The sequence below is a fragment of the Zingiber officinale genome, chromosome 10B (genome assembly GCF_018446385.1).
Source record: "Zingiber officinale cultivar Zhangliang chromosome 10B, Zo_v1.1, whole genome shotgun sequence".
Taxonomy (NCBI): domain Eukaryota; kingdom Viridiplantae; phylum Streptophyta; class Magnoliopsida; order Zingiberales; family Zingiberaceae; genus Zingiber; species Zingiber officinale.
In genome coordinates, this window is record NC_056005.1 from 44,466,931 (window position 1) to 44,539,019 (window position 72,089).

A 72,089-nucleotide genomic window follows, 5' to 3' on the forward strand; every position below is an offset into this window, starting at 1 on the left:
TCTTTTCGATTTTGAAATCAAAGTACGTGTTGTGAAAATACAAATAAAAATAAAAAAGGAAAAGACACGGTTCGATTTTTACTTGATTCAGAGTCTTCGGCGACTCTTACTCCAAGTGGTAGAATGCATCCTTGCATGATTTACTGTAAATGAAATATCTGTAGAAATTCTGCACACTAGAAAGAGAAGGATGCATTCCCTGCACGCATGCTGTGTGAGATGGGCTATCAATGATATCAATATCAACAGAGCATGAATCAAAAGACATGTCTCATCCACTACAATCAAAATGAACTATCTCTATGGTATTTCCTAAAGATTCATAAGAAATATCAACCTTACCATCCTGAAAGATATCTGGAGGCTCTAGTATAGTGAATGTGACATCATCTTGATCAAATAAATGATCTGACTCTGAATCAGATAGTCGTACGATCGAAGGAAGTGATTCTTGAGTCGCCCCTACACTTCCATCGTCAAAAGGTACATCTACGGACTCAACTGGCTCAGCTGGTGGTGGAATAGTCAAAGGAAGTGACTCTTGGGTCTCCCCTACACTTCCATCATCAAAAGCAACGCCTGCAACACCAAGACTATCTAGAACAACAATATCATCTACAACAATATAATCAGAATCAACTGCAACATCACTATACAAAATACTAGAAGAAGTATGTAGAGTAGCAGAATCAAAGTTAGGAATATCACAAACTCTACAATCCATCTCCTCGGAAGTCAATGCGGTAAGATGATCTGATTGTAACTGTAACTGTGTCAATGATTGTGTTCTTTCCTGGAATTGTGTTTCTTGATATTGTTCAAATTGTTGCAACTGCTCCCTAAAATGCTGCTCAGACTGATGCTGAAGATATGACTGATAATGTTGAGACCACTCAGAATTCCCTTGTTGTATGCTCCCATACCCGAATCCTGCAACGAAATTATACCTGTCCTGCTGATGGATCTGATAAGACTGAGGATCAGGCTGAACATACTGGATCCTGGTAGGGAGTACACTGGCAAAGGAATGAACATCCTCGGTAATCGTCGGTCTAGTCCCATATTGCTGATAATTTGTAGCCATAATCTCGATAAGTTTTTTAGCCTGAGTAGATGTCTTGTTAACTAGAACTCCTCCACTAGCTGCATCAACCATACTCCTGTCCATGGGAAGCAATCCCTCATAGAAGTATATAATCAGTAGTTGATCGCTTATCTGGTGCTGAGGGCAACTAGCAACAAGTTCTTTAAATCTTTCCCAATAATCTTGAAACGGTTCTCCTGTGAATTGTTGGATTCCACAAATACTCCTCTGAATAGCTGCAATCCTAGAAGCAGGAAAGAACCTCGCCAGAAATAATCTTTTCATCTCGAGCCAGCTGGTAATAGAGTTGGGTGGGTGACAGTACAACCAATCTTTTGCTGAATCCGCCAATGAGAATGGAAATACTCTAAGTCTGATATCTTCACCTGATACGCCATGTGGATTCCATGAAGAGCATACTGTATCCAATTCATGTAGATGTCTGTTGGGATCTTCACCAGATAGTCCATGAAATTTCGGTAATAAATGTACAATTTTCCATAACTCGAAGTCTGCGTCCAAATCAGAATGATGAATGCAAAAAGAATCCTCTGACAAATCTGGTGCCCAAAGATCTCTCAGAGTCTTTTCAGTGTTGTTCTCCATATTACTTAACATATTTGAAGTCCTGAACACACTGAAACTGATTACATAAAAGAAATTCCCTGGTCTAACCTGAAACACTCATGCAAATATAATCAAAAGACACAGGAAAATATACAAGATAGCATACATACATACAAGCAATGAATAATAAAGCCCTAACAACATTTTTGAATTTTTACAACCACCAAAGAAATAGAAATGAGAGAGAATAAAATAAAAAAAAAATGAAATGCAAAATATAGAAAAATTAAAACGGTGACCTAAATGATGAAATTGACCAAAATAGGTCTTTATTCACGACATACTGTAGTATTACTTCTCTCACTCCTTTCCTTCAACATGCAAAGTTCCAGAGCAAAAGGAGATACTAACAGTTAAGTCTAAAGAAAAATAAAATAACAAAGTAGAAAAACAAGAACAAGATAAAATTATATACAGTCTAAAAACAAATGAACATCACTAGTTTCCCCGGCAACGGCGCCAAAATTTGATAGTGGATCTGTCACACCCACAAATCAAATTAACAATTTATACTCAACCGAACCCCTTAACCCACACTAAGGTAGTATAGTAGAGGACCGGATCGTCTCTCTCGCGGAACCAGTGATAGGACGTTTGTTTTCAGACAAGATCGAACCAAGAGGTTTGTTTGGGGGTTTTGTTCTCTAAACCTAAGATAGTAAATGAAATCCTAACTAACCAGCAAAGATGAACCTATAGCGCAGTGTCACTCTACACTACAAGCTACACCTTCTACAGACATATTGCATAAAAGAACTAACAATGCATAAATGAAAACTAACAAGTGACATAAACATGCATAAATGAAAGAGTATCATCTAAGCAACAAAATTAAGCATGAAAACAAAGTATATCCTAATTATCCAACCCAAATATAAGAAAATAACTACAAACTCAAATATGAACAAATAAAACCTAATTAACCAATCCACTTCTCCACGATCAAACACACACAAAGTATTCTGTCTGTCACTATAGAATCACCAAGGAAGAAGACCATTGTCACTCGAAAATCTCCTGAATCCGGTGGATAACTGACATTACTGGTCGGAACTACAATTCGCGATGGTGGAAGCGTGAAATCCTTGAAGAAACCTCTCCTTGGAAAGCTGCTGGAAATGAAGGAAATCTTCCAAGAACTGTCAACCCTACGTTGCCTTCTTCACCGTGCCCGACAGATATGAATTGTGTGGTACCAGAGCTTGGAAGAAGTCCGGCTGGAAATTCTCCGGCGAAGGGGAAATATGTGCTGCTGGAACCCTAAGTCGCTGCCTTCCTCACTGTTTCAAGCAGTGAAGCTTGGAGCTCTGGCTGGAAATCAAGGAACGTGATGAATGCTAGGAAAGACCCAAACTCGAATCCCTATTGAGACGCACTGCTTTCTCCACCGTGTCCGGCAGGGACCCCAACTGGAATGCGTGATGGATGTGGAATACGAAGGAGCAGGGAATGGAGCGATGTCGGAGAAGAACCGAAGCTCGCTGCCCGCCGGTGAACTGCTACTTTCTTCACCGTTTCCAGCAGAGGAACTCGGAGGGGATGCGAGGGAGATGAGGAACCTTCTGGAGAAACCTCTCCAGCGAGGCCCAGTGAACGTCACTGCTACAGATCCGCCGGAAATCGCTGCCGTCGGCTTCGTGTCTTCGATCGGGAGAAGGAGGAAGGGGGGCGTCGGACGTGTGGGAGAGAAATCGCAAAAGCCCTAGCCGAGTCCTGTGCTTCCGCGTGAGAGAAGATAAAGGGAAGGTTTTCCCTTTCATCTGATCCGTCCGTTTGTGATGGATGAAGATCCGACCGTCCATCTTGTGAGGAGAAGAAGAGGGTTTCTTAACGGGTTCCGGATCTTAGGTTTTGGTTGAGAAGTTTGAGTAAGACCCGGATCCGGATCCATTAAGAATTGAAATTGGGCTTAAGGATTGGGCTGGAATAGTGGGCTTTTAGATTGGATTTGAATTGGAGGCTTTACTTCTTTGGATCTCCTTGATGCCTTAATCTTGGATCTTGATCAACGGTCCAGATTACTTTCCTACAAAACAAGATGCATCTTTTAGATAAAATATCAAAAAATATAGGAAAAATTAGATCAACGCTCCAAATAAACCTCAACTCATAAAATATGATACAAATACGGAATTAAGCATATGAGATGATAAAAATATCAAGTCCAAGAGCCAAAATAGCATACAAAAAATGCTAGTTATCAGCCTTCTATAGCACCGAAGGCGTCTTCCATGAACAGTTCGAAGGCGCTTTCCAATGCTTGAAGGCGCTTCGGGTATTATTCACTCGAGATATTTTTGTTCCTTTTGTCCTGCAAATTAAGTTAGTCTAATAAGACATCTAACATACAAAACAAAATTAGCATAATAATAATATAATTAATTTATGACTTAGACCCTGTCCTTTAGACCATGATCTAATCAAGGTCTCAATTTAGGTTACTAAAATAGACCTAGATTGGACTGATGCCTATTATCCCCTTAATTGGGATGTATCCTTACTTAGTCATTCTTCTCCAGTGACTTACCTCTACTTATCGTGTGTTAAGTTACCTCCTTGACATCAATATGACCCACCAGGTCTTCCTGATGAAATCACACATCTGGACTTCTCCACTTGGGAATTGCACATCCCGATCTTCTACCGAAATCGCACATCCGAACTTCGCCACTCTGAAATCGAACATCCCGACTAGACTTTCCACATGGTGTCAAGTCCTCTTGACTCGTCAAGTTAGTCAACCATGCACACTCGGTAACAAGGTTACGATAACACCTAACTTAACTCACTTGTCATTCATCAAAACTTGAGTTAGATCGTTAGTGCAAATTGTACCAGCATAAAGAGCACTATAGAAACTTACAAAACTTGGATTAGGTTTAATCAGAGTTGAATAAAGCTAAGGCCATCAATGACAATACACAACAGTCTTGACTCTTGATCCTTTGAAATCAACATCACTATATTGTGATTTCTTCAACACATTAATTATGATATTTGAACAATAGCACCACACATGTCCTGATGTTTCTAAATCGGCACCATAATAGTCTTGAGCCTTAGAAATTAGCACCACGGTGTTCTGGTTTCTTGAGTATAGTGGTGTTGATCTCTAAAAATTAACACTAAAATGGTTCTGACCTTCGGAACCAACACTACCATATTGTGATTTTATCTAATATAGTGGTGTTGATCTCTGAACAACAACATCATGTAAGTTTTGATCTTTCAAAACTAGCACCATAGGATTGTGATTTCTCTAATTAATTGATGTTGATCTTTGAAAACTAGTACCATAATGGTCTTGATTCTTTGAAATTAGTACCCTTGAGTTGTGAAAATCACAACACAGTGGTGTTGTTCTTTCAACAACAACACCACAATGATCTTGATCCTGCATCCTTTGTGTTAACTATCACAGATCCATAACTTTTATGAAAGAGGTTTAGAAATAAAGTTGCACGCCGTCTAGGGGTGAGCATTCGGTCAAAACCGAACCGACCGAACCGAATAAACCGAAAACCGAATAAACCGAATTTCTTTTCAACCAATCGAACCGACCGAATTTCCCTATGAAACCGAACCGACCGAACCGATAAAATATCGGTTAATTCGGTTTTCGACCGAATTGACCGAATAACCCGAATTTTAAAACTCTATTCGGTTTTACCTTTAAAAATAAAGATTTTATTTATTTAATTATATTTTAAAATAAAAATTAATTAAAATAATATTCTTATTCGGTTTATTCGGTTTAACCGAATTACAAAATTCAAAACCGAAACCGAACCGAATTAATCTAAAACCGAACCGAATTTTAAAAAAAAAACCGAAAACCGAATTAACCGAACCAACCGAATTTAGAAATTCGGTTGGTTCGATTCGGTTAATTCGGTTTTTCCGAATTTTTGCTCACCCCTAACGCCGTCTCTACCCTCACAACACTCCCCTTTTTCACTCTATGTTCAGATTTCAAAATTTCAAATACTCTAGGTGTTAGAGTGTATACTGAAAGCCTAAGCTTTTGTAAATATTTATTTTGAATAAAGAATCACATTTGGTCAAATTATCTACATTTATTTGTAGTTGTTCAATTAATTTATATTGTAGATAACATAGTATGTGGTGTCACATACAGAAGATAATGTTATCAGTACCTTATAAATTATAAACAGTAGCTCACGACCAAGATGGAAAGGAACAAACCATTGGAAGGTCGTAGTGTAATTGGGTATTAGTTTATCTTAATTATATAATTACACTAGTACACTTAGAGTGCATTGAGTAGGATCATTAGAGGTCGTTTCTTTTATACTGACTTTATAAAGGAATAAAGATCTCGGTTATTATGGAAGTGTGTGCTCTTAATCCTAATATAATAATAAACACATATATTTGAAATTTATTTCTTTAATTTATCAATGGGTGAGATTTAGTTTGATAAATCAATAAGCCCGATGAGTTAGGAAATGATATCACTTATAGTGTGTGTTGTTGATTATAAAAGGAAACTGTGTCCTAAAAATCTAGGTTGAGAATGTCCCCAAGAGGAGCTCATAAGGATTGTCATGTTAAACCCTGCAGGTGGACTTAGTCCAACATGATGACAAGGTTGAGTGGTACTACTCTTGGACTAAGATATTAATTAAGTGAGTTGTCAGTAACTCATTTAATTAGTGGACATTCATTATCTTAAACACAGGGAGACTAACATACTCATAATAAGAAGGAGCCCAAAAATATAATTTGGGATTGGTGCGATAGTTCAATAATAGTTCTCTAGTAGAATGAATTATTATTGATAAAATTAAGTTGTGTGTTCAGGGCGAACACGGGATGCTTAATTTTATCAGGAGACCAAAACCAATTCCTCCTCTTGGTCTCTATCGTAGCCTCTTAATTATAGAGTACTATATTCACCTATACCCACTTTCGTACCCATCTAAAAGGGGCCGGCCAAGCCTTGCTTGGAGCCCAAGCAAGGGGCCGGCCAAACCATGTTTAGATAAAATGATGGTGGCCGACCCAAGCATGGGTTCAATCTATGTGTGGTCGGCCATTACAAATAGAAAAGGAATTTTAATTTTAAATTTTTTCTTATGTGGAATACATGATTTAAAAGATAGTTTAAAAATTAAAATATTTCCTTTTATAAGATTCTACAAAAGATTAATAGAAGAGTTAAATCTCTTTCCTTATTTGTAGATTAAAATGTTGATTTTAATTTTGGTAAAAACTTTCCTTATTTATAAATCATCCACATGTTGAAAAGATAAATTTTAAAATTATAGAAATTTCCTTTTATAACATCAACCATGAAGGGATTATTAAAGAAAAATTTTATTTTAAAATTTTTCCGGAAGCAAATTAGGAAGCTTTAATTTTTCTAGCGAAAAATTTCCTTATTTGCTTGTTTTGATGTGGCCGACCATATGCATTAAGAAAAGGAAGTTTTATTTAATTCTTCCTTATTAGTTCATGTCAAGGAAAGTTAAGAAAATTTAATTGTAATTAAATTTCCTTATTTTCCAAAGCTAAGGATTATACAAGAGGGGGTTGGGGTGCCTTCATTAGACACAACCTCTATTCTATTCTCTCCCTCTTTTCTTCCTTGGTGTGGCTGGCCTCTTCCTTTTCTCTTCTCTCCATCTTTGTGGCCGAACCTCCTCTTCCTCTTGGAGATCAAGTGGTGGCCGGATCCTAGCTTGGAGAAGAAGAAGAGGAAGCTTACATCCCTTGGAGCTTGGTTGGTGGAAAAGGTTCTTCATCCTTAGGAGGTTTTGTGCTTGGCCGAAACTTGAAGGAAGAAGAAGAAGGTGCTAGGTGGTTCTCGTCTCAGAAGATCGTTGCCCACACAACATCCGAGATTAGAAGAGGAATACGGTAAAAGATCAAGAGGTCATTATCTTCAAAGAAAGGTATAACTAATAATTGTTTTCCGCATCATGTTAGTTTTGTTTCTTTGTAAAAATGTCAAATACAAGAGGCATGCGATTCTAATTTTTCGAATTAGTTTTCAAAGTTGTGTTCTTTTGTTTTTTTTTCTTTTCTTTGTGATTTGATTGTTCTTAGTGGTTAACCTAGGGTTACTATGGGAAAGTTAAATATTTAATTTCCTTAAAAGGCTTTGTCTAGTCGGTGGTGGTTGCTCCTATATCCAAGAAGGCCAAGTGCCTCGCCATGCAGTACTGGAAGCCAATTTTAGAAATAGATATTTAATTGTCTTCGTGACCTAGGTGATTTGGATCGAACGTGTTAAGTTCTGCAGAAGATCCAAGTCTAAACCTAAAAGAGATCAAACGTGTTAAGTTCCGCAGACGATCCAAGTTTAATTTAAAAGAACACATGGTAGCTAGGAAAAAGTTTAGACCTTTGTACAAAATTTTTGTACAGTAGAACCATTAGGCTTTTCGAGTAGCAACCAACACTAGGTTCATTAATGACTAATGAGTTTTGACCAAAAGCCCTTAGCAACTCTAATTGGATCAAGGCTTGTAGATTTTTATAGTGATCCTCAACCTCACCGTGCCCTAAGTTATCAATGTTAAGCCCTTTTTAGTCGTGCACAGCTTGTGTTTCCATGATTCTGCTTGCATGTAAATTGGCACATACCTATAATTTCAAATAAGAGGCTCAAAACCAGGGTTGTACATTATCTCTAACTTCTCTACACTCCCCTCTTCGACTCTATGTTCAAGTTTCATAATTTCAAATTCTCTAGGTCTATCAATGAGTTTTAATCAAAACTCATTGATGACCTTAACTAGCTCTGATTGGACCAATTTTGTAGGTTTTTACAGTGCTTATTAGTCTATTGTAGTTTAAAGTCTCAGATTCAAGGTATTTCTAGCCATGCACGGTGTTTTTAAAAATTTAGCCTGCACGTCAATTGACACATACCCATAACTTAATGCAAGAGGCAGAAGTAGGTTAGAACACCATCTATACATTCTCTACACTCTCCTCTTCCACTCTATTTCGAGATTTTAGAATTACAAATCATCTAAATCCATCAATGAGTTTCGACTAATCTCTAATCATACCTAACCCAAGTCCAGTAGGTTTCTGCAATGCTCTTAGTCTTATTGTGCCCTAAAGTCTCAGCTTCAAGGCCTTCTTAGTCGTGCATAACTTTTTTTCACAATGGTCGTGAACCTTAGAAATTAACATCAGTGTTCTAATTTCTTCAACACAGTAATGCTAAACTTTGGAAATTAGCATCATAATGGTAGTGGACTCCCTTTTGTACAATGGTCGAGCAAGTATGGTAGTGGACTCCCTTTTGTACAATGGTCGAGCAAGTATGGTATCATCTTTTTTTTCTTTTCAGGGCTCAAACTCCCCTAGGCTTGGATATAGTCAAGATCGAAATCCTCTAGGTTGTGGTAGCGTACTTCCTTTCGTACAAGATGTAGCAGAAAAAAATAATAAATATACAGTAGGAAAAAAAACTGATCCCTCCAGAGATCTATGTGGATACGATATACAAAGTTTGATAGAATGACTAACTCGGTTGTGTGAAAAATATAATTTCGATAGCAACTTTGATTCGTTAGATCTCAACATAATCAAAATGACCACACGTCTTTGGTATCCACACGAACACGTTCCATGTTCATCGTAAGAACTCAGTTTCGAAGAAGAACCACCTTTGTTGTGCTAGCAACTTGGACGATTCGACCAAGAGAAGAAAAAGAAGAAGACTAGAAAATCATCTATTCGAAAATGCATTGCAAAATAGCTTTTGTACTCATCTAATGAATGCAAATGGTTTTTATCTTTTGGTGTCTTTTTTATTAATGCTACATTAATCTCTATTAATAGAAATTAATCCTCTTTAGTGGTTGAGTCTACTCTAATTTGGATTAGACTCAATCCAATAATCCAATAGTTGGATTCATTTGAGTCTAATTCAGATTAGACTTAACCCTATAATCTTATAACACATCATATTTTAGTCAAACTAAAATAATAAACTCATCTCCAAATCAACATATTTTTTGTGTGTGACCAATAAGCTTTCGTAATGTTGGCAATATCTCTAAAACCATTTTAGATAAGTACATATCCAATGAGTGACATCTAACAATGCATCATTGCTACCCAAGTGACGAGAATGTCGAGATCTGACCTAATCTTTTTTTGTCTATTATCTTGTGTAACTTGATCCTTCTATCCTTGATATCTAGATTGATCCATGAGACATAAATCATGTCATCCTCTTATCAATCTTTATATTTTTTTGATCTCTAAGTAAACACACTCAATCAAATAAGTTCAATATCACATATTGACTAATTGATTATGACTATGCATTCTTGTATCCTGTTTAATCAAGGGATCCACATATATCATTTTTATCATATGGAAGGGATAAATCCTATCTACATCACTCACATCCATTCGTATAACTTATTGCAACCCAATGATCGACTTTATAATCCACCTTGTTATAGGTGGCATTTGTCGATACCAAAGTACAAAACTCCTTATGTAGGGAACCATAGTGACTTCAGATCTGAGGACTATTCATACTAATAGTCACTATGAGAATATTTACGACATTTATATAATGATCCATGAGACATTCTTATAGTGAGTCAATTCAATACATATTCTCTAATTTATACCCATATGTCAACTTGATATCTTATATCCATGACTTATGAGATTAAGTCATCAATTGACTTATTTGTTAATCTCAACATATTAATATTATCATTGTATATTAATGATTGACTATGAATAGGTAAGAGTAGTGTTCGATATATATATTTACAGTCTCCCACTATCAATTCAACCAATTGATATATTGTAGACTAGAACTTACTATCCTAGGGCATTATTATACTTATTTATCTAGTACAGATTTGAAGTAAATATAATAACTATAAACTTTGCCTATTAATTATGATACAAAAGTTTCCTTATCAATCATATCATAATTATCTCTAAGGGCTAATACTAATATAAGAGTCAAGCGAGTACTGTAACACCTTGTCCTTTTTAAGACCCAAACTCCACTAAACTCAGATGTAGGCGGGATTGAGATCCTCATCTCTACAATCATAGCGGAAAACAACACAAATCTCTCAAAATTCCATCATATTGATGAAAAACTATTACAAAATATAAGTAAATCTTAGATATCAATAGCATCTTCATCAGAGATGCTCTCATTGATTTTTCAAAAAATCAATAACTGGGAGGGGGAGTCTGTCGAAAGCTTCCCATTATCTACAGGTTACTTCAGGGTGCTATCAATTCCATGTTACCATTCGGACGAAGCGGATATTGATCATATCATAAAATTCCTATGATTGAAGGAATTCCTTTTCCCGATGGCCCAGAGCTCTTCTTCTCTTACCTGATGCTCCTTTAGCTCAGACACTTGGTCATCCAATTGATTCTTTTGGGCCTCTAGCTCTATCACAGAGGCTTGCAACTCCTTCAGGGAGGCCTCCTAGCCCTACACCTCATATCAGACATCTTCAATTATGATGAGGGCAACCTTTAAATCATATCGTCGAATTTCCACTAGGGCTTTAACCGACTCAACTTCCTCTCGGGTGGCTCTCAGTTTCACTCTCAGGAGCCCTATCTCCTATCGGCTAGCATCCAAACTAGCCTGGATGGCTACCTCCTTGGATGCGACAGTTTCTAATTTTATTTGATGGTCAGCTGTTGCAGCTATCAGTGTGTGTCTATCTCCACTTACAACTAACTAATGATATGTGCCAGGCTGATTCTTTTTGTCATCATCTCCATTATCCCCCTTCTCAGTTGGATGATCATCGTCTAGTTAGAAGCAGGGTCTGCTTGTTGTGGGTTTAGGCGATCAACTTCTGACTGCACGATAATTATTTCCTGTTGAGGCATAGCTAAAATTTATTGAGAAGGGGTTGTAGCTAACCAAGGCTCCAACTCAGCTACGCGGGGCTACAGATCTCGACGGCCCTAACGAATGTCAGGGTATCGCTGGCCGAATATTAGTAGTTGGGACATGTACCTAGCCCCATCTCATAAAAGTTCCTCTGCTAAATCTTGGATGGACATGGCTTTAGCCGTTGGTTCTTTATTTTTCTAGGGGAGGGTTGTTGGACCATAAAGGGTATGATCTAATTGGTGCTCTTCTTGGACTGGGTCTTGGGATAACTCCACGATGAAGGGGACTTCTTCTTCACCTAACAAATTCTCCTGTTGACCTAAAGAACTCAAGTCTCGAGGAATATGTGAAGGACCTGCCTCTATACGAGAAGTCCTTGATTCAATAATGGGGTTCTAGGAGATTATTGGAGTGGTGCAATAGCCAAGTGGTCCTCTAATCTAACTTGTGCATCTGGTGGTTGAATTAGCGAATAAATTAGTGAAGATAAGGACCTGACAGGAATTTGTGAAGGGGCAGAGGGACCTATTTGTTCAGCGGAGGGACCTATTTGTTCGGCCGAGAGACTTGACGGGTGATGTATTTTCCTTGCAATTTTGAGGGGGGCTTTCGATTCCGCAGATGAAGTCGGTCTCGAGGCGTTGGGTCGACCAACAGGAGACCTCAATTCTCCTGTAGGCTTGCCATCCTCGATGCCGATTGGAAAGCCCCCTTGTTTAGGTTATAGCCAAAGTCGGTGATGCTCCTTCCTGGGGGGTCACCTAGTAAGGTCAACTATTTCTACTTGGCGTGCTTCTAAGTCTGTAGCCGTAAGCTTCATCACATTATTTAGCGGTGCCCTCATCATTGTGTCGATTGCAAAAATAACACACCTTTAGTTAGATATTATAACTTGTGAGAATGAAGATTTTTACAAAATGAAGCGATAAGAGGAACTAGTTTGGGGCTAAGCCCAAATATGTGTAGCAGTCCTTTCTCGCATAGGATATTGCTGCTAAATTACAGGCTCAATAGCTTCTAGGATGCATTGTGTAGGATCGTTATACGCGTGGGGGGGGGGGAGGGAGCAGGTGAATTATGTGATTTTAAAAAACTTGTCCTTTTTAGTTTTTAAAAGTGAGTACACAACGTAATATAATAAAGCAGAAATCGAAAAAGCACAAGTACACGAGGTGTTACTTGGTTTGGAGCATTCGACAACTCCTATTCCAAGACTCACAATTCCTTGGATCGTATCGACAAAAAATCCACTAAAAATCCTCTTCCAAAACTGCCGGAAGAGGGAATTGAATACAATAGTAAAGTAAGGACAAGTGTAACAACATATATTTTCCTTTATGTAATAATTAAGTACTTTAATTAAAACTTTCGTTACCCAATACTTTGAAAAAAATCGAATCGATCTCGGTGTCGGATGGTGGGTGCATGACATTTCTGGCGTAATAGCTAGGGGTCGATTCTCAGGAACTGACTACCTAGAGTTTACTCCACCATGTGTATGACGCCTATGTACCTGCATGTACCTCTCTCCATATCCATTGGGCTGGCACTAGGGGGTCGTTAATGTAACAGATCTATATATTTTTTTAAAAGGAGTGACTACATTTAAGGACATAATGACCGAGACATGCTGCCATTTAATGCGTAATCTCTTCAAAAATATGTAATGAATCTGTCACATGGTTTAAGCAGTCAAGGTAGATGAGATCATTCCAATTACACAAAAGTCCAGTGAATTAGACTCTCGTTTCCTTTGACTAGACTTGAAGAAGAGAATTGTGATCCGAGGAATGATCAGTAGGTGTCACGTGGATAAGAGAAGATTGGTAAAATTATTGAGGTGGTTTCAACATAGTAAAGTCTAGGGCCTCCTAGTCTCTCGGGCCTCCCATTCCTTAGCCTCTCGACTCTCGGGCCTCAAAGGGTGTTGACAACCTCCAGCATAACTAACTCATCAATGATTCACTTATCGACGTTCATCAGAATCAAACATTAAAATTTATTGAAACCCTTATAAATGTTCAAAATTAAGATAATTTTTAGTCATTGTTTTTGTTAATTCAAATTTTATCTGATATGTATATTTGCATGATCTTTTTTAGTTGGCTTTATTAATTCTACAACTAGCCCAACCATCAGTCCTTGGTTGTTAATTTCAATTGATTCATCGAAATAGGGATGGAGCTAGATCTTGGTTCAGTGTAGTCAATTAGGGTGCAAATGAATTGCTCAAAAATATTTGATTCATATTCAAAATTATCAAATTCAAACTAAAATCGATGTTCGGTAATTTTATTCGATTGTTCACGAGTCGCTCGTAAGCCGAACTTGAATCGAACTTTAGTTATTTTTATACAATTTTTATTTAAATATGCTTAAATTAATTAAGGTCAAAATAATTTGAACCGAACTCGAATTTAAGTGATTTCAAATTATAATTTAATTTTTCTCGAATTGAGGTTTGAACAAATCGAATCGAACTATAATCTTATTTTGAACTAAACTCAAGCCAAAATTATTTATATTTTAAAGTTCAAATATTATTTTAATATCACATATATCTTCTGAATTCGAACTTAAATATCAATATTTTCATATTATTTGATTAGATTAGATTTATTTATACTCCCAGTAATATAATATAATTAATAAAGTAAAAAAAATCGTATAATCATAAAATACCATAAAATAATTACTTTATACTTATTTCAAGTTGATCATCAACTCAATCTCATGGATAAAACCAAGCGAGTTGCATCAATTTTTTTTTTAACAAAAATCAAAAATAAATTTTGTGAGCACAGACAAGCTATACAAAGGAGTACTTTATACCTACTCATGAGAAACAATCATTTAATTTTAAGCTACATATAAAATAAATCATCAAGATGGTGATCTAAATTTACTTCTGATAGATTAGGATGGAACCTTTTAAATCAGTAAAAAACCAATTTCAATGTGATTGCATTTATTTACAGCTCCTAATAAATATTTTCATTAATTCAGTGAGTTTTATAGACTATGTTTGACATTCAAGGTGATAAAAAATGAATACGTTCGTTCTCAGTACCTCTATCAATCTTTTTCAGGTCAACACAGAGGAGGTAAATCATGAATAACTATTAACTTTTAGAATAATTACTAATATATAAAGAAAATATTTATCTCGAACTATGTTTGACGTTCAAAGTTCATTACATACTCGATTTATCAAATGAGCTCATCGGATTATGTTTTTATTCTTAAAACAATTTTTTTAATTTCATGTATATCTCCGTGCGCCGTTGTCTCACTCATTATCTGCCACATAATTTGTACTAAATGCTCTATTTCTCTCTTTCCTCCTCCGCCTCTTCTCCTCCTTCCCCTTCTTCTTCTGCCCACGCGCGCAAAAAAAAAAAAAATAAATAAAAGGACGCTCACTAACACTCACAGAATTAAACATAAATGACGAATATATTTTTTTTAAAAAAATGTATAGATAAACTCCCACCAAATTATAATGCAAATGGCGTAAAACATAAACTTATTTTGGACCCACATTGGGCCTTTAGTATCTCGGCCCATGCATCCAAGGAATGAACTTAAATTGAAAGGCTCTATTAGTGGACCTAACTAATGTACTTAATTACTGCATCGTTAGAGATTTATGGCTGGCGCCACCAATCATTCGGTGGGATAGCCTCTAGAAAGAGTGGTCCAATTCTTTAAGTAACCAAAGTGTTGTGGCATAATATTAGAGAAGCGTTTTATCACATAACTTCTAAAATCTAAACCCTAATGCCAAACTATGGAGGCAGTAAAAACTTTGTAGTAGTTTATAAAATTAACAAAGAGATCAAGGGTGATCTCTGTTGACTTGTCTTGAATTATTAGAATATTTGTTGGAGGCGCCATTAATTATTGCTTGAATGATTGTCGAAGTTGTGGCCTTATCTTATTCCATGGTTCTTTTTCAAGGAGGCATTTCTCTAATGTCAAATAATATGAGGTATTTGATTCAAATATTGGTTTGGTTTAGTCTTTAAAAAGAATATGTCACAAATTTAGTGTTTATTTTTTTGGAAAATAAGTGTTTAGTATTTACAAACAAGGATCATGGGACACTGAGAATGAACCCAATGGGTTCTAATCTAAGCTCAAGGATATGAGACCAAAGTGGTAGAAAAGGTAAATTCACTCTTATTAGTACATCTTTTGGTGTTATCATTTGGCTTATATAACCTTAAGATTTTGTCTTTAGCACCACCATAAGCTTGAGATCATGAATTTATCATCCTTAGAAATATGGAAGACAATTATTGTCATCGTATACTTATCGTGCGTGAACATGTTTGCCTTATTTGCGCAAACCATATGGTAGCCCTTCAAATTAGAGATTCGACCTAAAATTTAGTGTTGATTGTCTTCTATTCCAATTAGAATGTCGACCATGGACAACATACATAGTCCATATTGGTATGAGTTGAAGCTTCTTAGACTAGGTTGGGAGTTTCTACCAACCAAATGAAAAGGAACAATTTCATGTTTGGTTTGGTCAAGCCTCCACACAATTTTAAATCAACTTGGAGAGATCAGTGTAGAAGAATCTTGCTTTTATAGCTTATAGCTCAATGATTGGGCAAAGATTAAAAGGGAACTTAGATTATTAGAATTGTGAGAGAACCCCCTTTTTATAAAAAAAGTCAAAACAACGTCCAATATATTTCATATTCTAAAAATACACTTACTATAATGTTATTGTAGAAGCTATAATCTATTAAAATAGATTGATTCAACTTACATAAATTATTTTTTATGTTAAAATTTGTTTATTAACTTAGTTAAAATCATTTTTAAATTGATCAAAATCATTTTAAAATTAAAAAAAACTTTAAAGCTGTTAAAAGTAACTATAACAATAATTTGATAGTTATTTAATGACTGCTACAATAATAATATAGTAATTATTTAATGACTTCTATAATATTTCATTAGCTATTAATAGCTGTGATACAATAGTTTTAAAGTATTTTAAAATCATTTAAAAGCAATTTTAATGGAATTTAAATAATTTTACTCAAGTTGAAAAAAAATATTAATATAAAAGTGTTATATATAATATTTTTAATCAAATTGAATTAAAAATAATAATTTACTTTAACACAATAGTATTGTAATTTAGCTGCGTCACAGCTGCCATAACAATGCTAAAAAAAAAAATATCGTGAGAAACTATTTTAATCTTTTAGTAAAAATAATAATTCAAGCTATTTTCTTTTTAAAAAAATTTACCCTCAAGGATTTCCCCTTGATAAGGTCGGTATTTTTTTGTGTGGGGTATTCTTTCAGTAGAGATAGCTCAGGAGTTTTACTTGGTTACATCCATCAGCTCATAGACAAGATCCTCTGGACCATGACACCTGATCCATTTTTAAATCAGGGGTCATTTATAAGTAAAATTTCATGAATTCCACCTGTATAAAGAGGTGGGGTCTAGAAAATCCGTGCTCATAAGCTCAAGACAATAATGGCCGTATCAATCTTTAGATATTAAGGAATTGTGGGTGGCCCTAGTTCTGCCCAATGTTCTCTAACCCTTCTCAGATGGGATATCAATTTGGACCAACCTCATTAGATTGGCTGGTTCAATGTGCCATTGAAGTACTAAAAAAATAAGTAAAATCAGTTTTGACACAGTGCAAAACAACCAATTTAACCGGTTAATTCAAGGAAATCAAAGACAAACAGGTTGAATTATTAGAAAATTTTCGAATTGACCTCAGCCAATTTGACCAGAAACATGATGCTAACGTTAAACAAAGACCTATATCAAAGTCAAATAGTGGATGATATGCTAAGGTCATATTCCCGGCGTCCACTTTAGAAACACCGCACAATCAGCTGATTACAAAATAAATAAATAAATAATTTTTTTTAATAAGAAGTTATATGTTTAAAAAATATCGAAAGTAAAAATAAGATGTACATATGATATTTATTGACTTAGAAAAAATTTATGATAGAGTCTCAAGAGAAATTATATAGAAAATTAAAAAAAATAAGATGTCAATGTAACATATATTGAACTAATTAAGGATGTATATAAAGATGTAACGGTTAAAATAAAGACTTCAGATGGAGTATTTCAAATAAAAATAAAGTTATACCAAGGATCAGCTCTAAGTCTCTATTTTTTTACACTAATTATGGATGAACTCATGACCCACATTCAAGATATAGTACCGTGATGCATGTTGTTTACAGATAATATTTTAGACATAATGAGACAATTATTAAGATAGAAGATGACGAGTATATGAAAGCTTTAGATATTTAGAATCAGGAATTGAGAGAAATATCTTACATAGAATATAAGCAAGATGATTAAAATGGAAGAGAGCATCGGATGTTTTATGTGATCGTAAAATACCTCTAAAACTTAAAGAAAAATTTTACACAATCACAATTAGACCCGCTATATTATATGAAATTGAATGTTAAACTATAACTCAAACACATGAGTAAAAAATACGAATTACTAAGATGAGAATGTTAAGATGCAGGGACGGATCTTCCTTAGGGCTATACTGGGCTATAGCCCAGCCTTGTTGCCCAGCCCAAAATTTATTTTTATTGGTATATAACATTTGGCTTTCTGGCTTCCTGCATACGAGTTGGCTATCGGCGAATCAAGGAATCGGGGAATCGGCAAGGTATCATCGCAACAGCGAAATCAAAACTCAGAAGGAAGAGTCGGCACCATTATCGACAGAAGAAAGGTTAGTATTTTCTCTATTTTCGTTCTTATAGTAATTAGTTTTTAAATCGATTGTTGCACTAGTTTTCTTCTTGATTATTTCTGAATTTCTGGATTTCTTGATTTCTTTTATTATTTGGTTTTCTTCTTGATTATTTCTGGATTTCTAGATTCTTGATTTCTTCTATTAGATTATATGTCAAGTTGTGAACTTGTGATGTTTCTAGTTTCTACCATATGAATTGCTTACCTGGATTTCAGAATGGTTGCTGACTTGCTGTGCTTTTAGATTTTTGATTTCCCACTTCTAGTTGTTTGATTATTGATGAACTTAAAATTTTTGAGCTCAGACATTGTGTGATTTGTGAAATAACTCAATGCTTGTATGGATGCAGCTCTGAGAATGAAATTGATGCCCCAATTCTCATGTTCAGTAGCTTATGATTGTTACTACGAGACAATTCTAAAATGGATGCCCTTTATTTCTTTGTAAAAGTGCTTGTTAATATCTTGCAGCACCACATCTCAATGGGTATGGGTTTAACTCATATTTATTTGGTCTAAGTTGCTTTGTCTATTGAGCAATGGGCTTTGTGTAGAACTTGATTCTTGCAATTTGCATCTTTGACAAAGTAGCTTTATCATGTCGGATCAATGATTCTTATCTCATTATAGATTAAGGTTATTATGAACTTTGAGATTTCATATTGAAGTAAGATTGAAAGTTAAAGCATTTAGAAGATATTTGTTGAAGTTAAAGCATTGAAAGTTATGAACTTTTAACTTTGCTGCACACGGATTATGCAAGACAAGCATATCATTTATAGTTAATGTCCAAGTTGAAGTTCAATCTAATAGTGATTTGGTCAAATTGGTTTCATCCAAATAAACTAACAATTAACATAATTGCTTATTTGCTTAGGTTATGAGAATGTTCTTTTATTGTATTTGCTTTGGTTAACTAACACATATCATATGCATATTATCTTATATGACTGCTCGAGTTCATTTGGGAAATTTTTCTGAATGGAACTACAGATTACTTAAGATTTGGCTTCTTCTATAAGTGTTATAATTCCTTGAATGTTTTCTTCTTCAATAAATAACACTCTTAGAATGTCCATATGAAACACTGTTTATTCATTGTTACTTTTACTTGTTTATTTATTCTATTGTTATTTCATTTTTTATTTAGGGATATAACTTGAACTATTTTAAAATGGAACATCAATCTGCTACAAAGAAAGGAAAGACGATAGCCTCGTATTTTAAGAAAAGAGATCGTCAAACTAGTGAAAGCACTTCAATTCCCACTGTCCCTATAATGCAACATCAATCTTGTGAAAGTCTTCCAATTCTTAGTGTCCAAATTCCTTCAATTTCCTCTTTTAGCGACAATCATCAGTTATGCTCTAGTTGTATTGAACGAGATCCAGGAAAAAGAAAACAGATATGTGAATATCATATTAATGTACGAGATGAGATAAGACGCTCATATCTAAAGATGGGGCCTTATCAACTAGATATGTTGGAGTATCCGGCTACAAAATTTGGAAGTTAAAATCGTCGATTTAAAAAAAAATGGTTCCAGAAATTTCATTGGTTGGAATATTCACCTTCAACAAATAAGGCATATTGCTTTTATTGTTTTCTTTTCCTGAATGATGTTAATTCGTCTAATATCTCGGCATTGGTCAATGAAGGATTTGACAATTGGAAAAGGGTAAATCAAGGAAAAACATGTGCATTTCTTGCCCATATTGGTTCTGCAGCTTCTTCGCCTCATACTATGTGCGAGAGAACGGCTGAAAATTTGATGAGACCCTCACAACATATTGATAATGTCATGCATGCCCAATCTAAAGAGGAAAAAGAAAAAAATCGTTTGCGTTTGAGGACCTCAATTGTCACTGTTCGCTGGCTAGCACTTCAAGGGTGTGCCTTTAGAGGTAGTGATGAATCTCTATCTTCATCTAATCGTGGGAATTTTCTTGAATTAGTAAAGGCTTTTGCAAAAATGAGTACAGAAATTGATAAAGTTGTACTTGAGAATGCTCCAAAAAATGCTCAATATATCGCTCCAGAAATTCAGAAAGAGATTTTACATATTATGGCTAATAGAGTACGAAAGATGGTTCGTGAAGAAGTTGGTGATAAATATTTTTGTATTCTTGTTGATGAAGCATGAGATATATCTAAACGAGAGCAAATGGCCATTATCTTGAGATTTGTGAATAATTATGGGGTTTTGACAGAAAGATTTTTTGCCATCAAAAGTATTAACGATACTACCTCATTGAACCTGAAAAAAGAAATATCAAATGTTCTTGTTCATCATGACCTACAAGTTAAGAAAATCAGAGGCTAAGGATATGATGGTGCTAGTAATATGCGTGGCGCATGGAATGAACTTCAGGCATTATTTCTCAGAGATTGTCCCTATGCATACTATGTCCATTGTTTTGCCCATCGATTACAACTCACATTGGTTTCTGCAGCCAAGGATGTTAGTGTTATTTGAGAGTTCTTTTCTCATTTGGATAATATAGTAAATATTGTTACTTCTTCTACTAAACGCATTGCTGAGTTACATACTGCACAGAGAATTGAAATCGAGCATATGTTGGCAATTGGAGAACGTAATTCTGGAAGTGGGGCCAATCAAATTGGTAATTTACAGCGAGCGGGAACTACTCGTTGGAGTTCTCACTATGACTCAGTAAAAAGCTTGATAGGTATGTATGCTGCAACTTGCAAAATTTTTGAAGTTCTTAGTGATCATTCTCCAAATGGAAGAGCTAAGGCTCAAGTTCGGGGGATTTATAGAAACATGGCAAGCTTTGAATTTGTGTTCATTTTGCATTTAATGCATAAAATTATGAGAACAACAGATTCTCTTTATCAAATTCTTCAAAGAAAATCTCAAGATATTTTATCTGCTATTACATTTATCTCTACTACCAAAACTATCCTCCAAGAACTTAGAGAATGCGGGTGGGAAGATTTTCTTCATGAAGTGAAAGTTTTTGTACGAGAAATGAAATTGATGTGCCTGATCTTGATTGTTTATATAAGATTGGTCGTTCCCGTCAGCAAACTACAGTTGAGCATCATTACCACTTTGATATTTTTAATGCAGCAATAGATTTCATCTTGATGGAGTTAAATACTCGATTTAATGAGTCATCAGTGAAACTTCTTTCTCTTAGTACCGCTTTAGATCCTAAAAATTCATTTGAATCAATTAACATTGATGATATTTGCAAGCTTGCAATGAAGTTTTATCATGAAGATTTCACAAATCAAGACATTATTGCTTTGAAGTATGAATTGGTACATTATAAACTTGATGTGATACAAAACTTGAAGGCTTCTACACTTGTTGATTTATGTCAGCAATTGACTGAGAGTGGACGATCAAAGATTTATGTTATGTTGACTAGATTGATTCATCTAGTTTTGACGTTATCTGTTTCTACTGCCACTACTGAGCGAGCCTTTTCAGCAATGAAGAATGTGAAGATAGCACTTCACAATAAAATGGAGGATGAATTTCTTGAAGATTGTTTGACAATTTATATTGAACGAGATTTAACTAAGGATATAGATGTAGATTCTATTATAGATGAATTTTATGTTTCAAAATCTCGTAGAGCACAACTTTGTTGAATAAAATGATGTAATGACTTTTTTTTGTTATACATCTATTTTTTATAATAATATATAATTTATTACATTAATTTTAAGCCCCCCTAACTCGAATTCTTGAATCCGTCCCCGTTAAGATGGATGTATAAACATATGAAAATGAACAAAATAAGAAATAAAAATATTAGAGAGAGTCGAAATTACATATATTAAGAAAAAAACTTCGAGAGACACGTTCAAATTAATAACTTAAACGACTACTAAATAGCCGACCATCTAGTGAGATAAACAGATTCATGAAACATTTCTTGTTTCTTTAAAGAAATAAGCACAAATCCATCTCTAAATGTTTGTCCTCCCTGGCCATTAACCCTTCCAAATTCCAGTCCGCACGGAAAACACAAAATAGAACTGGCAGAGATGCTAGATTAAGTTATAAATAAAATGAGCTGGACTCGTTAGCAACAAAATTCTGCCACCTTTCGAGGTGGTAGCGATGATTTTCTATACACAAATAGAAGGGAACAAAAAAAATCAAACACAGAATTGCTTGAGGATTGAGCTCTTAATGTTGTGTACATAGGCATATTACGTGCTAACAAAAAAAAAACACTACCAAAAATTTAGCCAAGAATTGCCTTTGAGGATGAGTTATTTGGTTTACAAAACATACCCTCTCTAATATTTACTCGCCAACTGAAAAGCACCACTAAAAAAAGGCTCCTCCAACTGACAATGAAAGATGTAAAATGAACACGAATCATTATCATCTTTTATCGCCTTGTGACAAAAACATTGAAACAGGAATCGACTTGCATAGCATTGTTGTTCCGTGAAAGGATGTGGCATGGGCACCCTGTAGATATGTCTCCAGCTGCAAGAAATGCATGCTTAATTGTGAAACCGTTCCATTACTCAAATTGAAAATTGTTAGAGAAAGGCCAACCTGATCTGTGCTAATTTTTGTGAAACCGAATTTGTTAGTCCAAATAGATTCAGCTTCCTCAGCTGCAGGTAATACTATATGCCTCACACCAAGAGAAGCTAAAAATCTCTCAATACATGAAAACAGAGATTGGAAATAACCCTACAGAAACGAAGAATTAACTATTTAGTGGGAATCATCTTAATGATGGAGAAATAAAACCGTACAAGAATTACAGGATCAAATCAAGCAAAGAAGGAAAAAAATGAGCAAAAGATGAGCTAAGCAGAGATGAGATTTAACTTGCTTAGGACTAGCTCAACAAATTGTGCTAAGCTTCAGCTATGATCACCAGTTAACTAGAAATGTTTACCCAACGTCAGGCCTTTAAATGCTTATCAGTCACATGTTCATCATCTTATCAAAAATAGGTATAACAATACAGAATTTAAGTTAAGAGCAAAGCAAACTATGATGTCTAACATGACATAAAAGAGAGGGAGCATCATTCAAAATGATAAATGTTTCAGTTACAGGTTCATATGTAAACACTGTGGAGTTAGATACAGCAAAAGCAAATTAACAAAAGGCCAACAGGTTGTTCTGATGTTATCCTCTTATAATTGTCTAACAAAAGTGTTTCACATGTCCATTCTAGAGCAATCGAACCTCACAAATACAAAATAAGGTTGTTCAGAATTTTATTTTATTTTTAAAAAACCATGTAATTTGGAGAAGGGGTTTGATTTAGAAATTTCAATCCAAAAGTAAAGCTCAGAATTGTTGTTGTTGTTAGGGATGATGTAAGCTCGAATGAACTCTCTTACAAGGTCAAGCTCCAAGCACTTGACACCTTTGTTCGACACTAAATTAATCAATAGATAAGCAATCTGAACATAGATACAAGAACACACCTGGCCCTGATGTTCTCTACTTGTTGCAACTAATGGAAGTTCAGCAACATCCCTCCCCAAAAAACGTAATAATCCCGCAGATACCACACATGAACTGCAATATTGAGCACACTTAAAACAAAATTGTAAAGCTACTGAGGAATGAACAAGTGATGCCTGCTTTACTTGTGAAAACGTACCCAACTATTAGTACTGGACAATACATCCCTGCAAAATCTTGACCCTTCACACTCCGCCTTCCAGAACAAACAGATAATCAGTATGTAAAAAATGCAATTACGAATAATGGGAAACAGAAGACAATGCTCTCACCCATAAACCATTGATGGAATAAGATCCTTTCCAGTCGATGCTTCAACAATAGGATCAAATGATTCCTGTAAATAAATATTAAAAAAAAATTACTCACGAGCAATTCAGCAACTTTAACTTATATTTAATCATATTATTTAAATTATGTATTAAACACAAACTATTCATATTTTTAAATATCATATTAATAATACACTATCAGTTTTTATCATATATGAATAATTGTATGCCATATTATTTATTTTAGTTTTATCAAACGAGGAAGAGGAAGAGGAAGAGGAAGAGGAAGAGGCAAAAGACTTAGTTAGCAACAATAAAACAAGATAAAATTTATTTAAATATAGATGATGATATAATAGGAGATAAAGCTCAATGGTGTAAAAGGATTCATACAGCCGACTCCACCTAGTGGGAAAAGGCTTGGTTGTTGTTGTTGTTGTTGTATATTATTTATTTTAGTTTATTATTTAGCAAGCAGGCAATTGAGGAGTTTCATTTTGATTATTCATACTGTGATAATATGATTACTTGGTATTCTATAATACTAATAGTTGACAGTTAATACACATCATTTTTTTAACACTTTTTGTCACATTAGACAATAAATCAATTTATCTAACTTTTATTTTAATTTTTGCACTTCTTTTGTTGATTCTAGTCCTACCAATTATACCCATCCGACAAGGCTGATACAAAGTTTTTTTTACTTTTACATATTCATGCCACTACAGATTGTGAACACAATGTATTGAGATTTATAAAATCAAAATAGTTTATAAGCAGCAAAACAATGTGAGAGGAATTGTATATAAGAGACATTTGTCAATATTTAATAGTGTAACATCACTTAAATATTTAAATTGTGTAACATCACTTACGTGGAAAATAGTAACTGCCCTTGAAAGGAGAAGTTTACTGTCTGCTTCAAGTGCTCTTCCACTTAAAAGTCTCCATCTTATGTCAGTGTCTAAATTTTTATCTAAACCTCTACTGTCACATTTCCTCTTTAAAATGTCCATATTTGAAGAAGGAAGCAACTCTGCTCTACGATGAAGGTATTCCTCCAATGCACTTCGCATTCGGATGCAATCAGTGCAGCAGAACCATTCTCCTAGAGGCAGTTCCTGAAATTAAAGTGATAATCAAGTTCAAAAATGTATCCATCATATAGTGCAAAGGCACAAATTGACCAAACAAAGTTCTATTCTTCCTACTTGGTACATACATTCTAGTTAAATTGAGAAGATATCTAGGCAATTCTATTCTTCAGACTAGTTAAATAATAGTGGGTATCTAGGAATCTTAAGGCTAATCACACACAATTTTAGTTTGTATGTTTATCGGAAAGAGAATTTAAGAGTGGTAAATATGGAAGTACCTTTAAATCAGCCATTTTATGATCCCTCAAACATCCAACATGGTATTCCCTCTCGCACTGAATCCAATGACAAACCAAGTGAGTTTTTTCAATGACGGATGAAAAAAATCAAACTTTTCTGGGCATTATACAACTGAAATATACCTGATCACAGATTATAACAGTGCGGTCATTAAATCCTCCTCTACTAAAATCATGACACCTGAATAGATTTACAAACATCAGAAATAATTTCAGAAGTATCTAGTGTCCCAACTCCAAAATTCAAACTGAATTTGAAGTCACACTATATATAAATTGGCCAAAAAAGCAGCTTTGCAACAAAGCATCAGAAAAAATAAACATTATGTATGTGATAGAGCATTGTTCTGAGTCTGTATGTGATAGAAAAAAATAGCACTTTGGCCAACCCTAACTTGGCTTGGAACCACAAGAGTTGGGTTCTTATCAAATCAAATCAAGTTAAAACAAAAAACCCGAATCCAAATCTCATCAAAAGTGAAATGCAAATATTTATAGCTGAATATTTTTAAAAACTATGAAAAATCTTAGAAAACCAAAGCAACCTAATGTATTACTAGCTAATGCAGTCTTTAGTAAGAATTTAATTTGAATCCATTACAAAATAAAAATGAAAAAAAATCACAGCAAAAGCCTCAAAGGGAATGCAATCAAATTGGAAAATGTAATGTTTTAACCAGTTCATCTGAATTATTCAACAAATAATGTTTGAAAATATCCCCTATCAAGAGCTCAGGAACAATGTCAAAGTAATAACCTGCACAGTGAACATGAACTGTCATCAGTCAGTGTTGTTGTGACAATACGGATACACCGTTTAAATATCTGCTCAATGGGATCCACACCAGCAACTCTCCCAGCAGCAATTGCATTCTTATTACTCGACAAACATTTCTCCCGTTGATGAAGACTTTGACAATATCGACAGTGCCAATCCCCTTTTGGAGCACTGGACAAACCAATACATTCTGCAACAGATACAATTAGATTAACACTTGGAAAAATAATACCACCCAATTACTGAAGAGAAAGAGATTCCCATATTTTGATAGAGCATGCATATTCAAGAAGAGCAGCATAGAAATAAATAATGGAACAGGACTATTTGAAAGAATTAAGTTCTTGGGTAAATAACAAAAAATGTTAAATGCTACACTGGAAAAAAGTTAAGCTACTCTTCCACTAAAGTGAAATGGAATTAATAGAACTATAACTTCTATATGTAGTTTGAATGCTGTAAGAGTCAACTTAGTCTGTATAAACAAGAAGACAGGCAATTTACCCAAAGGAGTGCCAATTATGGAGTTCATATGCCAGATTTGTAGTTGAGATATAAACAACATTAAATTTAGAAACTAATTTATGGTATTATCTGATCCTGATACAAAATGTACCCTATAAAATACTACTTCCAAAAGTAATCTAGTTTTTTTCCAAAATTATTAACTTTATTAAAAAATGGTTTACAAATTTGAAATTCATAAAAATTCAATTGATTAATTTTTGCTGATTCTATGTTGAAGAAAAAGTAAAATGAATAATATGAACTAACTTAGAGATGTTGCAAAAATGTTACAGAAATTCTATTATCCATGAATGAACAAAAAAGAGAAGGGGAAATGAGTTAGAGGATAAAAGGATAGGTCAGACAGAGGGGGGAAACTAGATGGAGAAGAGTGTAAATAAAGAGAAGAATAGGAAGGAAAGATTAGTGAGTTTTCTTCTTATAATTAACAAACTCGCCTTCTTCATCTCTCCTGCATTAGATGGTGCAATGGTTAACAGATCAGCAAAGGTCTCACAGACAATCCTATTCCCTAACTTGTCCAGCAGAGGTTGGTTCCAATTCCACCATTGTCAATGAATACAATCCTATTCCCAAACCTGTATCCTATGTTTGAGAGACCATTTCTTCCTTTGGAAAGCAATGTGCAATATGCACACCAAAACATATGAAATTAAAAGCTTTATAGAATGCTCAAGTTGGTAAAGGTGGAGAAATCAATAAATAAACTTTTAATGAAACATATAGCAGGATGAGAAAGATTATTTATTGAATTACAACTCTACAAATTCTGAGAAAGATCATAAATATAGTTATACTAGTTAACAAGATTGAAACCAATGTATACATAAGTGCATGCTATCATAATAATACAAGATGCCATGTTTCTTAATCAAGAAAGAGGGGGGAAACCTTTGTGGAATGCTCTAGGACAAAGATCACAAAGTACTAGATTTCCACCATCAGCACATATGCTGCAAAGATCGTCACTGTCGCTAGCTATCGTTTTTCGATCTTTTGCTAGTGAAACTGATAACTCATGCAGGGAAACTCCATTGGAAGTGTAAATGTAGTTGTAACTGGAAATCATAGCACAATGGATAGATAAGTGTGGTGATTCAATCATTACAAAGAGCTGAAATATTTCCACTTACGGTTTGCGCCTCAATGCTTGACCAGCATGAGCTTCAAATTGTGAAGGGCTAACCTGTATTTGGTATACAAAAAATTAAATTCTGATTTATGTGTAAAAAAAAACAGCATGAGGTATACATTACCACAGAATTGCAGCACTGACAACATATTCCAGAATCTTTTATGTAGCCCTCAAGAAGCCGCTGAAAAATAATCATAAAAACCTTGTTAGTAAAACAACAACATATTTTTCAAATGAGAATCAATCCACTATCTTATTAGAACAACCTTTCCACGGACATAGTAGCCTACTTCAGTACCCTCTGGCAAAATATCAGTCATAAAGACCAACTTGTGCAGGCCAATATCCCTTGAAGAAGGTAATGATGAAAACAAAGACAAAATTAGAGGCAAGGTAAAAAAAGGAGACGAAGAGTAATTCTAGCTAAGATATGGGAAAAAGATGGGAAATGTCTGAGATACTTTCTAGTCAGTCTCCCAAGACTAGTCTTTTTATTTGATGTTAGGTTTTTGGATGAGCTGTCTGCATGACTTGTTACAGAAACAGGCTTCGATAACCTGTGCAGAAAATCCATACAGAACACATTTTAATAAGATTAAAAGTAGAACAAAAGACAAGTTTTTAAATAAAAAAGATAGATGAGCAAATAAAGTAGTCATTCCAAACACATGAAGCTGTAAATTCTGTAATATTTTGAATTTGGAACCAATAACCTAAGCCATCTATTGTGACATACTATTGGGTCAAAAGGTGAACTTGTCACCTTAGCGGCCCCTCTAGGGTAGGGTGGGGTGGGGGTGGGGGCATTTACCCTAACCAGTGACCCTTTGCGTCGGGGAGGTCAGACATCCAACGAGGCATTTTCACACCCACTAGAAATTGACCCCAAACACTCATGCAGGTACCAACTGTGCCAACCTATGGGGACATCCATTGTGACATACTATTATAGCAAAAGGTAATTACGCTCACCCCAAACACCCACCGTCCCTAAGTTATGTGAAGGGAGGTAAATCACAAGATCAACTTATAGTCGATTGCCAAGTTGACATACTATTGTAGCAGGAAGGTGATTATACTCACCCAGACACCTTTGACAGTCCATCTCAAGTTATGTGAAGGGAGGTAAATCACGGGTTAGCTTATAGTCACTAAGTTGGCTAGGGCGTGAGAGGAGTTTTTTTTTTCTTGAGGGCATGTGCTTGCCAAGTTGACATACTATGTGGCAAAAGGCGATTTATTCACCCTCAGTGCCCCCGCCAACCCGTCCCTAAGTCAATACGAAGGAGGTAAACCACTAGTGACTACTAGTCATTAGTGCAAGTGACCGAGGCATGGGATAGGGCATGCTCGGACGCATTGAGTTTTGACCCCAAGACCTCGCTAAGATAACATACTAGATACTAGATGAAGTTGCCACAATTAGGTGCAATCCGAAAGATGGTACAAGAATTGATCAAAATGCAAATGAATAAAAACCATCCTTATCTATCAAAAATCATAAACATGGGGACAAAAAGATCCCCTAGGTCAACACGGAGGAGGTAGATCCTTATATTTGGTTTCATCCAATCTACTTGAGGTGCATATAAGCAAATTACATTAATAATTTCTTTCGGTACCACTATCCTAAAAGTTATAATACTATCTCCTTTATAACTACTCATGTCACTTCATCCTTTAACGAATTATCTACAATAATACCTATTTCATTTTTTATTTTAATCCTTCCTACATACCATAACTTAAAACCTAAGTTCTCTATTATGTCTGTATTCTCTCCTACCCATTTTATCTCTTGTAATCATAAAATATTAATTCCTTTCTTAATTGTCATATCTACTACCTTGCTTTACCGATGTGCGTTTATGTTCCAGATCTAAGACATTCAATATACCTATAATATTTGTACTTATCAAACTTATGCTGTGAAAATTCTTGTATATCTAATACTACACTTAAGTTCTCATAAAGATATAGCGGTCCTTATCAAAACATTACAGACGGATCCTGTAACGCATTCTTTCCGGGGAAGGACCTAACATAGCACAACAATTTAATGGATTCATTTATAGAATATTCACTTGTGTTTGATTTTGGCTAACTTAATGCAACCCTCAACCTTTTTCATTCGGATTTAGGACCGATATTGGCAATTTTTAAATATATGTAATAAAATGCATATAAAATTAATGATATTTTATTCAACCGTTTATGTTGATACGAATTATGCAAACTAGGCACTTTAACACCATATAGTGTGGATTGGTATTTTAGATTAAAATTTTAGGGAAAAATAAATGATACATGTTTCAACTATGATGCTCACAAGCTCTATCTTTTTTCCCCTCTTTTTATATAGATATTAATAACTGTAGGTGTATCTTAAAATAGTTCATGACAAAATTCATCTTTTTTATAAAAATATTTATTCATATCCACAGATGATAATAGAGCAAAGTGGGGAATTAACTTCCCATCTTCACTGACATAAAGAAGCAAAGTGAGGCAGAATGAGTCATTGACGAAAATCTCCCCACTATTGACCTTAAGTAAAATCTTCTTTGCGATACTACCCCCACCGTGTTTCTTTGGCAAGGGGAGCTCAAAGAAATATAAACTATATATGTATGAGCTAAATAGTTAAATATCATTTTTTGTGTACCAACTAGAAAAAATTGAGCAAACAAAAAATATATCCCATCATTCCCATATTTGAGTTATATATTTTATCATTTTCTACCCTATCCACATTCTGGGATGGGGTGCGACAACCCCAACTTGAAGCAAGTTGATGCATGGCCCCATCTAAATGGGCATACTTGCCATCCAAAATTAGTGCTTATATTCTTACTATTTAACTTATTGACGCCACTAAAATAATTGTCCAACTGCCTTCTTAATAATTAATCAATGAGGCTATTAAGGATGCTAACAAATCAAAGTCATTTATGTACTTGGTGCATCTGACACTCATGAAACAAGTCTAGCTTTTAAGACTATAATTAGGTCTAATAAAAAACAAAGTAAATAAATTGAAAAAATATAGTATTGGATCTATAGCAACATCAACACTTGTGAGGGGAAGGATATCGAGTTACTTTTATTGTTTTATTAGTTACAAACTAAGTATGATTTTTCTACTATTGCATTTTACTAAAATAGAGGTATTTTGATTAAGTTATAGATCCCCACATGAAGCAGATATGATTCATAGGGGTACAAGCATGGTTCACGTTAAAACAACCACACCCTTAGGGTTTGCATCTGAATTTTTTTACTTCTATTCAGTAAATGGTAATCACAGATCAGTTCATATCAATGCTCCATTGCTTCCTTCTCTTTGATAACAATAGAAGAAAACGAATATTAAAATTCCATTAAAAACAGTCATCTCAGGAGCTAATACCATGATTGCAGATTGCCTAACAAGGAAAACTAATACCATTATTGTCAAACAAGGATTTGACATAAGAAAAATGAGAGAATTAGTATACAACATCTCCATGTAACTTTACTGAAATTGCACATTCAAAAGATGTCAAATAAATTCAGTCCAATAAACATAGATGTTTATCAATTCCAAATAGCGTACCCTTTTGTGAAGGCACTTCCATGTATTGGGCTTGGAGTTCTTGGAGGTTGTTGTGATTCCAGACATGAATCACAAAAATTTCCAAACTTTGCAGGAGTAATTATTGGCCCTAAGATATGAATGATCATTAAGAAATCAAGAACGATAAAATAACTATGTCGGTTCTAAGAGAATAATCACCTTTGCATTTTTGACAAGTAAAGGTACCCTGTGAAGAGACTTGACCTATTGCATTTTGGATTCTAGCTTCCAACATGTCCAAAGGTGAACTGGCGCATGCCTTAACAATATCATGAAGGCTTTTCCCATTTGGCAAGAAAATAAAATTAGCTGGGTGTTTTTTTGTGCTATGAGCATGTTGTTCAAATACATATGCTGAAACAACCTGATAAACAAAGATAAAAAGAAAACATTAATCTTTCTCAGTTCTATGCCGCCCTATCAGATGACCAAATCAAACTAATAAAATACTCACAATAGAACCATCACAAGAAGCACAAGAGCACAGTATGCCATTGCCCTTAATCACACCTCTTAGTGCTAAATGCTGTAATGAGAATACAGAAAACAGTTTACCCTGAACTTCCAGATGAAAGAAATATAGGAAAGATATTTGAAAACTGAAGTTTAGGGAAACCACAAATTACCATAAGAACAAGAGGGAAAAGTACAAGAACATCTAGAAATAAGGCTAAAACCAATATCACTTTTGACAAATTTTATCTCTCCATTTCACTTTTAACAGATCAGTCTCTAACAATTCTAACCCTCCATTAAAATTATTACTCATTTACAAATAAATATTGACAATATATTTTAAAATATGATAAAGTTTATTAAATTCAATCGTCTTATCAACAATGACACCCAGGTTTAACATTTTTTTTAAATTGAATCCAATAGTATGTTATTCATTTTCAATTATCACATGAAAAATGACACTTAGTTTTCGATAATTGAGACCAATTGCAGGGAAGAGAAGCAATGGAAAGTAGATGAAAGCCATAATTGGATTCAAACTTATTGGTGGAATAGAGTTGTTAGAGAATCAAATGGTTTAGGACAGATTTGATAAAATTGAAAAGTAAATTCAGATTTGTTAAAAGTGACAAGGTTATGATATATTTTTAAATTAACTGATATTAACAATGTAGGAAAAATCAGGCCTTAAAATGCTCCAAATGATGAAATTTATGCACTGTTATTGCAGGTAAATATAGCAGTACATAACCTTCAAACAGACTAATTAGTTAAAACAACAAATATAAAACTTACCTTACCACAAGAAGCATTGTAACTCACGGGCAACCCCTCAAGCAAACCAGTGGAAAGCAATTCCCTTATGTTACTGGGAACCTTTGTTGATGTTATTTTCTTTGACATCTTTAATTCCATTTTCTTATTAGGAGTCAACATTGAAGAACAACTTGCAGCATTTGCAATACCTTTGCTATCTTCAGATCCTGATGAAGAACTGCTTGTGCTAGTGATGCTGGATATCCCCTTAGCAGCTGACCTTGTAAATCTTCTCATGGGGCTCAAGACATGGCTATTGCTATCTTTGTGACTGAAGTGACCATTCATTGTAATATGAGAATCCACAGAGGTCTCTTTATGCTCGGTACAAGTCACCTTCAAAGCCGACCTTGTAAACCTCCTAACAAAAGTCTTCTTTGATGAACCATTGTCAATCCTTATTCCATCTGGACACCTTCCTACGGGAAAGCCTCCCTCATCCATAATTAATACCGGAATTGACACAATATTTGATTCCTCTGATACACCTTTACTCGGTGGCCCTGTAATTTTTACATGGCTCCCTGTTCTGGAAGTTCCTGCCTCCAGTTCATCAGCGACATCAACCATAACCAAGTCTTCAACGCAATCACTTCCAATGAACTCATTGTCCAATATTTTGCCACTGCCATCAACATGGGTATTATCCGACACTACCAATGAATCCAGATTTTGAGGAGATACTGATGTATTATCGATTTTCCCTCTGGCCTCAAACTCTGCCGGAACAATCAAAGAAGAACGCCTAACTCCTTTAACTTTGTTACTCGAACAAGATCCCAGAGCCAAGATGATGGAGTTCAATGGAGGAGGATGGATATCGACGGCAGACTGCACTTTACCGTCCCTCGTCAAGGGAGTTCCTTCAGCATCCGCCTGCTCCATGGGAACAACATTCACCGAATCTGCAGTCTTACCTTCAATCGACGCGTTGGCATCCGGTTCAACCGGATCCAAAGACGCAGAAGAATCGACCACCATCAGAGGATCAGCAGGCGAATGCGAGGAGGCCACGGCCGTCAGATCCGAGGCGTGCTTCTTCATCCGCTTGCTCTCACGAGGGGAAACAACGGCGGCGGGGGCGGACCGGGAATTACCAGAGCGGGTGCGGCCAAGGGAGATGGAAATCTGAGCCTGCGCCTTGAGAGCGAAGGCGAACTCCCGCTTGAGGCCCGTCCGGACGCCGGAGCGGAGGACGGAGTCCTCGAGATCGGTAGGGCCACAACCGTTCTCCACGGAATCAGGCGGAGGAGAGGCGAGAGTTCCGCCAGCCAACGCCATCGGAGGCAGAGGAGCAGGAGGCGAACCGCGGGGATAATTAGGGCTCGGAGGGGCACAAATCGTTGCTTCTCGGGAATTTGAGGAGGCAGGGGATTAAGTTGGGGGGAAGGAAAGAGAAGGGAAGGGGAGAACAAATTGGTAAAATAGAAACCGAAACCGATTGGTTTCAAATCAGAGCGTGATGTCTAGATCAACGTCGAGCGTTGTGATCAAATTGCTCCTATATTTGACCCGGTCATGGATGTGGCTTGGGCCGTTGGTGTAGACTACTCGGCCTCATGTCCGGGCCGAAATTGGCAAGCCGGTTCTTTTTGTCGTTCTGGACTTCCTAATATATCGATAACGGAATATATTTATTAAGCGTTGGATTAGTTGCTAGATCTGCGGGTTACAATTACATGAGATTAGATTTTAATCAATTTGCCATGGAATCTCCATCATAATAATTTGATACCCGAAAACCCTGAGACTCTCATTCATTGGCAGACGCAATCAATTCTTGCCCAAACGATTTGGAGACAGCGATGGGACCCCTCCCCCTCCTGGTGGCAATGATGATGGAGAAAGTTTCGAGTGAAGATCAGGAGACCAAACAACAGGTCGACAACCCAGAGCGCGAGGGGTCGTGCTCGCTCTGTCAACCTTAGGTATCCACAAGATGACCTTCAAAAGGTACAGAGGCTAATGAGAGGAATCACATCGCACAGCACAAGTGAACTCCTTTTCAGCAAAAGTTTTGGTTGAAGAGTCACCAACTAACTTTAGACTGGCACAAGTGAGAGTACAATCACAACTAATCCGGAGAACCGAGGATGTCACCCGTTGCATCAGTGTCTAGATGGAGTAAAATATCATGTCTTCTTGTTTGATACAGTGTGTTATGAGTGACTTTAAAAGTAATGTGAGATTGATAATTAAGATGATGCGCTAGTTAAAGTTAAAGTATATATATCCGAATGAATCATTTTTAACGGGACTCAACTCCCAACATACATTCGATCGGTCCTTGGCCGATCGGACCTCTGGAGCTTAGTTCCTCACTTCTCATGGGCAAGACTCTCGTCATACATTTTGTCGGCTCCAAGCTAATCAAACTACCTATCAGAGAATAATGGCTATTCACCAGAGAATATTCCTCTGCTCTGACATATATATGCAACGAAGCCTTCCTGTGCCTAGAAGAAGGTGATCATCCTCCACTACCTGACATATTCTGACTCTTGACATTCTTTGATGCCTAATTATTGTGGAGATTATGAGAGACAGTATAAAAGGGGTCCTTTTCTTTAACTAGGTACGCACGTGCGCACACGCATCCACATTACGATTCTACTGTTTGTCTTCTTCTCCATTTCGCTCTGCTACCGCTCTAACTTAAGCGTCGGAGTGTTTGTGTCAGGAACCCCTCCATGGTTCTCGCTCTAATGTTCTCGTTGGTTCTGTCTATGCTGTGCGTAGGTCTGTAGCTCCCAACTCGAAGTCCTTCCTTTGTCAACATTCCTGCCACCTCACTGGCCATTCATCTACTCAGCTTCCGGACGGGATCAAATTTGGCATCATCTGTGGGAACACATTCACCTGTTCTAGAACATAAAGATAGACGTCGTCGATAAAATCAACGTTGCCATGACCCCGGATAAATACGAGCTATTTGTGAACGCCAAGGCACATGCCTTGTCCCTAAAACAAGTCATTGATTCTTACCTGCACCGGGGCATCCATGGCCTCGTTAGAAGAGCTTCCTGTATTTGAGAAAAGATCCAAGCAAAAATAGTTGTTTGAGTTCCCTCGAGTATTTTTCCGAACGCCCGTTGAGGGTTGAGGTAAAATCGAACGGTCACAAGCCTCCTCGACTGAGAATTCACCCTAAAGGGACCCGAGGTGAGGCAAGGCTCCTATTGCTAGGGAATCACCTGAACAACCCAATGTCCCTTTCTCTCAAGAGGTATTAGATGAAAAGTTGTCTAAGCATTTCCGACCTTTGTCGGTTGGAGAGTATGGAGACAACACCGATCTTGAAGATCACCTCCGAAGATTCAAGAACGCCACTCTACTGCATTAGTATAGCGATGCAATAAAATGTCAAGTGTTTTTTACCACTCTATCAAGCTCGGTACAGAGATGGTTCGACTAACTGTCGGTCGAATTTATTGGTGCAGTTTGTACTAACGGTCTAACTTAGATTTTGATGAATGACAAGTAACTTAAGTTAGATTTTGTTGTGATCTAACCACTTGATTAAGTGTGCAAGAGAAGTCCAGATAGGTCAATGGATTAACCGGATATCTGGCAAGAAATCCAGCTAGGTCAACGGGCCAACCAGATAGTTGGTATGAAGTCCAGATATGTCGACAGGCTGACCGAATATCTGGCAAGAATTCAGCTAGGTCAACGAGCCGACCGAATAGCTTGTATGAAGTCTAGACAAGTCGACGGGCTGACCGGATGTCTGGCAAGTTGGTAAGTTAAAGTAAGTCATTGAGGAGAGTGATCTTGTGAGGACGCATCTCGGTTGAGAGACAGTAGGCATTGGTCCAGTTTAGGTCCATTTAGGATCCCTAAACTGAGACCTTGACTAGTTCCTGGTCCTAGGAGAACGGGAACTAATTACTATTCTTTATTATTAATTATTATTGTCCTAACATTTGTTTTGCAGATTATTTGGACTAACATTGTTTTGCAGGACAAAAGGAGCATATTTGCCTTCGGATGAACAGTGCCCGAAGGTGCCTTCAAGTAGTGAAGGCGCCTTCATACTGTTTATAGAAGACGCCTTCTATGGCTATGGAAGACGCCTTCCATAGGGTGAAATTTTGACCTCGCCGTGGATAAGTATCGGGTTGTTTGAGATCAAGTTTAACTTATTGGAGGCGCCTTCAACAACTATGGAAGGCACCTTCCATGCCTTATATAAGGCAGTCTCGAAAAGGCATTCAAATAACACTGATATACGAGCTACCGCGCATCCTTTTAAGCTTCCGACTACCCCAGGCTTCTGCTACGACTCTGCTACGAAGCTGCTGCACCTGACAACTGCTCTGAGGACTTCCGATCACGGCCGGTAGACCAACACTGACACACGAGTGCTCCTACTTTTATTTCTAAAAGTGTCGGTAACATTTCATTTGTATATTTGATTACTGCAAAAGGACAAGTGCAGTGTGTTGCACTTGTTTGAACTTTCTTTGTACTCGATTTCGTCTTCCGGATGTATCGGAAGAGGTCTTTAGTGGTTTACCCATTGATAAGTCTGCAGGACTTATGTCTTGGAGTAGGAGTCGTCGAAGGTTTCAAACCAAGTAAACTGCTTGTATCTTTCACATGTCTTTTTAATTTTGATTTCATACGTACTTTCCACTGTGCATACTTGTGATTTTAAAAATGACAAAATGAATTTTTGAAAACCACGTGATTCACCCCCCCCCCCTCCCCTCATGTGTGATCGATACAACAAGTGGTATCAGAGCAAGTTCTACTCTGAATTGGTGCAACCACCAATCAAGCCGGGGGAATTATTTTTTTTTATTTTTCACATTCTATTTGAATTGGTAAAACTTTACCTATTCAGATAATTTTTCGTTCGATTTTAACTTGAAGTTGGTGCAACACCTCTCAAGTTCTTTTATATTTCTTTATCTCAAACTCTGCTAATCCAAGACCAAGTCTTGACAACTCTTTTAGTTTTCTATCTATAGCAGTGAAATGACCCAAAATGAAGGATACAACACCGTCCATCCTCCGCTCTTCAATGACGATGACTTCCTGTACTGGAAGAAGCGGATGGAGGTATACCTAAAAATGGACTTCGACGAGTGGTTCAGCGCCACCAAAGGGTACAAAGTACCAATGGACAACGCCTGAATTCCAATGGACCCAGAAAATTGGAATCCAGAAATGAAGAAAAAAACACAAATTGACTTCAAGACCCTTAACACAATCAGTGCGGGCTAACAAAGAATAGCTTAACCGCATCGGCCCTCACGAAAACACCAAAGAGCTATGAGACAAACTCATAGAACTACACGAGGGGACCAACGACGCAAAGGTAATGAAAAGATACTTATATCTAAATAAATTATTTAATATAAAAATGGAAAAAAGGTGAGACTGCCAGTCAGCTGCACGCGAGTATAAAAGATATTCTCAATGGACTTCACACTATTGGCCACCAGATGGAGAACCGAGATCTGATTAAGTATGCTCTAAATGTGTTTCCTTGAAATATACCATGGGCATCCATTGTGGATGTCTATAAGATTTCGAGGAATTTGTCAAAATTAAAATTAGACAAACTATTTTGTGAATTAGAGCTACATGAACAGACTAACGCCAAAACTGAGAAAGGTATTGCTCTTATTGCAGGGACATCAAAAGAAAAGTCCAGAACCAACCCTGAACCTGAAATTGAGTCTGACCAAGACTCAGAGGATGAAGAACATCCGATGAACCTGGTAAGAAAGATGTTCACTAGGAGAAAGAAGAATTTAAACAAAAAGGGCCTGCAAAAGATCAACTCCACCTCCAATTCTAATAGCAAGAATGTGACCTGCTTCAGATGCAATAAGAAGGGGGAACTACAAGATCGACTGCCCGATTTTGACAAAAAAAGAAGGCTTTCAAAGCAACGTGGGACAAATCATCCGGAGATGAATCAGATGGTGGAGAATCGCAGCACACCAACTACCTCGTACTGATGGCTTACGAATCAGAATCGGAGAACGAATCAGAAGACGGGTCCGAACTCGAATCGAGCCACGAGTTCACACTCGTTTCCGAAGGTTCCGATGAGGTATACTTTACTTTAAGAAAAAGATTTTTTTTAATTATTGCATGTTTAAACAAGAAATTAACTAACTCTAAAAATTACATAAATGAACTAATAAAAGAAAATAACAAATTCAATGAACAATTAAAATCAAGTTTAACAGCTGAACCAATTCAAGCTGAAATCCCAACTCAAGTTGCAAAACTTGAGAAGGATAATCTTAGACTGAAAAATGAAATAATTGAATTAAAAGAATTACTACAAAAATTCACAATTTGATCCAAGTATCTCGACATGATACTTGGGTCATAAAGAGCTGTGTACAACAAGTCTGGACTCGAATACAAGTCCAACTCAACCAACAATCCTTTATATCATTAGTTAATCAAAATAAGACCCAAACTAAAGTTTGGGCTCTAAAAGTGTGTCTAACCATGCAAGTAGGAATCAATCAATATTATGTACCTAAAAATGAGATCCATTATATAAAATCAAATCCAACTAAAATCTTAAATTCAAACCAAAATAAATCTTCAAAACTAAATTTCTAAATTTAAAAATGAAATAAAATCAAACAAATCAAATTACCATCAAGTCCACTATAATTATAAAAGTAATCGACACAAATCCAAAACTTAAAAATCAAACTCAACAATTCAATGGGAGACTCTAAATTAGTTGGCACCTCCAAAATAACAACTTACTCGGTTGGGTAATGACTAGTCAAAATAAGGACAATAATTTTGTTGGACCGTTGGTGGCCGGCTAGAAGGGGGGGTTGACCCCAAGAGGAGCTCATAAGAATTGTCATGGTAAACCCTACAGGTGGACTTAGTCCGACATGACGATAAGGTTGAGTGGTTCTACTCTTGGACTAAGATATTAATTAAGTAAGTTGTCAGTAACTCATTTAATTAGTGGACAATCATTATCTTAAACACAGAGAGACTAACACACTCATAATAAGAAGGAGCCCAAAATGTAATTTGGGATTGGTGCGGTAGTTAAATAATAATTTTTTAGTGGTATGAATTATTATTGATGAAGTTAAGTTGTGTGTTCGGGGCGAACACGGGAAGCTTAATTTCATCGGGAGACCAAAACCAATTCCTCCTCTGGGTCCCTATCGTAGCCTCTTGTATATAGAGATTCATACCCACCTATACCCACCTTTCTATCCACCTTAAAGTGGCCGGCCAAGCTAGCTTGGAGCCCAAGCTAGGGTCGGCCAAAGCTATTGGTGGAGCCAATTATAAGTGGCCGGTCAAAGCTTGGGTCCCAAGCTTAGGTGGCCGACCACTAGAAAATAAAAAAGAATTTTTATTAAAATTATTTCTTATGTGGATATCATGGTTTTAAAAGAGAGTTTGAAATTTAAATCTTTCCTTTTATATCTTTCTACAAAAGATTAAGAAAAGATTTGAAATCTTTCCTTATTTATAGATTGAAAGGTGGATTTTAATTTTAAGAAAACTTTCCTTTTTTAACCATGTTCATGATTTAAACAAGAGTTTAAAAATTAAATATCTCTTTTATAAGTTTCTACAAAAGATTAAGAAAAGATTTGATATCTTTCCTTATTTATAGATTGAAAGAAGATTTTAATTTTTAGAGATAACTTTCTTTTTGAAAATTATCCACATGTTTAAAAGAATGATTTTAATTTATAAAATTTCCTTTTTATCCACCATGAAGGGAAAAATTATTAGAGAAATTTTTTATAAATTTTTGGAAACAAATTAGGAAGTTTTAATTCTTGTGTTAATTAAAACTCTCCTTATTTTGGGGATTAAAGTGGCCGGCCATTAAAATTGTGAAAAGGATTTTAATTTTTAATTAATTAAATTTTCCTTTTCATGGCAAAGTAATAAGGAAGTTTTTATTTAAATTTTCCTTATTTGCCAAGACCAAGGATTATAAAAGAGGGGGTAGAGGTGCCTTCATGGGTGCGAACTCTATTCTTTTCTTCCTCTCTTTTTCTCCTTGGTGTGGCCGACCCTAGATGTTTTGCCTCTCCTCTTCTCTTCTTCTTTAGTGGCCGGTGTTATCTTCTCTTGGAGCTCTTGATGGTGGTCAGTTCTAGCTAGGAGAAGGAGAGAAAGGAGGTTTTGTTTCTTGTATCCCTTGGAGCTTGGTGGTGGTGGTCGGACCTCTACTTCTCTTGGAGAACTGTGGTGGCCGAATCTTGCTTGGAGAAGAAGGTGGCTTAGGTGGATTCTCATTTCGGTAGATCGTTGTCCACACAACATCCGGGATAAAAAGAGGAATACGGTAGAAGATCAAGAGATTATTTGTTTACAAAGAAAGGTATAACTAGTAATTATTTTTCGCATCATACTAGTTTTCTTTGTATAGTTATTTTTGGAAATACCAAACACAAGAGACATATGATTCTAGAGTTTTCGGATTTGTTTTAAAGTTGTGTTTCTTTTATTTTATTTTTCGAATTTGTGATTCGATTGTTCTTTTTGGTAACCTAGAGTTATTTAAGAAAATTAAATATTAGCTTTCTTTAAAAGGCTTTGTCTAGGCGGTGGTGGTTGCTCCCATATCCAAGAAGGTCATGTGCCTCGCCATGCAGTTCTGGAAGCCAATTTTGGAAATTAATATTTAATGAAATTAATAACATAGGTGGATTTGGATCAATAGTGTTAAGTTTCGCTTGTGATCCAAATCTAAACCATCAAGAACAGATAAGTTAAATTTGGAATCAATGATGTTAAGTTCCGTTTGTGATTCCTAATTTAACTTCTAAAGAACACAATAGGTTATTTAAGGAAAGGTTCGACACTTGTATAAAATTTTTGTACAGTGGAACCGGTACGTTTTTCCTAGGACTAACCAATAGGGAATCTCTGGCTAGGCCCTCCGACACTCAAGTCAGTCCTCTCTTGTTCTAGGTGGGAAGAAGAAGAAGAAGTACAATAAACTGAAATGGAACTAGGGTTTCAGTGGTGGTGTTGTGCGCGTACCTAGCCAACGGAGAGGATTCCCCTTTTTATACCACCTCATATAACCTCCGTGGTCATGAGGTGGACCCTGGTTTGTTAGAGTTTGTTATCAGATGACATAAGTACCTGCAATAATAGTTTAAGGAATCTTTTTTGCCTCTCAGATATACCTTCTTTGTTACCTAGTGCACTTACAGAAGTTTCTAGAAGCTGTTTCTCGCCAAGTTGTCATATGATCATATATTATTTTCATACATCACATATATTCAGTTACACTGCTCCTTACTGGTTATGTTTATGAGATTTAATAAATGTGAGTGCCCTTATGGTCGGTCAGATTTTTCCAAGATGATTTCATACTAATAGATTTATAAAGGTGTGTATTGATATACCCGCCCGAGATTGTATTTCCGAGCATATTATGCCTATGTCTGACCGAATGTTTCCAAGCCGGGTTCCTTTTGACTGTCTCAATTCGTATGTCTACTTGATCGCCCGAGATTATATTGTCGAACGAGTCATATATACGCTCGACGGGGATTATACTACCGGGCGTATCATATCTATGTTTGATCGGATTTCCCAGTCGAGTCCCTCCTGATCATCTCGGTTCGTATGTCTGCTTGATCGTCCAAGATTATATTGTCGAACGAGTCATATATACGCTCGACTGAGATTATACTACCGGGCGTGTCATATCTATGTCTGACCAGATGTCTCCCAGCCGGATCCCTTCAGACCGTCTCGATTTGTATGTCTGCTCAATCGTCCGAGATTACATTACCAAACGAGTTATGTGTATGCTCGATCGAGCTTTTACTACCGAGCGTATTGTACCCATGTCTGTCCGTATACTTCCAAGCCGAGTCCCTTCTGACAACGTATGTTGGCTCGATCGTCCGAGATTACATTACCGAACGAGTTATGTGTATGCTCGACAGGGCTTCCACTACCAAGCGTATTGTGCCTATGTTTGATCGTATACTTCCAAGCTGAGTCCTTTCTGATAGCCTTGGTCCGTATGCCTGCTTGATCGCCCGAGATTATACTACCGAGCGAGTTATGTATATGCTTGGTCGGGCTTCTTCTACCGAGCGTATCTGAACGCGCAAATCCTTGATCTGTTTTAGTTTAACCGGGCTTATATACTCGTCCGGACGTATATTTTCGATAGGTGTTTCATGCTCGATCGAGGTTCCCCTACTGGGCGTAGGTGTGCTTTGCTAATACTTCACCCATTTGGGTTCGTCCAGCACTATCTGCTTGGTCGAGCTTTGTCTGCCGAATATGCCTACTCAGATCGTGCACCCCGCTAGTTTTATCCCGGCCGGTTTATATTCTTGAGCTAGATTTGCCTACTGGGCGCATTCATCTTACCCCAGCCTCCCTACTTCTTCCCTCTTCTCTTCACATCCCCCTTCACATTATTACACGGACTCCACTCCTTTCAACCCATATCACCCAGAAAAGAGACCCAAAGATCCAAGAGGAGCAAATGTCAATAAGTTTATAGTATATGAAAATCCTTTTTTTTTTCTACACATGTTAGTAACCTAGAGAATCACTATCACTCAAGTTTAGACTCTCTCCAAAAATTAGACAAATCAATTAATCAAGTTAATTTAAATCTAAATAAATATAATTTAAAATCATTTAATAATTTTGAAAGTTTAAAAATTTATCTTAAGTGTTAGAAAATTAGAAAAATAAAATAAGATTTTAAAAGATAAAATTGATAAACTAGAAAAAATTATTGATAATTTTATTAACATACAAAACCTAGACTTTGGTTAAAAGTCTAAATCAAATTTTAAACTCTACAAACTAAGTTATAATAAAGTATCTTTCAATTATGAAATTAATTAATAAAAATAATAACAAATTTAAACTAAAAAAAAACTTAAAACAGAGATATTATGATTTAGGGGAGGCACCAAATTAGCTGGTACATCTAAAATAATAGTCTACTCGACTAGGTAATTAGGACTAAATTAAAAAGATAAGTTGACTCTTGTCCAACTTAGTACCAAAGTAGAGCGAGATGATAATACATTAGGGAAGCTTGGTCTAGGGAGTTAAGTAGGGTAAGACATATCCTACTTGGTCTACTTAGCTAAGTGGAACTAACCAAAGTTACTTCATCATATCCTAGATTAGTTAGACCAAGACATATCAATAGAAAAATTAAATGTTCAATTTCTTAAAAAGGCTTTGTCTAGAAGTGGTTGTTACTCCGATACCAAAAAAAGCTCTTGTGCCTTACCATAGTCTGGAAGTTAATTTTTGAAATGTACATTTAATTAACTGACAGTTAAACCTGAAACTAACATAAAGTCAAACTATCTTTAAATAAAAATTCAACTAACTCATCTTACAAAACTATAAGAATACCTATGTTTAAAAATTTAGACTAAGTGAGATGATTAGATCAATAGAATTTAATTTAAAATTGAAATTGAAATTAAACTTAAAACCTAAATTAAATTAAAATTAAAATTAAATTAAAATTAAACTAAAATTAAAATCAAATTAAAATTTAAATTAAATTAAAAATAAATTTAAACTTAACTTAAATTAAAACTTAAACTTAAATTAAAACTTAAACCTAAATTAAAACTTAAACTTAAATTAAAACATAAACTTAAATTAAATTTAAATTTAAAACTTAACTTAAACTTAAATTAAAACTAAAACTTAACTTAAACTTAATATTAAAACTTAACTTAAATTAAAACTTAAAATAAATTAAATTAAATCTTAAAATAAATTAAATTAAATCTTAAAACTTAACTTAAACTTAAATTAAAACTAAAACTTAATTTAACGTTAAAATTAAAACATAAACTTAAATTAAAATTTAAAACTTAAACTTAAATTAAAACTTAACTTAAACCAACTTCACTCCACTCTAGGAGCTTATCTCAACTTACCCGCTAAACAATCTGGTCATCCAGACTTATTTGGACTTTATTTTCTCAACATATGATCAACCTGCTAGGACTTCTTGATTTGATCTTTGGTCCTCCTAACTTATTGAATCCACCTTGCCAAATGTTTAGTCTACCTGACCCATTTGACTTTCTGTCTGGTTCCCACCATTTGCCGAGACTTTCGTTGCCTACTATCTAGTCTACCTGACTTAGGACTTTCTAAGTTTGCATCCTACAATCTTGATTAATTCATTAGATCACAACAAGATTTAACTTGAATAATTAACAACATCAAAATATAGGTTTGATTATGGTGCTCCCTACACCAATACACCATTCCTGCCCCATCGCCTTTGATTTGGACATAGGTCATTTTCTCTGAGAAGATGTCTTCGCGGTTAAGAATTTTTTTTTTTTTGGCTTTAGATGGGTAAAATGGGAATTTAGACCAGGGCAGGCTACGCAATTTGGGCATTTCCAAAATGCCTATACAATGTGGGGAAAACGTAAAACTAACTACGCACTTTGGTAAATCGCCATTTTTTGTAAGATAATGGAAAAGAATAAGGTCCACACGATAAAAGATTTGCATGATCTTATTTTTGGGTCAACTCTTCGGATTTCATAAAGATCTCGTTAGTTATGGTTCTAATGGATAGAGCCATAAATGACTCTCTTTTTAATATTTTAAATTTATTTTTAATTATGTATGTTATTTTATAAGATCTACTATGAATTAGAAAATTTTTAACCATATAATGTAAAATAAAATTGCTAATTTTTTCCCCTTTTCCAACTCCCACTCTCTATACTTCTCTCATTCGTTGAGATTGCAAAAGAAAAATCACATCTAACACTAGCATGATCTGGTTGGTGTTAACTATGCTCCATGCTTGATTCAGTTCAAATGTTGCACTTGTTCGTGTTGTCAAATCAAAATAGAGGATTTTATTAGCAATAAAGAGTCATATATTTCTACCATTTTACTTCCTTGATAGACAATAATTTAACTTTTATTTAGATATATTTATAGTCATAAATTTCTTGATTTTTCTTTTGTCTTTATTATATCATTTACAATTGTTCTGATTTAAATGATAAAAAATATGATTTTTTTTTGTGCTTAAAAAAAACTCATTAAATTATTGATATATAATATTTGATTTAGTTTGGCTCCAATTTTCATTTTTTAGGGATTATATTAAGTTTTATCATTTTGTACCAATATTTTTTATTTATTTATTTTTTTGTGTTTAAGGAATAATGATGATTGGAGCATAATTCTTTTTGCCACGTTATTTCCTTAATTTTATTCCTGTTAGACATAATTTTATTTTTTTTATTTTAAAATAATTTTAAATACACTTGCTTATATTAAATTATGTTTCAAAAAATAAATAATTTAATAATTTTATTAATAAAAAAATCATTATCAAAATTTAAATATACAAAATTAATTAATAATTTTACCTCTTACAAAAAGTAAAAATAAATAAATTTTATATAAAAAATACCTTTTAAAATTTGTATTTTAATTTATTTTTTAAAAAAAATAAACTCAGCCTTGCATAATGAAAAAGGATGATAAATTTTTTTGTAAATAATGTGCCTAAATTTAGTTTCGCCTAAGGCATCTTGAGCTGGCCTAAATTTAGGACTGTTTCCATTGAACAAACGAACAGAAAAGTATTCTAAAAGGCAAAAAACCAAAGACTCCCTAGCCTCATCACTAGAACCTATGAGCTACCATAATATTACAAGAAAACAAAGTATGAAGGAATTATTGATCTCCAAATCGATCTCCTCTCGTCAAATGATATTTCTTGTACCGCTTAAAGCTCGTCGTGTGAGTCGTCATCATCCTCGGCATCACCTCCTGGCGCACCGCCGGATCTCTGATACACTGCAGAAATGATGGGGTTGCAAACGCTTTCCACCTCCTTGAGCTTCTCCTCGTAGTCCTCTTTCTCGGCGCTTTGGTTGTCATCGAGCCACTCGAGTGCATCCTTCAGGGCTGCCTCTATCTTCTCCTTCTCTTCGCTCTCAAGCTTGTCGGCGAGCTTGTCCTTCTCATTGATGGTGTTCTTCATGTTGTACACGTAAGTCTCCAACTGGTTTCGGGCATCAATCTTCTCCTTCACCTTCTTGTCCTCCTCCGCGAACTCCTCTGCCTCACGAACCATTCGATCAATCTCTTCCTGGCTGAGGCGACCCTTTTCGTTTGTGATGGTGATTTTCTCGGATTTGCCAGTGCCCTTATCTTCTGCCTTCACATTCAGAATACCATTGGCATCGACCTCGAAAGTGACTTCAATCTGGGGTGTGCCTCTGTGTTATCGTCGCAGGCAAAGTTAGTAGCAAGAAATTTGAAAGATGAGAAAGCATTTCTGAATAGCGTTAAAGAAGACAAACCTTGGTGCCGGTGGAATTCCAGACAAATCAAACTTCCCAAGCAGCCTGCAGTCCTTTGTGAGGCTTCTCTCGCCCTCAAAAACCTACAGTGCATCCCACCCCCGGTCTCGTTACAAATCTTAGTAAGAATTGAAGCAGGGAAAGGAGAGCAACAACCAAGAAGAAATCCGGTGTTACCTGGATGGAGACAGTAGTCTGTTGATCTTGGTAAGTTGTAAAAACTTGAGACTTCTTGGTTGGGATCACTGTATTCCTTGGAATCAACTTAGTCATCACTCCTCCAACAGTTTCGATGCCAAGGGTGAGTGGAGCAACATCCAGAAGAAGAATGTCTGAATGCAAAATATCACACTGTTAGAATTGAGCATTTAAGATAGACACTTGAATAAATAATCTTTGCAGACCATGATAGTACCTTTGGTTTCTTCACCACCTTCTCCACTGAGAATGCTTCCTTGCACGGCTGCACCAAAAGCAACGGCCTCATCAGGGTTAACCCCCTTGTTTGGCTCTTTGCCATCAAAGTAATCCTTGAGGAGCTGTTGCACCTTGGGAATCCTAGTGCTACCACCGACAAGAACAATCTCATCAATTTGATGCTTCTCCAGTCCTGCATCTTCCATTGCTTTCTTCACTGGCCCCATAGTCTTCCTGAATAGATCATTGTTCAATTCCTCGAAGCGGGCTCGTGTTAAGGACTCAGAGAAATCCAAGCCATCAAAAAGTGATTCGATCTCAACACGGACTTGGTGCTGGTTACTCAAAGCTCTCTTGGCACGTTCGCTCTCCCTCCTCAATTTCCCAAGAGCACGATTATCCTTGCTGATGTCCTTCCCGTACTTCTTCTTGATCAATTTAATGAAATATTCCATTATTCTCTGATCGAAGTCCTCACCTCCCAAATGAGTATCACCATTTGTTGCCAGAACTTCAAAAACTCCATTATCGATTGTCAATATACTAACATCGAATGTCCCACCACCAAGGTCAAAAACAAGAATGTTCTTCTCGCCACCCTTCTTGTCCAGGCCATATGCAATGGCGGCAGCTGTTGGCTCGTTGATTATTCTGGCCACATTCAAGCCAGCAATTACGCCAGCATCTTTGGTTGCCTGTCTTTGAGCGTCATTGAAATAAGCTGGTTCATAAAAAAGAATGGAAATTAGATTTCTAGGATAAAATATGGTAGCGTCTTTGACAGGAAGGTACAAGAACTCTGCACGCACCAGGAACGGTAATCACAGCATCCTTAATTTTCTTTCCGAGGAAAGCTTCTGCTGTCTCCTTCATCTTAGTCAAAATCATTGCACTTATCTCCTCAGGACTAAAAACTTTTACTTCCCCATCCTTGATTTTGACTTGGATGTAAGGTTTACCATCTTTGTTCACTATTTTGTAGGGGACAAGTTTCATGTCCCTCTGAACTTCTTTATCCTCAAATCTATGTCAGGAAATGTTTAGTTTTGACTAAAGAAGAAAAAAAAAAACAATATATTACACCTTAAGAAGAGCAAACTTACTTTCTTCCAATTAATCTTTTGACATCAAATATAGTTCTTTCTGGGTTCACGGCTGCCTGATTCTTTGCAGCCTCACCAATCAATCTCTCAGAATCAGTGAAAGCCACCCAAGATGGTGTAATGCGGTTTCCTTGGTCGTTGGCTATGATCTCAACATGACCATTCTTGTAGACACCAACGCAAGAGTAGGTGGTTCCAAGATCAATCCCGATAACTGTTCCCAACTTAGAGGCTTCTTCTTTAGCAACTGAGAATGCAATCAAAGATCCTGCAAATATATTCATCATATTAACAAGCCTTACTTATCAAATAGCCAACTTTTCATGGTAATGGGCAAAAATGATTCAACTCCATGATACCATTATTTTCAAGCAGTCCAGTAAAACACTAAAGGGAGATGCTAAACGTCAACATGGTATGGACGTGTACGAAGACAGGTATATTAATAATTTAACAAACTCAACGTAAGGAATACAGACTCCTTGTATATGTTGCCTAAGAATGCTTCAAATAAGATACCAACTATAACTCCTAGCGGAGAACAGAGTTAAGACATGTCCATCGGGCATGTAACAACGTTAAAAAAAAAATCTGAAGATGAGTAAGAATTATTAACAATAGTAAAAGGCCTTGAAATTAGTTGAGCGACGATAAAATTAAGATATATTTCCAAGCATTATGAGTTTCATACTTCTATCCAGAAAAGCGATCCATCGAATCTGACAGAAGTTAGCTCTATTTGAAGAAATTCCACTATTACAACAAAAATGAGTAAATCAGAACCAGTCAGGAAGAGCAACCACCGGAAACATATTTGTGCTCGATTCTATAAAAAAAAAAAAAAAAAAAAAAAAAATACACACATACGCTCCGCTCACACCGGATATGATTAACACGAGATCGTAAATCAAACCAATCTGGAGTTAAGACTAATCTAAAGGAAACCCAATTAGGATCCCCGCGTTCATTCACCACAATCAAGACCTAGGGGCCGAGATTAGAGCAGCAAAACCAAATCAGAAGTATAATGCGACACTAGATCAGATAAGAAACGCATACCAGCGAGCAGAAGACCCAACAGGATCAGGGACCCGCGATTCCGCAGAGATGAAGCCATAGACGCTTCCCTGGAGCTTCCTTTCCAACGAGAACACCAAGAAAACTTGATCTCCCTCTTGATCGGCCTCTCTCTCTTCTGTATCTCTCTCGGTCGAGTGATCTGATAATTAACGAACCCAAAGCGGCCTTTATAATGGGCTCTGAGTCGGACGGTGTGTGCTAGTTGGACTCGTTTCACCGCCATTGACGGTGAAGACTACATGTCATTTCGTCGACGTGGACCAATCATAACTCGAGTTGCTACTCTCTCGGCCAATGGCATACGACCATGTCGTTGCGACGACGATAGCCGTTAGACGTGGATCTGACGGGCCAGAGGCGATCTCTTTGTCGCAAAGAGAGAGAGAGATCAGGTACCGGTCGGCGGGTAAAGTGGGACCCATTGAGATTTTCTGGAAACTCTGTGGCGTTTCTTGATCTTTCAGGATTCTATGGCAGCCTGGCAGGGGAGGTCCGTCTTTGTAAAATGTTGGCAATTTTGAAAAAATTATTGGATAAAATAAAAAAAATGCCCTTATTTTTATTATGTCTAGTATAATTTTTTTTTTAAAATGACATTTAATTCTATTTTAAAATTATCTTTAAAAAAATTATTTAATGTAATTTTAATCAGAATTATTTTAATGTTGATTAAAATTATTCTAATTAAAACTATTTTAATTTGATCAAAACTATTTCATTATTATTTTAATTTATTTTAATATTTTTAATCATAATTATTATAATATTAAATAGTTTAATTAAAATTATTTAGTGCAATTCTTTTAAAACTGCCATAAGGATTGAGATATTTTTAAAATTTAAATAAAATAAATGCCCCTTTAAATATTTTTTAAAACATATTTGATATGCAAAGGGAAGCAGATAAGGATACGAATCAAAATACGTGTAGTAGAAAACTAATATAAAAAGATCTCCCACTTTAATCTTCTATACCGTGAAATTTTTTTTTCATTTTTTTCATATACGATACGGCGTAGTACAGATTGCATCAATATTCAAACTACCGAGTTGATCCAACATCCCGACCTGAATTGGTCCAATCTTTGACTTGAGCTGGTCTGACTTATCAACATGTGCCAACTTCCCTACCTTCCAATCGGTTAACTCCCGACCTCTCGACTTGCCACTTGTCCAACCTTCTGATTTATCATTAGTCTGACCTCCTGACATGCAAAGGGAAACCATAGTTATCATAATGTGACGGGACATGATAGTAATCAAAACGCGAAGGGAAATAATTGTTACCATAACACGTTTAGAGACAGTAGTTATAATGATGTTTGATCTGGTGATAAAAGTCATCCTCTAGAGGGTCATGATTACGATAAAAGTCAAAATTTAGACGGTCAATATTTCTATGTCGCTGTTCGGTCGGACAATTTATTCATCCGATTGAGATAAAGAAGTACCGATTAGATATCACTACAACTCGATTAGGCATCGAGCTTCCGACGCTTAAAACAGAGATATACGTCGAGCGGCCAGCTCGCTCAGACTTACATCGAACCTCGGAACCGGTGAAAAAGGATCGCAGCATGACAACGGAACTCTGACAGTGGAAGGTTGGTTGTGCGGCTACTACGCTTGACCAAAGGGCTAGACCACCCGGACGGCTAAAGGTTGGTCGAGCGGTCATCCCGCTCAGCCCGCTAACAGACAAAAGGAGGATCAGCCAATATCCTCGTGGGGAACTCGCGCCACCGACAAACGGTGTGGTTAGCAGCATCGACAAGCAGATGATCGTACGGCGGAAGCTTCCACTGTCATGTCAGGGATATGCTCGGGTCATTGAGGTATGGTCTCAGGAACGCTTTCCTGACATGTCTTTTCAGGGGAAGCTTTGAGAAGCATGCACGCGCTTCCCCGAAGCCCTATATAAAGGGCTCCAAGCTTTGACGGAGGAAGATATAATCTTTACTGTAGCTACTGTTACTCTGCTACTTTGTTTCCTTGCTTCTTCTACATCACCGATTACTGACTTGAGCATCGGAGGGTCATTGTCGGGGAACCCCACCCTGGCTCGGCACAAACGTTGCTGTGATTGCAGGTCTCTCTGACTCGGAGTCCACCAACAGTCAACAGGAGCGCCACGCCCCCCAGCATTCATCGCCTCGACTTTCGGACAAGATCAAATTTGGCGCCGTCTGTGGAAACACACCTGTATCTGAGCCAAGAAAATGGAAGAAGCTGAACGACTTCACACTGTGACGCTCACTCAAGAAGAACTTGATATGCTCGTACAAGCTTGAGCAACCAAGATAGTCGAGCAACAACAGCAAAAGGTGCTACCCGAGCGACTGGCGTAGTGAGCAGCATCGGCATCCAAGGGTCGAGCGTCGCAGGAGGACCAGTCGGAACAACTCTCCATCTGGGGACAAAATAGAGGGTCGATCGGCACGCAAGGAGAAGCACCCCCCGCGCTGATACTGTTGGATCGATGAATTCACTAGAGGGGGTGAATAACGATTAAAAAATATCGTAAAAATTCGAGTCAAGTGCACAACGAAAGAATAAAATGATCAATGCTAACAAGAGTTGTTTTACTTGGTTCGGAGTCTTTGTCGACTCCTACTCTAAGGCCCGTACTCGTTGAATGCTTTCGTTAGGCAATTTACTAGCAATTCGAAAAGATGATTACACAATTTAAATTATAGGAATGCTAATAATTAAACAATACCGACAATAATAAGGAAAAGAAAAATAGTACTTGTCGGAGAAGCCTCGCAGCGTTGCAGGAGCACAGCACAGAAGAGCAAGCTTTGGAAGGTCTTGTTTTGAGATGATTCTTTGCTCCAGGGTGCATCCTTCTTATATAGGAGGCTCCGAGCGCTCGAATTCCTTCCGGGCGCCTGGAGTGTGACGTAGCTCGTCCAAACATGAAGCTCCACGTGGTGACGTGGCGAGGGGATAAAGTTTGCATCCCGGGCACTCGAATCCCTTCCAGGCTCCCGGATCCCTTCCGAGCGCCCGGATCCCTTCCAGGCGCACAGACCTCTGTTTTCCAGCGACCTGAACGAAAACGTTAGTCCAAGGCAAAATGCAAACTACCCTGCAAAATAAAGTGTTAGCACAGTTTTAAAAGGAATAGTACAATTATAATAGTAATAAAAGCAGTAATTAGATTTTGTCTCGTCGAGATCGGAATCTAATCACGATCTCAACTTAGATTTCCGAAATGGATCTAAGTTGGATCGAGGCCTAATGTTCCCTTCCCAGGAACGCGTCTTCACAGTCACTCCCCTCCAGTGACTTACCTTAACCTACCTGCCAGACGTTCGGTCAGCCCTTCGACCCGTCTGGACTTCGTGCTAGCTATCAAGTCAGCCAATCGACCTAGCTGGACTTCGTGGCAAACATCTGGTCAACCCATCAACCAGTCTGGGCTTCGTGCAGCTATCAGGTCGACCCGTTGGCCTAGCTGGACTTCGTGTTAGACATCTGGTCAGCCCGACGACCAATCTAGGCTTCGTGCCAACTATCAGGTTGTCCCGTTGACCTAGTTGGACTTTTCCTGCATACTTCGTCAAAGTGTTAGATCAATATGAAACTGACTTAACTTACTTTGTCATTTATCAAAATTTGAGTTAGACCGTTAGTACTAACCGCACCAATAATCTCCCCTTTTTGATGCAATGACAACCTGAGTTAAGTTAGTGAACAAATATGTAAGTAAAATAAGTAATTATAAGGTTTTTAAGTTAGGCTTGTTTTTGTCACGCCCCCAAAGGCATCCCTACCGAAATATTTCAGCAGCATCTCCCCTATACCGGTGACAATCTGAGACATACATACAAAATACGTCAGCCACATACGGCTGGAATATACACACAATCATACAGTTAATAATGCAGCTCACATGACTAAAACATAGCATAACCACGTAGTTAATAATGTAGCCCACTCGGCTGAAACATAGCACAGCGAAAATCACAAAATAACGAACATGAAACGAACATAACAACTAACTGCGAGCCGACTCGTCTTGACACATCATCACCCAATCAAATACAAGATACCACAAAACAAAACTCCATATAAAAGAATACACAAATACAAGAACAAGTACAAAACCAACAATGCGAAAGGAAACACTAACGAAAGGAGAAGCTCGATGTGACTTGGGACTGGCGGACAGGATCTCCAGGTGACTCCATAAATCCTTTACCTGCTACCTGACGAAATAAACCAATTTGTGGGGTGGTGAATACTAAGACTCAGCCGATAATAGGACAGATAGTGCATGAACATATTAAATAACTAGAGATGTAAGGTATACAGTCTCGTAGGGAATATAGCAGATACTACAGTGATATCATAATAAGTGTCCATACCTGAAACCTTATCATAGGCTAGTAATAGAAGGTCAGGTGTAGCAAAGACCTGCTATAGTACTGCTCATAATTACATAGGTAACATATGAGGTATATACATATTACCAATAAACAAACTAGTGTCTAAACCCATACCTCAGGTATATATCTCAACCTATGTGAGCATATCAGCATAAGTAAGCAACAACAGCATAAATAAGCAATAACAACATAAGTAAGCAATAGCAACATAAATAAGCAACAACAGCATAAATAAGCAATAGCAACATAAGTAAGCAATAGCAGCATAAGTAAGCAACAACATCAATAAGTATAATAATAACAGCGTATACACTGATGGTCACTCCCACCCACCCCCTGTAACATGACCCCTGTATGGTCGAGAGACCGGGACAATGACAGACTGTACACCACTCCAGCTACCACTACTCTCGAGTGGCCGAGGGGACAGTTGCATCGTAGCTAACTAGCTACATCTGTGATGGGGGTCCCTGCTGCTCGCAACTCCAGTTATTACTACCCCTGAGTAAATGAGTGGGAGCACGATAGGACAAGCGGCATGCTCCAACTACCACTACCCATGAGTGGCCGAGCGTGCAGCCCTAGCCAATGACCCTCTCAACCACAAGGGAGACATGGTCGTCGGCATGCATGTAATGATATGATACGTAAAATGCAACAGTTATCATATATATATAAACAGAAAATAGATATGCTACATGAAGCCAACATGCTCAGTAAGGTGTGTAAATAACAACATTCAAGCAAGTAAGCATGGTATCTAGTATCCATATATCCAATATTTAATATCTAATATCTGGTATATGGTATCTGCTAAATATCATAGATAGCAACGAGAGACTGTATAGATATAAAAACGAGTAGCTCAAAGATCGAGTGGATAAGCTTCAAGCACAAGAAAAATATGAGTGGAGTCAAGATAAATATAAGAACTATCCGAAAATATATCTCATGCACTAAGATCAATGTGTTAAAGAGATAAAGTAAGAAATACCCGCCTTTATCTGTCGATCGTGCTAAAATATGTCCCACGCCGTGATGCTCGTCCCATACTAAAATCCTGCATCAGTCAATATATATATTTTATTTAGCTAAATTCATATGAATTAAGTAGCTAAATAAAATCCCCAAACGAACTAGGGTAACTCTAATCAAACACGATCTTTGATTAACCCTAAATTAATGTTTAGGTCTTACTAATACAATTCACCACTTAACCTAGAGTTAAGCTAGTGTAACTTCATTTAATCCATTATTAAATCCATGGAGTAAATCAACCTAATTAATCTATTTCATCTTCAACCCATGAATCAATCCATTCGATTACCACCACATATTCTAATCCAAATCCAGCTAACCAAATCTTACTAATCAATTGACCCAAATCTGAATTTTTAAACAAGCTATAGATCCAAACCGAAATCATGAAATCACCTACATACCTTGTAGCCAAGCTTCTCCAACAATCCCCCAATCAACTTTACCCATACTACAACCTAATTAGATTAGGTTTATACATGATTCCTCCCAAAAACTCCCCTGAACCAAATATAAATCCACATCAACCTAACAAGAACAACCAACTACAACCTTCAAATTAATCCACATCTCAATTAATTCCTTAATCTAATTCATTACATAATGTAATCAATTTATAGCACAACTTACCCAACCTGGACTTCTCCTTCGTCGATTCACTGCTGGAAAGGTTCACTCCCGGAACAGGATGACCAGAACTGTAGTTCGCCGGCGAACAGTGCTAGCCAAAGTTACAATGACGAGTCAACCATCAAAATTCCTCATCACAATACACAGAATGGAAACTGATTTCTGTTTATTACCTCCACGCTTGGGCACGAAGCCTCGTTCTGTCCAGCTGCCCTCACATGTCAATCTAGTGGCATACTACGACAGAAATCGGACAAGAAAGGGAAACACTTCATACCTTCTTGAGGCCAAAAGAGGATGACTGACCCATGAAATGCAAATGAAAGAGGATGGCCGATGAGGAAATGCAGAGAGAGGAGATCGTCGGGAACGCGAGGGAGGTAGGCGATGCAATGACAATCCGGTGGTGTGTTTAAGGAGGAAACAGGGCACGGAAGGAGATCGACAAACTATGGAATCGGAAAAAAAAAACTCAGGAAACCTACCTCTATCGTAGACTTGCACGCTTGGCTCCTGGCGAGCACCTGGTGCTTGTGGTCAAGAGAGGAAGACAACTCCATAGTCGGCAAGGCCAAGTTTATTCCTCAATCAACTCCTATTTAAGGGGTATTCCAAATAGGCTTTCACTAAGTCTAATAACTCTACCCCTTAAAACATATCATACGGGCTCCAATTAAATTCAGAAAAAATTTCTTAAAATTTTGAAAAAATTCAACAAGATTATTTCTCAAATAACCTTATTATTTAATTGATATTTGGGTGTTGTATTTTACAGTTTTATATTTTGTATTTCGTTGTTTTAACTTTGTTTTAACTAACTTAAACCACTTAACCTTCCCCCTTTGACATTCATCAAAAATAACATAGAAAAATACGCGATTAAGGAAGTAAGAGAAAATGCAATAAAGAATTTTAATTAAAGTCAGATTGACTTGGGGGAGTCCAGCATAGAAAAATTTTGAAAAATAATTTAGAAAGATAACTTTGTAAATTTTATAGTAATTTTAAATATAAACTTTGCAAAATTAACATTATTTTCAAGTAATAACTCAATTTTCAAACTTAAGTTTGTAAAATCTAATTTTCGAAATTAAGTAAAATCCAATTTTCAAAACTTTGTTTTAAAATCTAATTTTCAAAAGTAGATTTATCAAATTAGATTTGTAAAAATAAGTCAGACTTTTTAAACAGATTTTAAAATATTTTTAAGAAAGTATTTTTTAAAAACTAATTTCAAAATAAGTATGAAAAATAATTAATTATGCCCCTAAACCTGACATAATTTTAAAATAAAACCTTTGAAAATATTACCAGAAAAATATTTAAAGTAAGATTTTCAAAAAAAAATTGAGGTGGGATTTTAGAAAACCAATCTAAGAAAATTAAATAAACTTTAGGAGACAATTTTTTTTAAAAAAAAATGATTCTCTCTCTAAATTTGATATTCTCCTGAATTTATTACTCCCCTTAATTTATCTCTCCTCCTTAAGTTAACACTAAGGTTTGGGTTAAACTTCAAAGCCTTAACACATTTTTCTACCTAAGTGTTTAAGGGATTCAGTGTTAGTAACACTTATGTTTATAGAGTATATTATTTACATAAGTATTTCTATATACTTGGTATAATTGTTTGATAAAAATAAGATTATTGAAATTAATCAATAATCAATTATTCTCATTAATTTGTTACAAACTTTAATAATAGTTAATCATTATCAATAATTTATTGATTAACTTTTATTTTACTTAACTTATCTGATTCAATTTCATATTAATTGACTTAATATCAATGGATTAAAAATAATAGTTATAATTTAAATTATGTTTTTCATTTACTTAATCGTTAAGTTTTGATTAAGTAACCTAAGTTACGTTTAATTTGAATTAGCAAAGTTTAGAATTAGTATTAATTTATTAAGATTCAATTTAAATCAATCGTTAATAAGGATAAATTATAATTTAATTATAGTGAAGATAAGATTTTGACTAACGTTAAAATTAAGATTGATTGAATTAAATTAAGGTTAAGTTTTAAGATTAGGTTTAATTTAGTATACAGTTAATTTTTGAAGTTTTTATTTCAATTATTTAATTCAGTTTAAAATTTTAAGTTAATTAAATGTTAATAATATCATTAGGACTTTTAAAATGATTTTTAAATACTTTTTTTAAAGAATTTTTAAAATGATTTTAAATAATTTTTTAAAGTAATTTTTAAAATTATTTTTTAATAATTTTAAAAAGGATTTTTAGATAATTTTTTTAAAAAAATTTTAAAAGGATTTTTAAAATGATTTTTTAAATAGATTTTAAAAGGATTTTTAAAATAATTTTTAAAATCATTTTTTAAATAATTTTTTTTAAAAAAAATTTAAAAATTTTTAAATAAATTTTTTAAATGATTTTTTAAAAAGGATTTTTAAAATGATTTTTTAAAAGGTATTTAAAATGATTTTTAAATAAATTTTTTAAAAGGATTTTTAAAATAATTTTTTTAAAATAATTTTTAAAATAATTTTTAAAATGATTTTTAACAATTTTTTTTTAAAATAACTTTTCCAATATTTTTATTAAAAGAATTTTAAATGGATTTTTAAAATGATTTTTTTAAAATAATTTTTTTTTAAAATTAAAATAAATTTAAAAGATTTTTAGAATAATTTTAAAAAGATTCTCTTTTTTTTTAAATAATTTTTTTAAAATATTTTTTTAAAAATAATTCTTAAAAGATTTTTAGAATAAATTTATTTTTTTTAAAAAAAAATAATTTTAAAAAGATTTTTTTAAATATTTTTTTAAAAAATTAAATAATTTTTAAATAATTTTTAGAATAATTTTAAAAAGATTATTTTTTTAAATAATTTTTTAAAATAATTTAACATATTTTTTCTGAAAAACGATTTTTTAAAATAATTTTTAAAAGATATTTTATAGTAATTTTTAAAATAATTTCTAAAAAAAATTTAAAATAATTTTAAAAAGATTATTTAAAATATTTTTTAAAGTAATTTTTAAAAGAATTTTTAGAAGATTTTTTAAAATGATTTTTAAAAGATTTTTTAAAGTAATTTTTAAATGAATTTTTAATAGGGTTTTTAAAAGAATTTTTTTTAAAATTGATTTTTAAGTTAATTTTTAAAACAATTTGTAAAGTATATTTTTAAATTAAATTAATTTTTTAATTTAATTTTAATGTGATTTCATTTTATTTTAGTATATTTTAAATTTTAATTTAATTAGATTTAATTTAAGTTAATTTAAATTAAATTTACTTTAATTTTAATTAGTTTTAATTTATTTTAATTTCATTTTAAAATAAATTTTAATTTAAAAAGTTTTTAAAATATATTTTAATTTAAGATATTTTTAAAATAAATTTTAAGTTTAAAAGATTTTAAAATAAATTTTAACTTAAAAGATTTTGAAAATAAATTTTAAGTTAAAAAGATTTTTAAAATAAATTTAAGTAAAAAAAAGATTTTTTAATAAAATAAAATTTAAGTTAAAATGATTTTTAAAATAAATTTAAGTTTAAAAAATTTTAAATTAAAAAATAAATTTTAAGTTAAAAGGATTTTTAAAATAAATTTTAAGTTAAAAGAAATTTTAAGTTAAAATGATTTTTAAAATAAATTTTAAGTTTAAAATTTTTAAAATAAATTTAAGTTAAAAAAAATTAAGTAAAAAAGATTTTTAAATAAAGTTTAAGTTAAAAAAATTAAGTTAAAAAGATTTTGAATATAAATTTTAAGTTAAAGAAAATTTTAAGTTAAAAAGAATTTTTAAAATAATTTAATTTAATTTGATTTGATTTAATTTGATTTATTTTAATTTGATTTGATTTAATTTAATTTAATTTAATTTTAATGTTTAGTTCTTAATCCTCTCACCCGATCTAAATTTTAAATCAAGAAATTCTATAATTTTGTGAGATGAATTAGGTTCAATTTTAGGGTTTGATTTAACTTTGTGTTGGATTCAAGTTTAGCTTTGGACTCAACAAATAGGTATTTTTTGGATAAACTTCTGGGCTATGGTGAGTCACTTGGACATCATTAGAGTAACCATGCCTTCAAAGTTTTCCAAGTAGTCCTATCCACTGAACTTAATACAAAACCTTGGTTTAACTGGTTAGGATCTGTAAAAGGTAGCTTCAGTTAGTTCCACTAAGCCAAATGTACCAGGTCGAAGCCATATCTTCCTAGACATGCATAGACAAAGCTTCCATAACATACTATCATCCAAAACTTCACCAGTATCGTTGGTCAAGTTAAACTATTATCCCTTTGAACTAGTCCTAATTACTCTGTCGGGTAGGTTGGTTTTGGTTACCCTATCGAGTAGGTTAATTTTGGAGGTGTCAGCTATTCTGGGGCCTCTCCTTGAATTATTGGTTTGTTATTTTTAAGTTTTAAATTTTGATTTGTGTCTGTTATTTTTATAACTATATTTAACTTGATGATAATCTAATTTTTAATGGGTTCTAAAATTTTTCAATTTTGATTTTGTTGGTCTAGGTTTGTGTTTTGATTTTTGATTTGGTTTATCAGATTTTATATAGTATATTTTATCTTTAGGTATGTAATATTAGTTAATTCCCACTTGTGTGGTTAAGCACGCTTTTGGAACCCAAGCTTTATTTTGTTGTTTATGTTGGGTTATTAATGATTTAAATATTTTATTTGAACTTGACTTGTAGCCAAGTCCGGTTTTATTGTAGACTGCTTTTTGACTATTTAAAATTAGATCTAAATTCTTAGATCTTATTATAAATTTTTCTAACATACTTTTTAATTTATTATTTTCTGTTTTTAGTGTTAAATTTTACTCCTCAAGTGTTAGGTCTTGAGTTGGATTAGAATTTATGATTTGTTCCTTGAGGTTTTGGTTTTCCTCAAGGAGCAATTTATTTTCATTTCCTATTGTAGTTAATTTTTTATTTAAACAAGCAATAATTCTAAAAAATCTCTTATTCAAATTAAAACATACCTCTTCGGGATATTCGAAAACGAGTACGGACTCTTGGCTCGATTCGGGTTCAGACCCGTTTTCCGATTCTTCTTCGTAGGCCATCAACGCGAGGTGACGCTGGTGCTTCTGATCTTCAGCCTCTGATTCTTCTGAGGATGAGTCGTCCCAAGTCGCTTTGAGAGCCTTCTTCTTGGATGTCTTTGACTTGTTGCTCTTCAATCTTGGACACTTGTTCTTGTAGTGGCCTTTCTTATTGTACCTGAAGCAGGTCACGTTCCTTGGTTCAGTCGGGGAGTTGATCTTCTGCAAGTCCTTTTTGTTGAAGCTCTTCTTCCTCTTGGTGAACATCTTCCTTACCAGGTTCACTAGGTACTCTTCGTCTTTAGAATCCTGATCTGACTCGACTTCAGGTTCAGGCTTGGTCTTTGTCCTTTCCTTGGAGGAATCTGCAAATAAAGCAATACCTTTCTCGGTTCCAATGTTAGTCTGGTTGTGTAATTATAGCTCGCAGAATAACTCATTTAATTTCAATTTACTCACATGAAGTTGATTCGCTGTTTCTCCTTCCTGTATTTTAATATTAAATATTTTATTTAACAGAAGGTCGCGCTTAGTTACCTTGGTGTCGCTCGTTCCTTCGTGTAGTTCGATCAACTTGTCCCATAACTCTTTAACATTTTTGTGGGATCCCACTCGGTTCAGCTCTTCCTTTGTCAGCTCGTATTGCAGCGTGTTGAGAGCTTTGTAGCCCCTCGAGGACTTCTTTCTCATGTCCAGAGTCCACTGTTCCAGGTCTAGTGGATTTTCGGAGTTGTCGACCGGCACCTTGTATCCTCTGGTGACGCTGAACCACTGGTCGAAGTCGATTTTTAAGTAAACCTCCATTCGCTTTTTCCAGTAGGGGAAGTCATCCCCGTTGAATAGGGGGGCGAACTATGCTGAAGCCTTTGACTTGAGACATTTTTATCCTGCACACAAATAGACAAAGCGACAAGAAATCCCAAGACTTGGTCTTGGATTAGTAGTGCATAATAAAATTAAAGAAAAACTGAATTGGTGTTGCACAAATTTAGCTTAATTACTATGAAAAAAATTTCCAAAAAGGCAACGATACCAGTTTGGATTTTTAACGTAAAACTAAAAACTTGAAAAAAGTAAAAAAAGTTTCACCCCTTGTCTGATTGGTGGTTGCACTAAATCAGAGCGATACTTGCTCTGATACCACTTGTTGGATCGATAAATTCGCTAGAGGAGGGGTGAATAGCGATTAAAAAATATCGTAAAAACTCGAGTCGAGTGCACAGCGGAAGAATAAAATGATCAATGCTAACAAGAGTCGTTTTACTTTGTTCGGAGCTTTTGTCGACTACTACTCCAAGGCCCGCACTCGTTGAGTACTTTCGTTGGACAATTTACTAACAATTCAAAAAGATGATTACACAATTTAAATTACAGGAATGCTAATAAATAAACAATACTGACAATAATAAGGAAAAGGAAAACAACACTTGTCAGAGAAGCCTCACAGCGTTGCAGGAGCACAACATGGAAGAGCAAGCTTTGGAAGATCTTGTTCTGTGATGATTCTCTGCTCCAGGGTGCATCCTCCTTATATAGGAGGGTCCTGTTGGTGCAATCGACCTAGGTTTTGATGTGTGTGTCAAAGAGTTTAAGTTAGGCTTTCATATGTATTTTGATATGTGTTTAAGTCGTGTAGGACTTGGAGAAACACATGAGAAACTTGGTGCGGTCAAGTATGGAAAGCTCATCCAAGGGCTCGGATCTTTGAGTCGGTGAAGGATGGTGTGGAAAACATCCGAGGGACCGTTGGACGAGGAGCAATGGAGTGGACTTCAAGGCAACGTGAAGGATGACATGGAAAGGAGTCGTGGGCTCGGGTGCATCTGAGGGACGAATGCCAAGGAAGAGGACTTCAAAGGCGACTCCGAGGATGAGTGTGTGAGAATGTACTAGGACCAGTCGACTGATCCTATTTCACAGAATGCACAGAATGATTCTGTGCTTGTCGACTACGGGGACTAGTCGATTGGTCATGGGACCAGTCGACTAGTATATGGCCGTTGGCAGAAATTGACTTTCTGCAGAGAACCGTTGGGTGTGTCCAACGGCACATCAGTCGACTGGTGTGTGGACCAGTTGACTGGTGTCAGGTTTGAGTTGATTAGTGATCAACTCTCTCCTCTTATTTAAGGGGAGCTTTGGGGCATGAAGAAGGTTACTCATGCACATTGAATAACTTCTAGTCTCTGCCAAAAACTTTCAAAGTTCACTCTCTTCCTCCTAAACCTAAACTTCATCTTATAAAGAGGGAGAGATTCTTTATGAGAGGTTTGCTCCACCGAGAAGGAGAAGCTCTAGCCGGAGATTACCGGGGACTGATCCACCGAAGGATCAAGGGCTAGTCCACCTCAAGGACACGTCGTGGAGTAGGAGCAAGCAATCTCCGAACCACATTACATTGATCTTGTTAGCGTTTGTATTTTTCCTTGATTACTTTCATTGTTTTGTTTAGTGTATTCCACTGCGTACTAACCTTCTTATAGAGAAGAAATAGATTTGGGGGTAGCCTAGCTATCCAACCCCCCCCCCCCTTCAAGCCGGCCATCGATCTCTTACAAGTGGTATCAGAGCGAGGACACTCTTCAACGGACTAATTGCCAAGAGGAGCACTTATCTAAATGCTCGGCTCAAGCATCCATCCACCTAAATTCGAAGGGAATTTCTCTTGGTGGAAGAAGAAAATGGAGGTATTTTTTGAAACCAATTTTGACATTATGCTAATCATGGAAAATGGTTTCGAAGTGCCTAGGGATCAAGACAATAAGATACTTGAGAAAACAAGGTGGAGCAAGAAGCAAAGGGAAGAACATTTAGTGAATTCTAAAGTCATACATCATCTACTAAATGTTCTTCCCCAACAAGAAGTAACAAGGGTTGGAACTTACTCAAGCACCAAGGAGTTATGGGAAAAGCTAGTGGAGCTTCATGAAGGGACATTGGAAGCAAAATTGATAAGCAGAGACCTCCTTCGAACTCAACTCAACAATATCAAGCTTGAGAAAGGAGAAAAGGTATCAATTTTACACTCTAGAATTAAGAAAATTATTAATGGACTAACAAGTGTAGGTGAGACACTTTCAAATCGAGACATGATGATGAAAGCCCTAAATGCTTTCCCAAGAACCACAACTTGGAGTTCCATTGTAGATTCATACTACATATCAAAGGACCTAGAGAAATCCTCTCTAGATGAACTCTTCTCAACAATGGAGCTCTACGAAACAAGAGTTGAAGGATTAGATGGAGAAGCTCATAGATCAAGAGGAGTAGCCCTTGTGGCAAACAAGGGAAAGGGTAAGAAGAAGAAGTCTTCATCCCCACCATCCTCCGACTTCGAAGAATCAAGCGCCTCAGTGGATAGTGATTAAGAGGCGTATATGGTAAGAAAAATGAGAAGGGCATTTAAAAAGTTTTCTACTAACAAATCTCATGGTAGGAAAAGCTCAAGAAGCAAAAGTAGAACAAGGAAGGTAATTTGCTACAATTGACAAGGAGAGGGGCACATAAGAGATGATTGTCCTCTCTTGAAGAAGAAGGAAGGGAAGAAGAGGGAGGAGAAGAAGACAAAAGAAAAGGGGAAGAAGACTCAAAACCTAAAAGCAACATGGGGTGATCCTTCATCATCATCGGAGGAAGAAGAGCATCATGTAGTCAATTTTGCTCTAATGGGAATTAATGATATAGCCTCCACCTCATTTGAAAATGAAGAGAGAAAGAGCTCAAGTGAAGATGAAGAGGAGAGCTCAAGTGAAGGGGGAGGTCAAACTTCGGATTCGGACTTCTCGGTAAGTGAGGTACATAATCTTCCTCCCCATATTTTAATCAAAATTATTTCAAGTACAAATGATGATTTATTTAAAGCTAAAAGGAAAAATAAATCCTTGAAAAATGATATTTGCATGCTTGAAGCAAGATTAGAATCCATGTGCTTTAAGGACAACAATATGCATGCTTCTTCTAATTTTTCAAATGATTAATGTTTAGAAGAAGAAAATAGGAAATTAAGAGAAAATGTAGAATACCTTACCAATGCCCTTAGGAAATTTGAAATTGGTTCTAAAATCCTAAATATGATTATTGGAAGCCAAAGGGCAAGTTTTAAGAAAAATGGGTTAGGATACAATGAACCAAATAATGAAAAGACCTACCATTATTTACTTGCTAGGGGACAATCAAAAACCAAGACCATAGATAGAAAATGGATCCCCAAGGAATATTTGGTTAACCCAATTAGAAAAAATTTCTATTGGATATCAAAATCAATCCTCAAGGGTTAGAGGATTTTAGGTCAAGTCAACCATAGAAATCGTAATTCAAATACTTGAAAGATGGTTGACTTGAGACCTTAAGGGGGAGCACTTAGCCTTGATAAAAAGTCATGATCACGGGAGGCTAAGTAGAGGTTACCATTATACCTTATCTTACAATGACTTGCATGATTTTCCAACCATAAATGTGAGATAATAAGATGATACTAATAATTCACTTATACTTGTGGCATTTTGATGAGTTATGAAATGTATCAAATTTTTAGTAATTATAGACCAACTATGGGGAAAGCAAATGTTTAATTAATGGACATCTTTCCCATAGATCATAGTTGGATATTTCAAATGTTTTGAAAATAATTCTATGTTTTATTTACTATGAAATAGCTATATTGAAACATATGATTACAAAACTGGGTGTTAATTTGATGCAAACTTGCATGTTTTTGATACTTTTGAGATTTGGTCAAAATTTCAAAAGTACTTTGACTTTTCATTAAAACATATTTTTCATAGTTAAAGAACATTATAAGAAATATGTGTTCAAAATTTCATGATTTTTTGAATTTTCTGGAATTTTTTATGAATTTTTTAAGTTGGTTGTAAAAGGCTGAAATTCAATTTCAGAGTGTACCAGTCAACTGTGTCAGGTACCAATAGACTGGTACCAGCTTTCCAGCATACTGTTATTTTCTGAGATCGAATTTTTGGTCAAAATTTGGTCATACTTGATGTTATATAGTATATAATTGTTTGGTACAATTTTTTTGATGGTGTCAAAGGGGGAGAAATGGGTAGGTTTAAGTTAGAAACCTTTATTCCCATACTTGTGTGCAAAACTTGAAAATTAAGGAAGAAAGCATATGTTTAGGTGGAGTTTGGTTTTATGCTTCATGTTTACATGTTACTTCTAATTTTCAAAGTTATTATTTGTGTCTAACTTAAACATATTGCCACACATCAAAAAGGGGAAGATTATTGGTGCAATTGACCTAGGTTTTGATGTGTGTGTCAAAAAGTTTAAGTTAGGCTTTCATATGTATTTTGATATGTGTTTAAGTCGTGCAGGACTTGGAGAAACACATGAGGAACTTGGTGCGGTCAAGTATGGAAAGCTCATCCAAGGGCTTGGATCCTTGAGTCAGTGAAGGATGGTGTGGAAAACATCCGAGGGACCGCTGGACGAGGAGCAATGGAGTGGAGCCAAGGGAAGTAGAATTCAAGGCAACGTGAAGGATGACACGAAGAGGAGCCGCGGGCTCGGGTGCATTTGAAGGACGAAGGCCGAGGAAGAGGACTTCAAAGGTGACTCCGAGAATGAGTGTGTGAAAATATACTGGGACTAGTCGACTGGTCATTGGACCAATCGACTGATCCTATTTCATAGAATGCACAGAATGATTCTATACTTGTCGACTACGGGGACTAGTCGACTGGTCATAGGACCAGTCGACTGGTATATGGTCGTTGGTAGAAATTGGCTTTCTACAGAGAGCCGTTGGGTGTGTCCAACGACACATCAGTCGACTGGTGTGTGGACCAATCGACTGGTGTCTGGTTTGAGTTAATTAGTGATCAACTCTCTCCTCTTATTTAAGGGGAGCTTTAGGGCATGAAGAAGGTTACTCGTGCACATTGAATAACTTCAAGTCTCTGCCCAAAGTTTCCAAAGTTCACTCTCTTCCCCCTAAACCTAAACTTCATCTTGTAAAGAGGGAGAGATTCTTTGCGAGAGGTTTGCTCCACCAAGAAGGAGAAGCTTTAGCCGGAGATTGCCGGAGACTGATCCATCGAAGGATCAAGGGCTCATCCACCTGGAGGGCACATCGTGGAGTAGGAGCAAGCAATCTCCGAACCACGTTACATCGAGCTTGTTAGCGTTTGTATTTTTCCTTGATTGCTTTCATTATTTTGTTTAGTGTATTCCGCTGCGTACTAACCTTCTTGTAGAGAAGAAATCGATTTGGGGTGGTCTAGCTATCCAACCCCCCTTCTAGCCGGCCACTGATCTCTTACAGCTCCGGGCACCCGGATCCATTCCGAGTGTCTGGAGTGTAACGTAGCTCGTCCAAACATGAAGCTCCACGTGACGACGCGATGAGGGGATAAAGTTTGCATCCTAGGCGCCCAGATCCCTTCCGGGTGCCCGGACCTCTGTTTTCCAGTGACCTGCACGAAAACGTTAGTCCGAGGCAAAATGCAAAACTACCCTGCAAAATAAAGTGTTAGCACAGTTTTAAAAGGAATAGTATAGTTATAATAGTAATAAAAGCAGTAATTAGATTCCGTCTCCTTGAGACCGGAATCTAGTCACGATCTCAACTTAGATTTTCAAAATAGATCTAAGTTGGATCAACGCCTAATGTTCCCTTACCGAGAACGCGTCCTCACAGTCACTCCCCTCAAGTGACTTACCTTAATCTACCTGTCAAACATCCGATCAGCCCTTCAACCCATCTGGACTTCGTGCGAGCTATCATGTCAGCCCAATTGACCTACCTAGACTTCGTGTTAGACATCTGATCAGTCCATCGACCAGTCTGGGCTTCGTGCCAGCTATCAGGTCGACCCGTTGACCTAGTTGGACTCATGCAGACATCCGATCAGCCCGTCGACCAGTCTGGGCTTCGTGCCAACTATCAGGTCGACCCGTTGACCTAGCTGAATTTCTCCTGCACACTTCGTCAAAGTGTTAGATCAATATGAAACTAACTTAACCTACTTTGTCAATCATCAAAACTTGAGTTAGACCATTAGTGCTAACCGCACCAATAGATACCGTTCCATCGGGCTCTGTTCCTGATGCCCTCGGAAATCACGCAGGTAAATCAAGAGCATGGGTCTTCTTTGGACGAAGCACCCGTTCAGGATGCCTGGAAAGGCAAAGCGCCGCGAGGCGACGCATCCCTCGAGCGGATCAATCGCCAGTTCTCCGAAGTAATCTTGTAAGACCCGTTGTCGAGGCATTATTCCCCATTGGTGATCAGAGAGTACAATGGATCGACTGATTCAGATGATCATTTGGGCAAATTCGGTAACGTAGCTACACTTCACCAATACACAGATGGGGTGAAGTGTTGGGTCTTCCTCACCATGCTCTCCGACTCAGCGCAGTGCTATTTCAGAAGGCTACCGGACGGATAGATACGAAACTTAAATGATTTCTGAACGGCTTTCCTACACCACTTCGCGAGCAGTAGGTGCTACCAAAAAATGAGTGTCAGCTTGTTTTCCTTGAAGCAAGGGCCGAGAGAGACCCACCGAGTGTACATCCTGTTAGGATGTATACTAAAAGTCTAGCTTTTTGTATGAACATTTATTTTAAATAAGTATCACATTGGTCAAATGTCTATATTTATATGCTAAATGTAGTTGTTCATTTAATTTATATTGAAGATAACATGGTGTGTAGTATCACACAGAAGATCATGTTATCAGTTCCTTATAAATTATAAATAGTTACTCACAACCAAGATGGAATGTGACAAACCATTGAAATGGTTGTAGTATAATTTGGTATTAGTTTATCTTGACTATAAAATTATACTAGTATACTCTAGGTGTATTAAGCAGGACCATTTGAGGTTGTTCTTTCAATACTGACTGTAAAAAAGAACAGAATCTATGTTATTATGGATGTGCGTACTCTTAATCATGATATAATAACAAGCACGTATACTTAATATTTGTTTCTTTAATTTATCAAAGGATGAGATTTAGTTCGTTAAATCAATAGACCCGATAAGTTAGGAAATGATATTATTTATATGATGTGTTGTTGATTATAGAATGAAATTATGTCCTAGTGATCTAGGTTGATGATGTCCCCTTGAGGAGTTCATAAGGATTATCATGTAAACTCTGCAGGTGGACTTAGTCCGACATGACAATAAGGTTGAGTGGTACTACTCTTGGAGCTAAATATTAATTGAGTTGTCAGTAACTCATTTAATTAATGGGCATTTGATATCTTAAACGCAGGGAGACTAACACACTCATAATAAAAAGGAGCTCATATTGTAATATGGGATTGGTGTGGTAGTGTAATAATAACTCTTTAGTGGTATGAGTTATTATTGATGAACTTGAGTTGGGTGTTCGAGGCGAACACGGGAAGCTCAAGCTCATCGGGAGACCAAAACCAATTCCTCCTCTCGATCCCTGTTGTAGCCTCTTATTTATAAAGCCTTATATCCACCCAAAGCCTAGCTTCTTAACCAAGCTTAAGGGTTGGCCACATCCTTGCTTGGAGCCCAAGCAAGGGGTCGACCAAGCCAAGCTTGGAGCTTAAGCTAGGGTCGGCCAAGCCTTGCTTGGTGTCCAAGCAAGGGGCCGGCCATATAAGAAGAGAAAAGGAAATAAAAGGGAGTTTTTATTTTGTTAAAAACTTTCCTTTTATGATGCTTTCCACATGGTTTTAAAAGAGAGTTTTAAATTTTAAAATATTTCCTTTTACAGCTTTCTACAAAGGATTAAAAGAGAGATTTGAAATCTTTCATTATTTGTAGTTATCTATAATGTTTAAAAGAAAGATTTTAATTTTAAACTTTCCTTTTTGCAACCATGATATAAAAGGAGTTTTATTTTAAATCTTTTCTTTTATAGACATCCACAAAAGGATTTAAAAGAGAAGATTTTAATTTTATAAAACATGCCTTTTATAGCTAACCACAAAAGGGATTTTTAAAGAGAGATTTTAATTTTTATTTAAAATCTTTCCTTGTTTGTACAAGTGGTGGCCAACCATGTAAAGGAATAGAAGGAAGTTTTAGTTTTTTTTTTAAACTTTCCTTTTTTGGATTCACCAAGGATTATAAGAGAGAGGGAGAGGGTGCCTCATTGAGTACAACCTAAGCCTTGCATCCACTCTATTGTGGCCAAAACTCCTCTCCTCTATTCCCTTGGTGGTTAGCCCTCTTCCTTCTCTCTTCTCCTTTTGTTTTTTTTCTTGAAGGCCGACGACATCAAGCTTGGTTTTCTCTTGATAGCTGGTTGCTTGAAGGAGAAGAAGAAGAGAAGGAAGCTCTCTTGTCTAGCATCCCTTGGAGGTTAGTTGGTGGCCGAAACTTGGAAGCAAAGGAAGAGGCTTGGGTGGATTTCATCTTGGTAGATCATCGCCCACACGACATCCAAGAGGAGGAGAGGAATACAACAAAAGATCAAGAGGTCTATAAGCTACTAAGAAAGGTATAACTAGTTATTTGTTTCCGCATCATAACTAGTTCATCTTCTTTGCATAGATCTTGAAAAATCAAACACAAGAGGCTATCGATTTTAGGCTATCATTTTTGTTATCGATTTTTTGTTTTGATTTCAAGTTTCGATATTATGCTTCTATTGAGGTCTCTGTAGTTAAACCTAGTTTATTGCAAGAAGTTAAATATCCATTTTCTTTGAAAGGCTTTGTCTAGGAAGTGGTGGATGATCTCATACCCAAGAAGGTCATGTGCCTCTCCATGTTTAACCTGGAAGTCGATCTTTGAAATAGATATTTAATTAACTTCTGTAATATGGTTTAACTTAGGAAGATCACATCGGTCAAACTTGGAGTAAAAATGTTAAGTATCGTTTCCAATCCAAGTTTAACTTCTGAAGGACAATTTGGATTAATAATGTTAAGCATCGTTTGCAATCCAAATTTAACTTCAGTAGAGCACATGGGTAGCTAGGATAGTTCTATGCTTGTACAAATTTTTGTACAGGGGAACTAGAACAGTATTCCAAGTAGCAACCAACAATTGGTATCAGAGCTAGGTTTTTACCTCTGTGTGTTTGGTTTTCAGTTAATTATGCACTTTTCATACATAAGTTTAGGCAGGATAATAGTAGGATGTGCAAATATATTAACTGTGTGGTTGCAGGCTCCAACTATTATGGGCTATTGTGACTGTGTGTGATTGGACCCTCGGACATGTCGAGGGTATTTTATATGTGTGCATGATTGTAATTATTAAATACAACAGGAGTTGTATTAGTTTTAGGATTTTACATTTTTGTTCGATCTAGATTACATGTACATTCCTTCGTGGAATATAGGATCGATAAATGTAAAATTTTATTTTTGTCGCGGATCGTATCCTTGCGAGGCGTAGTGCTATTTGAGGACTAGAGGCGCAGCGGAAAAGGAAGCAAGATAGATGCGATGACATGACCCGTTGGCCGCGGCTAGGGTTGGCGGCACATGGAGGACAACTATGGATGAGGCCATAATAGTTGGAAAATTAGTTTTCATATTTATTGCCTTTTATGCTGTGATGTGTTGTGTTTGTGTGCTTGTGTGCGTGTTAAAATTCCTCGTTTCTAAATAACTAAGTGGGAGAGGAATTAATTAAATTCCACGGTCTCCATTACTGGTTTATAAGTGATGCATTCAAACTTGCGCGTTGGCTCTGAGTGTCTTCCTTCACATCGGATGAGTTTGTTTACGGATCACTAGATCAAACTTCCTTACTGGATGGTTATAGGAAATTATTTAGGAGCGTGTGATCTTCTCCAACTGAAGGGGCACAATCATATTTAGTGGACTTAGTATCAAGTAATGGTATACACTTAGACGCATTTAATAGTATCCTCCCCATCGGAGTCACTGTTATTATTTGTGTGACCGAAGAAAAATCAACTATTAATTTGTCATAAAGCTAGGTAAAACCCCCTCTTACAAATGATTGAGTTTGTATACGTCCACACTATCGTAGCATACAAAATTCATTATGTTTGAGGTAATTTTATTTGTCATAAAGTTAGGTTGACAAAGTAAAATTAATGGGTAAAACATCCTCTTACAAATGATTGAATTTGTATACGCCGACATTATCGTGACATACAAAATTCATGGTGTTTGAGGTAATTTTATTTGTTATAAAGTTAGGTTGACAAGATAATTAATGGGTAAAACCCTCCTC

The 72,089-nt window shown here is 35.9% G+C and overlaps 3 protein-coding genes across 3 annotated transcripts; 1 reads left to right on the forward strand and 2 right to left on the reverse strand.

Annotated features, from left to right (window-relative positions):
* Nucleotides 1-20,182: 20,182 nt before the first annotated feature.
* Nucleotides 20,183-22,005, forward strand: LOC122029119. The gene is made up of 3 exons (XM_042588071.1): nt 20,183-20,486; nt 20,886-21,145; nt 21,412-22,005. The coding sequence occupies exons 1-3, from the start codon at nt 20,183-20,185 to the stop codon at nt 22,003-22,005; spliced, it is 1,158 nt and encodes a 385-aa protein (XP_042444005.1).
* A 501-nt stretch (nt 22,006-22,506) lies between these two features.
* LOC122029355 lies at nt 22,507-34,325 on the reverse strand. The gene is made up of 18 exons (XM_042588304.1): nt 32,846-34,325; nt 32,046-32,117; nt 31,751-31,955; nt 31,571-31,679; nt 28,437-28,532; nt 28,242-28,323; nt 28,097-28,156; nt 27,974-28,026; nt 27,732-27,898; nt 26,292-26,502; nt 25,658-25,715; nt 25,514-25,570; nt 25,014-25,259; nt 24,136-24,200; nt 24,003-24,059; nt 23,824-23,917; nt 22,931-23,071; nt 22,507-22,858 (listed from the first exon to the last, which is right to left on the reverse strand). The coding sequence occupies exons 1-18, from the start codon at nt 34,145-34,147 to the stop codon at nt 22,751-22,753; spliced, it is 3,183 nt and encodes a 1,060-aa protein (XP_042444238.1). The 5' UTR covers nt 34,148-34,325; the 3' UTR covers nt 22,507-22,750.
* Nucleotides 34,326-46,365: 12,040 nt separating this feature from the next.
* Nucleotides 46,366-49,969, reverse strand: LOC122029409 (luminal-binding protein 2). The gene is made up of 7 exons (XM_042588380.1): nt 49,785-49,969; nt 48,726-48,993; nt 48,432-48,646; nt 47,621-48,343; nt 47,383-47,537; nt 47,206-47,288; nt 46,366-47,121 (listed from the first exon to the last, which is right to left on the reverse strand). Exons 1-7 carry the CDS (start codon nt 49,840-49,842, stop codon nt 46,626-46,628), a joined length of 1,998 nt encoding a protein of 665 aa, XP_042444314.1. The 5' UTR covers nt 49,843-49,969; the 3' UTR covers nt 46,366-46,625.
* Nucleotides 49,970-72,089: the final 22,120 nt, after the last annotated feature.

Excerpts from the sequence above, each read along its gene's own strand:
- LOC122029119 (XM_042588071.1), top strand. The coding sequence starts at position 20,183 with ATGCATGCCCAATCTAAAGAGGAAAAAGAAAAAAATCGTTTGCGTTTG. Across the intron at positions 20,487-20,885 it reads GATGGTTCGTGAAGAAGTTG|TAAATATTGTTACTTCTTCT; the intron begins GTGATAAATATT and ends TGGATAATATAG. Across the intron at positions 21,146-21,411 it reads ATGGAAGAGCTAAGGCTCAA|ATTGGTCGTTCCCGTCAGCA; the intron begins GTTCGGGGGATT and ends TGTTTATATAAG.
- LOC122029409 (XM_042588380.1), bottom strand. The coding sequence starts at position 49,842 with ATGGCTTCATCTCTGCGGAATCGCGGGTCCCTGATCCTGTTGGGTCTT. Across the intron at positions 48,344-48,431 it reads TGCTGTGATTACCGTTCCTG|CTTATTTCAATGACGCTCAA; the intron begins GTGCGTGCAGAG and ends TTTATGAACCAG. Across the intron at positions 47,122-47,205 it reads GGAATTCCACCGGCACCAAG|AGGCACACCCCAGATTGAAG; the intron begins GTTTGTCTTCTT and ends ACGATAACACAG.
- LOC122029355 (XM_042588304.1), bottom strand. The coding sequence starts at position 34,147 with ATGGCGTTGGCTGGCGGAACTCTCGCCTCTCCTCCGCCTGATTCCGTG. Across the intron at positions 32,118-32,845 it reads ACAATGCTTCTTGTGGTAAG|CATTTAGCACTAAGAGGTGT; the intron begins GTAAGTTTTATA and ends TTCTCATTACAG. Across the intron at positions 23,918-24,002 it reads TGTCCAGTACTAATAGTTGG|TTCATGTGTGGTATCTGCGG; the intron begins GTACGTTTTCAC and ends TCAATATTGCAG.